This window comes from Rhododendron vialii, chromosome 10a (genome assembly GCF_030253575.1).
Source record: "Rhododendron vialii isolate Sample 1 chromosome 10a, ASM3025357v1".
NCBI classification, from domain to species: domain Eukaryota; kingdom Viridiplantae; phylum Streptophyta; class Magnoliopsida; order Ericales; family Ericaceae; genus Rhododendron; species Rhododendron vialii.
The window spans coordinates 30,230,216-30,288,924 of record NC_080566.1 but is presented as its reverse complement, the minus strand read 5'-3'; the positions used below and the strand labels follow the sequence as shown (position 1 = coordinate 30,288,924).

Here is a 58,709-nt window from a genome sequence, read left to right as displayed (position 1 = left end):
CAATAACAAGATTTATGAAGGGGCTATAGTGCAATTTCTACTCATAAAATGGGAATTGATCAGAGAACTCAATGAGTTCCCTGTTTCTTCTTCTTTTTTCGTTCTTCTCTCTTTCTCTCTCATAAGCTCCACAAACCCTCATGCTTCAACACCAAAATCGAAGGTCAAGGCTCGTGAATCTCGCAAAAAGGCAAGTAGAAAACGTGATCTATGGACAAAGGGCTACGCATCTATCCAAACAAAATCTCAATCGGTCAAATTCGGGATTTTGTGGCAATTTGGGGATTTCTCTCTTTGAGGTAGGGTTTATGCTAAAAGTTTAAATATGAGTGTGTATATGTGTTGATGCACCCTTATTTTGAGATTTTGGTAGAGTAATCAAAGTATAGAACTTGGATCAGTTTATTGTGGTTGATAATATTTGCTATACGATACTTGGGTTAGTGATTTGTGTGGTTATTCGTGATTATGATGGAGGCTATACTCTTTTAGACATTTTTTCTCTTTGTATGTACGGTGTTCACTTTCAATATGAAAATTAGGATTTAAGGGGTACTAGAACACGACCTAACTATTATTGTGCTCACCTTGTGGTTAAGGAAATGCTAGTAACTTAAATGAACACCTTTCTAGTCAAAGTATAATTTTTCCTTGTGTAATTGGTAAGCTAATGTGAAGCATTTCTTAATATATGATTCCGGGTACTCATGAAATTGATGTATGTTGTAACCATTTTTGTAGAGGGTGCACTGTATTTGTTCTATATGGATTCATTTGGTTGATTTGGGCTTAGATCCAAGTATTGAGATATTGAGATTGTTATTTTTGTGATTTTGAGTTGGGTCGCTGGAAGACTTGGGTCAATTGTGATGCCGTTGGTGAAAGTTCGTAAACCTACTTGGGTCAATGTCGGTGAAAGTCCGTAAACCTACTGGGTCAATTGTGACGCCGTCAGTGAAAGTCCGTAAACCTGCGCGGGGTAGGTTGCTTTGTCCTTCGGGTTAGTAGCCCGTAAAGTGCATATGTGCCAAAGACGTCTAGCACGGTTGGTTGGTGATTGTATCGGTGAGCAACTTATATAATTTTATGTCTCGGTGTTGAGTAAAGTTGATGTTCGACTTGGTTAGCTATTCTATTATGAGCTTTGTTATTTTCCGTATCGACTTTTATGGGTAATTTCCTTTATTCGGGACTTAATTTGAGTTTGTGGTTTAATAGCATTCTTTTGAGCATTTGAAGGGAAGGAAAAATTGAAAACACTTAATATAATGCATAGATTATTTTTGGTGTGTTGGCTTGACTTTGAATTGGGATTTTATAACTTCATTGTAAATATTGAAGGAGAAGGAATGAAGAAAACTTTTCAATACGTGTATATAAAAAGAGTATATTTTGTATATCAATCTTTGCATGTTCATATCTATTTGTTTAGCGTATTTCCTGCACAAGCTATGGCTCATGTTGTTGTTAACCTAAATTTTTCAGGTTTAGAGGTGGATTCAAGGCTTAAGAATCATAGGTCTTTTATTTAAGAGCGTAATTGAATACTTGTATATTTTTGGCTTGTAAGACTTGCAAACTTTTATTTTGGGTTGTAAGAACTTGAATTACGAGATATATTAATTTGGTTATGTAAATTTGGATATTGGAAGAATAGGGCCTAGAAGTGTATTAGATATACTGTATTTTGGAGTTTATTTCTAATAAAAGGCGGGTCGTGATAGAAGGACCATCATAAGACTCACACTATTTTAACCACTGTCCACTTAAGTGTAAATCTTATAATGCTAATTATAATTCACTCTTAATCTTGAGAAAGTTAATGAACTCAAGTTTCTAGCCTATGTCAATTTGAGTCACCAATGAGTGAGGTCTAACTCGATCAACACCTCGGTGGGTTGGGTGATTTATATTAGGACTGTGAGAACATTATTTTCAAGATAGAATTCTCTCTCTATTTAATTATAGAGTATAATGTCCCCTTGAGTTAGTTGACTTGATTAGTCTTTGAAACCTAGCACTAGTCATTTTAATGAAGCTTTCATTAAAATGTTTTTCTAGACTAAAAGTGAGTGAACTAGTATTCAACGGAATTAAAATATAAGTATGCTTTGGTGTGACAGTTATTTATTATGACCAATTGCTACTTATGGACATTACATAGTAAAGCGGTTTTTACATTACAATATTAGCATTTATCGAAAAAAATATATTAATATTCTTAAGGCCTAAAGTTCAACCATAATTATACAATGGAATTAATTTTGGTTTAATTAGGCCACCACTCATGGAGATGAGAGAGAGTGAGTCCAATTTTAGCTAAGCCTCAAGAAACCCATAGGTCCCAACCCTAGCCCAACAAGATATTGACTTATTGGCCAGGTAAGTTTATCCATATAAATATATCTCTAAATCTCTCATGTAGGACACAGCAATTTTTCCTCCTACAAGATATAGAGAGAGAATTGAGAGATTAAAGAAGGGAGAAATATTCTAGGGTTCCCACAAACCCTATTGCCTATTGTTCTCTTGGGTCATAGGGTTGAAGATTTGAAGGAATCAACCTTTTCATAACCAGAAGTAGGGTTTTGTTTAAGGAAAATGACGGTCCAGGACGTATTTTGATAATTAATACCCACCAAGGACATGCTGAGAACAATTGTTAATGCTGAAAATGTCCTTGGCGGGTATTAATTATCAAAATACGTCATTGGCCGTCATTTTCCCTTTTGTTTTTGAACTCCGAAAAGGTAAAACCCTAACCCTTCCTCATGAAACTTTACGCACACGTAAGAAGTAGATCCGAAACAATTTTTTTTTTAAAACTATATATCTTCCATAATGGTTTTTTGAGAAAAACCAACAGATACATGCACCCAACTTTAATCAATTCATAGATGGCCTTGAACTAGTTGTGTGCTTTGTTTCCTGATTTCATTTCCTATATTAGCATGTAAAAATGTAAGACATTACATGGGTCATGTCTTCATTAGCAGATGAAGACCTAAACTCTGAATCTTTTCATTAAGCATCAAAGCTGTTGTTGCACAAACTAGCTTATGTAATTTGTTTTCAATGAAGTATGTTTTTAATGTGTTTAACCTGCTATGCCAACCTAATTATCGTCATCTAGATTTAGTTTCAACAACAAACTAACCTTAGTTCTATGGGATGATAGTTTGACGAACTTAAGCATTGGAGGCTTACTGTCTGACACATCCTTGTTGGGTTTCTTTGCTCATTTTCTCATGTGTTACTGTGCTTGCAGCCATTGTGGTTTCGAGTCTTTCTTGATCATACATAGTTCTGAGCCTAACTCCTAATGTATAAATGAGGCCTGGTAACATAATGTTATGAATATTTATGTCACACACAAGTGAGTTTAAATCATATCTATGTATGTATGTGTGTGTTTTTAAAGCCATTTTCTAAATCATCCAAAATGACCCAATAATTAAAACACATCTACGCTAAATACATTTAATTATTGAATCTACGGGTGTGACCGAACGTGCGTAGCTCGTGGGTATACCTCTAGTAGAGATCTGGGGAGTGACATTATAAATTTGGAGAATGGTATTATCGATATCCAAAATTAAAGTTAGTCTTTTTTCATACTCCATGTGCAAATGACAAACATCATTTACTATAGTTTTTGTTACGTTTATTTTAATTTTTTCTAGAGCCGATGACTATTAATATTGTAATGCATCTTTTTATTTTTTTCGTATACATTTCGTCGCTGCTATGGTAAAATTCTAGTTTCGTCCCTACATAAAATTCATATGATTTCTTGACGAAATCTTCATTTTTAAGCCAAGCAAAATTTAATAGGCGCATAAATTTAATAATATTCTATTGCATGAAATTGTGGCGAATAGATTGACATGGATCTTTTACGACATATTCTCTTCTTTTGGAGATGTAAAGTCGAGTATCGTTTGGAAAAAAGTTAAATCATGATACCGAGACGAATAGGTCATTATTTTTCTTTCTATTTTTTTAAAAATATTTTTGTCTTTAAGACTATGTATCTTGTTCAGGCTACTTATATTAGGGGTTCAATTATAATTTTCTTGAATTAAAGGGTGCTTATTTTATAAAACCAAGTGTTCAAATGAAGCCTAATATAAAATTACTACTAATAAAATTCAAATAAATAAAATTTAAAAAATTAGTCTAGGATCACTATAGCATATTTGTAACCCCTCTAGTCTACCTCTTAAGTTTGTAATGCCTCTAGTCCACTAGCCTAATAAAACAATTTCAATGACAAAAGTACTCATCCTATGTAACCAGTCATAAAATCCTAGAAACAACCGCGCCCACCCCCCCCCCACACACACACACGCACACGCACTCTCTCTCTCTCTCTCTCTCTCTCTCTCTCTCTCTCTCCACTGCATCCCTCACTCTTCCTCCTCCATCGCCGCCACCCACATTGTGCTCAAATGGGAGTCTATCACATCTCTTTCGTTGCCGCCGACATCAAGGCTGAGAGGGATGCCTAGGTGCAAGAGGCCCACGAGAGGGTGGAGGCCGAGGTGTGGTAGGTGAAATGATCAACGCACTACAAGAAAATACACATTCGGCGACCAAATTCCCCGACCAAAACAAATTCGTCGCCTTAAGGTCGCAAATTGGCGACCAAACTAGTTTTGTCGCGGGATGGTTAACTTTTGCTGACCAAAATATTTTTTGTCACCATTGGTATATGTTATACCGACTAAAATATCGTTTAGTCGGGGAATGTTTGTGAGAAAACTTCCCCCGGGGGCCAGAAGGCGGGAATACATTTGGCAACCGAAAATTTTGTCGTTGAAGCATATGTTTCACCGACTAATTAATTTTAGTCGGCATTAGATTTGATTATTCCGCCAAAAAATTCCCATGAAATAACTTGGAGGGGGTTTTAAAATAATTCATCCATCAAAAAATTGATTGTAGAGTGAATATTTACACAAAACTACGTAGTTTTGGTAAGTTTTCTAGGTTAGGGCAATACATATCTCGATTGCCCCCTTTTACTGGCTTCACTTTACCGCTCCCGCTCCTGCTTGACATCCCTCTGGCCTCAGCATATACCTCTCTCTCTCTCTCTCTCTCTCTCTCTCTCTCTCTCTCTCTCTCTCTCGGAATTTCTGTGCAGGTGGGCTATTGGTGTGAAATCAGGGCTCAACGTGATGTGCGATTTTGGAGAAGTGACCATGACTGTAGCATAGCGTATCTCTCTCTCTCTCTCCCTCTCTCTCTCTCTCTCTCTCTCTCTCTCTCTCTCTCTCTCTCTCTCTCTCGTTGCAATTCCGTGCATGTGGACAAATTTGTGAAATTTGGGCTGCTCAATGTGTTTGGAAACATTACAAATAGCTATAGGGCTCAATCTGCTAGCATAGAATGTAAAACTTGTTTGGTTCTTAATTTTTGTCAAATTTTTACTAAAAGATGGAAGAGAGGGGTAGGGTTTTGATTTTTCTATATTTTTTCTACTAAAAGGTGGAAGAAAGGGGTAGGGTTTTGGTTTTTTCATATTATTTAACTAAAGGGTGGAAGAAAGGGATAGGATTTTGGTTAATCCCAAAAAGTTAGTATGTTTTAACCTCAAAAGGGGTCGTATCATTTTATGGGTTTTTCTTAATTATAACATTACCTGTTTTTTTAGGTTCTGGGTACCTAATTTTAAACCTAACTTAGAGTTATAATAATGTTATATTTACAATGGGAAACTGTGGCTGCTTTCCAAATTATGATTTCTCTGTAAGAATTTGAGTTGTAAAGGGTATAAATACACTGGGTTTCAGTTTTATGTATCTCAAAGTTATCAGAGGTGGGAGTGTCTAACAAAGTGTATTTCTTGGCAATTGTCCAAGAGGGGACTATGTAGCGCTCATTTGTTACAGTTAATGGTGACCTGCTATTATAAATTGTATGTAGGCAGGGATAGGGTGCGGGGCTTACAAGATTTTTAGTGTAAAAAAATTGATAGAGGGTTGGCTTAGCGTAGTATTTAGACCCAGTCACATGTGGTTTTGTCAAAAATATGTATGATTTTTTTTTGATATTAATATTAGTATTATTATTTCTTTTTGGCCGAAAAGGAGCACAACAAAATAAATTAAGAGTTCAAAGTTCTTGGGTTGAGATTTGCTATCCTTTAAAATCAGTACTCTTCTCTTAATTTCTAATAGTTACTTTTGGGAAGCAATTAATTTGTTTTCATATCAAGTCTCTTTCTTTAAAGACAACAAGAAGACATCTCGCTCTAGTTGTTTGATAATTTCTTGCTTTGTCTTATTCCTTTTATTTTTACACCACCTGTATTCCCATTGACCAAATCTGGCACCTAGATAAACTTTTTGATCAAATTGTTAAAAAAAAATTGGTCCTAACTAAAAAAAGGCGAACGAGTTTACTTATTGGCTTACTCGGATCTTTATAAGTTAGCTTTGTTCAGTTTCAAATAGCATGGCCTCTGTATCTCCCTTATAATAGAAAAATAATGTACAAATAATTTGAAATGAAAAGTTTCTTCTATGTTCATTCAAAAGTTTCCAATGTATACTATTAGTTGATCAACTTTGAAATACTATGTAGAAGTGCTGGAAAGTTGCTGAAAAGTTTCATTAGTTATTTATTGTTTAGTTCTTTATTTGCATCTTGTTTTACTATTGCTTATTTTCTTCACACACATTTTGCATGCATAAACATCTCACCTCTAACAGCTTTTATTGAAAAAAAAGAGAGCCACAATTCAAAGGCATAGTTGTTCAGGTTTTGTAGGAGCTGATATGTTAACAATTCTTTGAATGGCCTTTTGAAAGAAAATTAAAAGTTATGGTAATTGACGTGACTGGAAACATGTATCTTCATGATGTGTGGCCCCAATCCAAAAATATTATAGTTGCACCATTCTTTTTTCTCTAATCTCATTCCATCTATTTTTTCTGCCTTTTTCGGCCCCTTCTTTTTCTCTACCTTTTGTTTTGGTTTGTAGGTGATAAGAAATGAACAAGAATTGGATGACGAGTAGAAATAGAATGAGTAGTCAACATCGAGAAGGGGTAGATTCATTCATTGAATTTGCAACGAAAAATGTTAGACCCGAGCTCGCCATTAGGTGTCTGCGTGTCAATTGCTTTAATGGCAAAAAACATTCAAGTTCGCTTGTTAGGATTCATTTGATCCGATTTGGAATCTCCAAAAATTATGAGACTTGGATTTACCATGGGGAACAATTTCCATTGCATCAACCTAGTGCACCCTACAATGATAACCACAACAATGGTGAAAGTATTGGCAGTGGACTTGCAGGGCTATTCCTGAAGAATGAGGACTAATTGCCCGAAATGTTGGAAGAAATATTAATGGTAGGTGTCTTGGATGATGATATTGACGAACTTCCTTCTACTTTTGAGAGGGAGGATGTACGGAACTTTGATAAGTTGTTTGAGGATGCTCAACGCAAAGTGTTCCCGGGATGCAACGGTACTATATTGTCGTTTATTGTCAAGATGGTTCACACGAAAGTGCATGGCAAGATTAGTAACTCTACGTTTGACATGATGATGCAAGTAATCAAAAGTTTGCTATCAGTTTCTGATGAGTTTGTTCCATGGAACATACGTGAAGCCAAGAAATTGTTACGTGATTTGGGTTTGAGATATGAGTGTATTGATGTGGCAAGTATGATTGCGCACTTTTTTGGAAGGAGAATGCTGATTTGGAGAATTGTCCTAGATGTACAGAGTCTAGATACAAGGTGAATGATGGAAAGGGTAAAAAAATTCCTCACAAAGTATTGAGATACTTCCCACTAATACCGAGGTTGAAGAGATTGTATGGGTCAAAGAAAACATCTACTAATATGAAATGGCATAAGGAGAAACGTGTGGATGGTGGCGTACTAAGGCATCTGGCTAATGGCCAGGAATGGAAGAATTTTGATGTCTGGTATCCTACCTTCGCTGTATATCTGCGAAATGTGAGGCTAGGATTGGCCACCAATGGTTTTAACCCTTTTGGAACTATATATGAGCACTTCATATAGTATGTGGCCCGTTATCGTGATGCCTTACAATCTCCCTCGGAAGTGTATGAAAGAACCCTTTTGCATGATGTCATTGCTTATTCCCGGTCGATCTGCACCTGGAAGAGATATCAATGTGTACTTGCGACCTTTGATTGATGAGTTGAAAGACTTGTGAGAGGATGGCATCCAAACTTATGAAGCCTCCAATGGGCAATATTTTAAGATGCATGCAGCTATCATATGGTCCATTAATGATTTTCTTGCATATGCCAACATGTCTGGATGGACTACGAAAGGTTATTTAGCTTGCCCCATATGCAATGAGGATGCATCATCGCAACGTTTGCGGAGTAAGATAGGCTACATGGGAGAGCTCATCACTTCTTACCTGAGAACCTCTCTTGGAGAAAAAGCAAACTATTCAATGGCCAAGTTGAGAATAGGTCCAGGCCTTTAGAGTTAACCGGGGAAGAAATATTAAGGCAAATAAAATCGAGAGCATACAAGCTGCATGTAAAGCATCCAACCAATAGAAAAAGACAAAGGGATGAAAATCCAATTTTGAATTGGACAAAGAGAAGCATCTTGTTTGAATTGCCTTATTGGAAGACACTCAAACTTCGACATTGTCTTGACGTTATGCATATAGAGAATAATATATTTGACAATTTGATTGGAACGTTACTAGGTGTAGATGGGAAGAGTAAGGACACAGAAAAAGCACGTAGAGATTTAGAGGGTATGAGAATATGGAAGGAGTTACGCCTAAAGAAATGTGTTGCTAAAACCTTTGGGTAACTAAAACTTTCCCAGACCAAGTATCAACTACAAACCAAGCGACCAAAAATTTAGTCGCTGAAACCTTTGGGCGACTAAAATCTGACATTTGGCGACTGAAATTTTAGTCGGAGAATGTGTATTTTCTTGTAATGACGCCGATTTAGGTCAAGTGAGGTCGATGACGACAAGATCTCTACCATGATTCACAAGGTCGAAGGCGAGGGCCACTGTAGAGATTTGTTTCTGTCTATTCTTCGTCCAAAAGCGCAAAAGCTCCGCCGCCGCCCTGAACAGAATTGTCGGATCCATTGCCGTTGTGTTCGTCGTGGCGAGTTTATTACTTTAGATCTAATTTTATTTTGAGTTTTTCCTCCTTTCGATGGAGTTTACGATTTATTACGGTTTATTTGTTACTTGTTCTGCGTATATAACATTTGTAGATGCATTTGAGGCGATGAACAAGTTCGTGCTTTTTCTTTGAGATTTTTCCCAAATTTTGTATTAGCCTGTGTGCAGTGGAGTTGACACATATAATGTTATATGTCCAAATCTTTTCTACATGTTATCAACAACAGAGATAGATATGAGACATATATGGTTATTTATGCAAATCTAGAATCTTTTTTGTGCCAATACAAGCACATATAATGCTATATGTGTACATTTAAACTCTTTATCATGCCACCATAACAAACATATATGATTATATATCCAAATTTGTTCTCTTCATGTTCCTGTCTATGTGTATCGATTGGGCAAGACGCTAGTTTCATATACCTTAATGTATTTGTCAAAGACTCAAAATTAGGACACCTAAACTAATTTCCCAAAAACAAGAAAGAAAGAAAAAAAGAAAGAAAGAAAAGGATCAAGACACCTAAACTAATTTCTAAAAAACAGGAAGAAGAAAAAAAAAAGAGAAAAGATAATTAGAGGAAAATAGTTATATGTTTGACAAAAAATAAGGCAACTGATTTTGCCATTCCCCTATTTGTTAATGTCACTCCCATTTTTGTTTTTAGTAGGGTGAATTTACTAAAACACCATTGCATTTGGAAAGTGAGAAAAAGCTAGCATCATAAAGTGCAAGAGTGTTTTAGTAAATTCACTCTAATAAAAACAAAAAGGGGAGTGCCATTAACAAATAGAAGAGTAGCAAAATCATTAGCCAAAAATAAACATATAACGTTATATGTTAAGATGTGGTGAGTTCAAGAAGGGAAGGGTATTTTTGTCTTGGACGAATTCCTTTTTTAAGTGAAGTGGACCTAAGGCCTTATAAAACAATACTAGTGGACTAGAGATGTTACAAACTTAAGAGGTGGACTGGAGGGATTACAAACATGCTATAGTGGACCTCCCAAAAATCTCTCGAGACAAAAAAGACAAGGATTTTATAGAGGGGAAAGGCTGAGAACACCCAAGGCAACCTAAGAATTTGACAACAATTGTACGTTATCCCGCCCACTCATATCCCTTTTCTGATAAAACTAAACAAACCAAGTAATTTTAAACAACTCCTAAAATAATCCATTGTCAACCATATTCACTTCTTTTTGCCCCTCAATTATATCTTCCTTCTTCCCTCAAAACATATCATGCTAACAAACAAGCCGCTAATTTGTTACTTGTTTGCTTAGTTCCACAGGACTATTAACATGGTAATACAGACTATTTACTTATTTCGTCAAAATATCATAAAATAAGTGAATAAGAAGGGGTAGCCTAATAAATAAGGGAATTGATTTTCACACTCACTTTTTTGATATCCACACTTCTTCTTTTTTGTCTTTTAGCCAAAAAATACATACACTTTCAATACTAAAATAAATAAAAAAGGAGCATGGTTATAAAAAAAAAAAAAAGGGAGTGTATAAATTAATTCCCATAAATAAAGGGTAAATTACATTAAACTCCATGTAGCTATGACTGATTTTCACTTAACCTCATTAATGTTTTAAATTGAACATTTAACTCCTTAAAGTATTTATGTAATAACAATAAATTCCTTCTGTTAGCAAAACATTAGGATTTTGGACACAAACTTGTCGTGTGAGCAAAACATGACATGATAAATAAGATTCTTATGAAATTTCCATTTTTTGTTCATCTAAATGTAGTTTCCCAAAATTAGAAAAGGCTAAGGAGCGAACAAAAGAACCTAACTGTTGGGGTCAATTATAGGCAATCGTGGGATAGTGTGGGCACACGCCCCAAAAATTCTATTTTTGTGCATAAAATCGGGTGCGCCCTTCTTGGGAAGCGCGGCGAAACGCTTACAATTCAAAGTTGCCACTCGGGTTTTGCGGTATGCACCCAAGGAATCGAACTTGAAACGTTTGCTACGTGTTTGATTTGAAAAAGGCTTGTAGACTGGACCGTCATCACCTTCGATATCTGAGGTTCGGGAGCCAGGTTACGAGAGAGGAAGGGTTTTATGGCACCCCTCTCGCCTAATTCGGAGATCGGTCTCTACTCGGGCATTTTGTAAATTATTTGCATTTTTCTCTCATTAATCATTTTTTAGCCAGTTAAAGCGAGGGAACAATTGGAAGGGATTAAAACTGTAACAAGTTTGCATTAATGGCAGAGTATGATGGATGATTGATTAAAGCAATGAATATAGATTGAGAACAAGCACCTGTGAGCGTTTCAGGCAAACTGGGGACACACCAATCCAGAAGGAGGCACGCAAGAGGAAGCTGTATGCACTGGCCAGGCCACTGCATAGAGAGACGACTTGCGTACGTCATAGGCAAACTGGCGTGCGCTGGTAAATCTAAGCTCATAACTCCTATTTCTCAACCCTCTAGGCTTTGGAAGGACCAGTGCACACCCAGGACAAACCACACAGTTAGTATAGCAGCATACATACGGTTACAGACAGCATAAATGAATCTAAGGAAACAAAATAGACAAGACACCCCATAAACAGTGTGGGAAAGTAAACAGAGGCCAGGATTAACTAACATGCAAGGGCCAGCCACTGGACCCATTGTAACTGTCGTACGCTAGTCCAAAGACCCCGTACGCCAGTTATACTATTTGGTCAGTGCTTGGCTTTACATGATCTGGGCTCTGGAACACGACCAGAAAGATCCCAGAGGCCTTCTAAAACAGAAATAACAAATAACACTTACACAGTTCTAAAATACAAAAAACAATAAACTGGTTCTTAACATGCATAAAGGTGATAAAATGGAAAGAAAAGCAGAAAATAGCTGATCAGTGATCCCCACGCCAGTACTGACCGTACAGCCATACTGGCGTACGGCTTGAAATAATTGGCGCGCGCCAGTGATAGCTTCACACGGCCTTTAAAACTTTACCAGCTTTAGGGCCAGGACTGGTATAGATTACCAGCATTGACCCTGCCAGTCCCCCTCAGGGGTTAGAACAGAACGCACGTAAAATGTGGTATACCTTTGCTTTAAAGTTGATGGTGAGTTTGAGCTTGAACTTGAGGTTTGGTGGATGGATGGTGGATAGAATGAGGGTTGTGGTTTGTGACAATGGAACTCTATGCTTGTTCTTTCAATGAATGAAAGGAAGGGGAGTAGAGAACTAGAGAGATGAGAGAATAAGAGAGCAAGAGGCTTTTATGGTGATTTATACTTGTGAACCCCTTGCATATAAGTGCAAGGGGGGGTATTTATAGGCCAGAAGTGGACTGAGGAGAGGGGTGATCAGTTGGGTTAAGGGGTGGTTAGGTTAAGGAGGGAGCCTCCATGCATTAAATGCATGGGACTTGGGTCGAAAGGTGGTATAGGAGATAGAGGGAGCCAGCTGCACGATTGTAATCATCAGGGAACTGTAGATTACGTCAGGGTGACCATGAAAGTCTCGAGCACGTGGTTGAATAGGATCATTTGACTGACTTTGACTGGCGTACGCCTACATTGTACCTACATGCGCTGGTGTTAACTGAGTCAACGGTCGATGACTGACACGTGGCAGTTTACCAGCGCAAGCCAGCACAATACTGGTGTGAGCAAGTATGGTTTCATTGAGGCCATTTAGTTCTGGCTCGAAGGGTTTGGACAAGGCTCGACAAAGGTTTGAATGAGATTCAGGATGCTCAAAGCTCAAACACACCAATAACCTTATAATGTTCTTGACCGTGATCATCATTGGGGAATCAAAGACCGTAAGTAAACTAATCTAGATAGTCCAAAATGGGGTGTCTACAAATAGAAAGTGATTTGGGGTTGAAATAGCTTTCGTTGGAGTGTGGCGACTAAATTTGGTTTTCAATGTGGAGGTTTTAGGGAGATTATATGGGTGAAGGCAAAAGTAAAAAGAGCATGGTGGGCTGATGATTGGCAGGCAAGAGAGTAAAAGTGTGATTTTCCGTGTAGGGGGATGAAAACAATCGATGCCTTCTGATCAACTGGATTGCAACGGCTTTCTCGTGCCTCTTCACCGGAACCCTAATTCGTCGTCGGAACCCTAATCTGCAAAATAGACAGGGGGTGAGCGCACCTCTGCCTCTCGTGGCAAAGGCCCTCCGATGCTTTTGTTAGTATCACGTACTAGCAATCAAACCCTAATTATCAGTAGGAAAGCAAGAACGCAAAGTATTGCGTACCTTTTACCTCTAGGTTTACCTCTTATTTATAGATTTGCGTATGCTTGCTGGCCAAGCATCCGTGTTGCCCTAGGATTCCTAACTCGTATAGGAATCCCAGGATATCAAGGATTCTCGTTTCCTTTATCAGTTCATTTTTTCTTAATCCTTGTAGGACTCTTTTCCATAACAAGCCGAACATCCCATACTCGTTGGGTATCTTTATCAGATCCTATATTCTCGGGATCTTATTCCTTAACGGAATACTATTGTTTTTGGACTCTTCCAGAATTTTCCTTATGCTCCAATACTTGACTGAAGTTCTTTCTTTTGTTCGGCCATCTCGTCGCCGAACAGACGACTTGGACCATTGACTTCTCATGTCACTGGTCCATCTTACCGACCATTTGTTTAACATGATGACTGTCCTCCTTATATTCAAACTATGGTCCCACATACCATTTGCATTGCTTTTTAACCCGTGATCCCTCGTATCACGTGCTTGGTTCTTTGCTTCATCTGTTCGGCTGTTTATAACCGAACAGTCTGTCTTGGACCATCTACTTCACATGTAACTTGGCCCTTAGTTTGCCGAACAAACAGCATGGATCAATGACTTCTCATATCATTGGTCCATATTGCTGTTCACTATATTGCCCGGCGGTAAGTCCTGTCATACTTACTACGTGCTCCCGATTATCACGTGTTCGGCAACTAAAAGTATGTGTTCGGAAATACCTCCCTACAATTGCTCCCCAGCTTCATCTATTTACCACTGTTCGGGGGGCAATATATGATGCTTAGAAACAGAATTTTATTTAGACCAGATTCTTCTGATCCCGTGCAGTCATATTTTCAATATTTCACTAATGCCTTTTGGCACCTCTGTCATTATACCATTTCGGGGTGAATGACTCCACGTGGCACGTTTCGTATGCTTAGCATTAATTTCGAACTGACGTTCTATGTAACGGCGTCAGAACGGTTTCTGCTTTCCGTTACTTTAACTTGCAACGGCGTGAGAGGAGACGTTTCGTCTCCGTCTCTTACCCTTAAACCCCTGAAAGGGCTCTTTTTGGTTTTTTACCCAAAACTCAAACTCGCTCCTTCTCTCTCTAGAAACCAGGCGAAAACATCTCGCTATTCGCCATTGCTGCCATCTGCAAATCCGATTACTTTCCAGGAAATCGTCACAACATCTTTGTAAGATCCTCGTTCTTACTCCATTTCTTTTGTTTAGGTTTCTATCTGAGATTTCCATTCTCAGTTTCGTGGGTCGTTTTCTAGGGTTTCAGTCGCCCCCATTTCCATCTTTAAGTTTTTCTTCGAATATATCCATGGCAGATGACAACGAAAACCCTCCTAGACCCAGTAAGTTTAGGAGACTCTGCGAAACCCCAACTGCCATGACGGCATTTAGGTCTGAGTATAGCATTCCTGATAATGTTGGGCTCGAACTCGCCCCCTTAGGAGCAGATAGGGACGGTGGCTCTTGGGATAGAATGTGTATCCCAATTGTGGCCATTGTCGAAGGTGGAGTCCGATTTTCTCTTCACCCATTACTCCGCCAGATCCTAAACTGGTATCGTCTGACTCCCATGCAAGTATCGACAAACGTCTTTAGGTTGATAATGGGTGTAATAGCTTTAAATAGGATTCTGGGGACCCAGTTAGGAATTTGGGATATTCAGTGGTGGTACAGTATTGTACTAAACCCTGAATACAATACCTACTATTTCAAAGTTAGAAGGGCGGAAAAGCGTCTCGTGCTCAACCTGCCAGACTCCGCTCGGGATCATGAGATTGATTTTCTCTATGTCACTGGAGCCTTTGAGCCACTAGCAGAGGATGGCCAAGTGCTAGGGCTCCATTGCCCCCACATATGGGGTTATCCAAGTATGCTCTTGCTTTTTATCTTTTGCAATTTTTTCATTTACTGCTTTCTCGTAGCTTTCCATGTGCCTAATTTTCGTTTTATAACTCCAATCTTGCAGCTGAGAACGTTAACAAACGTCCTAGACATGAGCCGAGCTACGTCCGAACAGAGGATATAAACAGGATCCTAAAATACACAGGAGAACCAGGTACCCGAACAGCTGGTCGGGGTCGAGACGCTGATATACTGCTGGGATACGATCCTTCGTACAGAGGGGTCATCGACAGAAGACTTGCCCACCCTAGCACTAGTGCTGCGTCTACATCCATGGCTCCCCAACCACACAATTCAAGGCTTCAAGCTGGTGTCACTCTTGCCGGTCAGTCAGGCGAAATTGCTATTCCTGACGGTATACCTCAAACACGGGTGGTCCTAAGAAGATCTGGTCGTAGGTAAGTCATTGCCAAACAACAACCCGTTCCTCTCCAAATTACCAGTCAGTCATCCTCATCCGGATACTCTCGATCACCTCCAACCTTAGGTACGATGACGCATCAACCCATTAACCTCAGTTCTTTACTCACTGTCTCCTCACGGGGACGTGGTGCTACCAATAGGGTAGCATCAACTGGCGCCCCTCCCCCACATTCACGTCGTAATAGGGGGGGATCTGCAAGATCGTCATCTTCTCCTCGGGAAGAAGATAGTCTCGTGGAGGCTACTGATGCTCATCGGGACAAACGTCCCAGAAGCGAAGAAACTGGGGACGCCCTTACCCAAACCACTACTTTAGTCCAACAACCCCCTTCTTCGAGTACTCCAGTGCTTCCCGAAAGCTGGACCCCCAATCTTATTAGGGGCGATCGGCCTGTTCACATTGGGGACAGTGTCAGCTCTTCGGAAACAGCACTCACCCTCGCCCAAGGTCTACTGCTTCCTGTAGACATGCAGAAGGAATCTGAGGCTGCTCCTGATCGGCTTGTCTCCACTGGACTCGTCAGTGGTATCAAGGTAATGTTACTTAATCTTTTCATATAAGTCTTTATGTATATTTCGTATACCACGTATCATATATTGCTAAACCTGTCACTTACCACTCGGTGTTTTTGCCAGTTTATGCAAAAAATGGTCACACTGGGCTAGAAGTTTCAGGATGCAGATAATGAAAGGATCTCGCTACTGAACAACAACACAAGACTGCTCCGTACCATTACCAGATTAGAGAGAGAGAGATAAAGCTAAAGCTGACTTTGAAGGAGCGAAAGGCAAGCTGGAGATTGCTGAGGAGGGCCTCAATCAGGCATTGTTGGAGATCGATAACACCAAAAAAGCCTCCTATGAAGAAGGGTACCAGAAGGGTTTTGACACCACTACAACAAGCTACGTCGAACAGATGCCAACTATACAGGACCAGATCTGGACCGCATGCTGGGAGGCATGTCTGACCAAGGTAGGGGTTGCTAAGGATTCACCCCTCTGGGTTGACAATGATCTGCCGAGCACCCTTTCTCAGAATATTCAGGAACCAGTAGGACATCCGGAGGACGACATCGAACAGCAAATTGAGGAATTTGCTAATGCTGAAGAAGACACACCCACAGGCGTGCACCCTGCTCAATCTCCCGCTCGGGCTTCGACCCTTGAGCCCATAAACTTGGAAGAGAATGTAGTTGAAGATGGTGCTGATGCTGAGATCAATACTAGCACTCCAGAGGTCCAGAATGTGGACTAAGCTGGTAAGTATATAAACTGATGCCTGTCCTGCGTGACCATAAGCATATTTTGGCCCTGTGAGGCATCAGTACAATCAAATACTTTGTTTAACACAGGTATTCGGCCCTTCGTGGCATAACCTTATGTTTTGCTCGGCTTCCCTCGTTTTTTGCATTTTTAGGTGCAAATCAGTTTTATCTAAGTATTTCGTACTTTTGAGTTTTGACCCAGTTTAATCATATATGTTTTGTTTGCATAAGTATTTCGTACTCGAGCAGATCCTACAAACATGATTTCTTTGTACTGAATCTAAGTTTTACGTACTTAAAAACATTTGTTTCCCAGTGTCTCGTACTGTTTTCAATTTTAGTACATACAAGTGTATTCATACTTGTATTCGTTTTCAAATCTTTCAAGTATTTTGGTACAAACACTTGTAAGGTTCATATAATCATATAGGTGTTCTTTTTAAGTTTCACATACTTAAGGACAGATATTTATAAGTTTCACGTACTTAACGTTTTTAAGTTTCTCGTACTTGAATAAATGTGGTTAACATATACTCGTTATGTTTTCAAGCCATGCCAATAAACGTTTACAAGAGTCTCGTACTTGCATTCGTTAAGTTTCACGTACTCACACAAAAACTTCTAAGTATCACGTACTTAGAACTACTCGTGTGTTGGATAACGTTTAAGTTTTCTCGTACTTTAAAAATCCATACAAGTGTTTCATACTTGTTAAGTATCACGTACTCACACAAAAACTTCTAAGTATCACGTACTTAGAACTACTCATGTGTTGGATAACGTTTAAGTTTTCTCGTACTTTAAAAATCCATACAAGTGTTTCATACTTGTTAAGTATCACGTACTCACACAAAAACTTCTAAGTATCACGTACTTAGAACTACTCGTGTTTAAGTTTCACGTACTTAACTGTATACCCTGCTCCCCAATACGAATGAGGGAAACTAATCTCGTAGTTCGTATTTAAAACAAATACCAATATTCTAGATTAGAACATAACAATTATACTAAAAAAGTGATTTTATTCATAATCGGTAAAACTCAAGAGGGCGTTATTCGTACCCCTTGCAACTAAAATATAAAACAAGGGAATTATATTCGTAATTCCCACACAATCACGTAGTGCAAATCTAAAACAGAACTGAATGCTTCTTTTAAACAAAGAATTTTCGTAGATTATGGACATTCAAAGGCCTCGGAATTGGATTACCATCCAAATCTACCAATCTATAGGCCCCTATGCCTACAATCTCAGTCACTCGATACGGACCTTCCCAATTTGCCCCCAACTTGCCTTCATTGGCCACCTTGGTGTTGCCGAGCACTTTTCGTAGTACGAGGTCCCCAACACCAAACTCTCGAGGGTGAATATGCTTGTTGTAGCTTTTCATCAGCTGTTCTTGGTAAGAAGCAAGATGTACCAAGGCTTTTTCTCGCCTCTCTTCGGCAAGGTCAAGCTCGATTTGAAGGGCCCTGTCATTGTCTCCACTTTCAACCAAAACGGTCCTGTTGGTCGGCAGACCCACCTCCAGAGGTATGACAGCCTCTGTTCCATAGGCCAATGAATAGGGGGTCTCTCCCGTAGACCTCCTAGGCATTGTTCGATGAGCCCACAGAACTAATGGTAACTCGTCAGGCCACTTTCCCTTAGCTTTGTCCAATCTTTTCTTGATTCCATCAAGGATAGTTTTATTAGACGCCTCCGCTTGCCCATTACTCTGAGGGTAGGCTGGGGTGGAATAATAATTTCGTATTCCAAATTGAGCACAGAAAGCCTTGAATTTCTTCTGAAATTGGGATCCATTGTCTGTGATCAATGAGTAAGGGACCCCAAAGCGAGTGATGATGCTTTTTCACACGAACCTTTCTATCATAGGTTCAGTGATTTTGGCCAGTGGTTCTGCCTCAATCCACTTTGTAAAATAGTCAGTTGCTACAAGCAGGAATTTTCGATTCCCAGTTGCTTTGTGCAATGGTCCCACAATATCCATCCCCCATTGAGCAAAAGGCCAGGGACTTGTCAAAGGCACGAGATCCTCGGCGGGTGTTCGAATCATTGGTGAGAATTTTTGACACTTCTCACAAATCTTCACATACACCTTTGCATCTTCTTGCATGTGTGGCCACCAGTAGCCTTGAGTAATTGCTCGGTGGGCAATGGATCTGCCTCCAGCATGGCTCCCACATGTTCCCTCGTGGCTTTCATGAAGGAACTTTTGTACCATCTCAGGATGTACACATAGTAAATATGGGCCTGTAAAGGATTTCCTGTACAACTTACCCTCTAGGGACAGCCAAAACCTAGCAGATTTGACCCTTATTTTGTGGGCCTCTTTTTTGTCAGATGGTAGTATCTCATCTCGTAAGAACTCCATGATTGGGTCCATCCAACTTGGTCCTTGGTTCACGTCCAAGACCAAGTCTACATTCCTCCCAATGCTCGGCTCATTCAGATATTCGACTGCTACCTTCCTTTTGAACTCAGTAGGAACAGCCGCAGCCAACCAAGCTAATGAATCTGTATGAGCATTCTGTCCAGAACTTATTTGTTCAATATATACCCTCTCGAAAGTATCAAGCAAGTCCTTGGCTGCCTGCACATAGGCCACCATCTTTTCATTTCGAGTTTCATACTCGCCGGACAGCTGATTCACCACAAGCTGAGAATCACAATATACCCTAACCCGTTCTGCTTTAAGGGTTTTTGCACTCCTCAATCCAGCCAGGAGTGCCTCATATTCAGCTACATTATTCGTTGCACTGAATCCAAGCCGAACAGATAGTTCAATCAGAACTCCTTGAGGAGGAAACAGGACTACCCCAATTCCTGAACCAGTATTACATGCTGATCCGTCAACGAATAGCTTCCACTCCGTGGGATCCTGTTCGATTGAAGGTTGATCCTTCATGGATGATGTCTCAGTCACCTGTTCTTTTCTCGTAGGAGGTAGGGGAGCCACAGTGGGTGAAAATTCTGCCACAAAATCAGCCAACACTTGGCCTTTGATTGCTGTGCGTGGCTGATATTCGAGATCGTACTGGCTTAACTCCACGGACCATGTCGAGATCCTTCCTGAAAAATCTGCCTTTCGTAGCAACGATTTTAATGGAAACTCAGTATAAACCACAACCTTATGGCTTTGAAAGTAGTGTGGCAATTTCCTTGTGGCTGTCCTAAGTGCTAGGACAAGTTTTTCTAAAGGCAGATATCTCGTTTCTGCATCCAACAATGTCTTGCTAACATAATAAATTGGGATTTGTTCGATCCCCAAATCCCTCAACAGGACTGCACTTACTGCATGCTCGGAAACAGCTAAGTACAGAATTAAAGACTCACCTGGCTGTGGAGTTGACAATAGTGGGGGTTCGGCCAGGTACTTCTTCAGGTCCTGGAAAGCTTGCTCACATTCTGCTCCCCATTCAAATCCCTCCCTCTTTTTCAGCTATTGAAAAAAGGGTCTGCACTTATCACTTGACCTGTTGATGAATCTGTTAAGTGCTGCTACCATTCCAGTCAGCCTCTGGACTTCCTTGGTAGTTTTGGGACTCTGTAGTCTCTGCAAGGCATCAATCTGATCGGGATTTGCCTCTATCCCTCTCATGGTTACCAAATGGCCCAGGAACTTTCCTGAACCAACTCCAAACGCACACTTCGAGGCGTTGAGTTTTAGTTTATACTTCCTTAAGATTTCGAATACTTCTTTTAAGTCAGTAATATGCCCTCCTTTTTCTCGACTCTTTACCACCATATCATCTATGTAAACTTCCAAAGTTTTCCCAATGAGATTCTTGAACATAATGGTTGCAAGTCTTTGGTATGTAGCCCCAGCATTCTTCAGCCCAAACGGCATGACACTGTAGCAGTATAACCCTCGTGGTGTGATGAACGAAGTCTTCTCTTGATCAGGTTCAAACATAGCAATTTGATGATATCCTCGATATGCATCGAGAAAACTCATTCGTTCGTAACCAGAGGTTGCATCAACCAATTGGTCAATCCTGGGCAAAGGAAAACTGTCCTTAGGGCACGCTTTGTTTAGGTCTGTGAAGTCCACACAGACACGCCACTTCCCATTCTTCTTCTTTACCACAACAGTGTTGGATAACCACTCTGGGTAATAGACTTCACGTATTGCCTTGGCCTCCAGTAAACGATCGACCTCCTCAATCACTGCATCTACATGCTGCACGGCTGCCCTTCGTTTTTTCTGAATGATCGGCTTGTGCTGAGGGTCAATGTTTAAATGGTGACAAATCACATCTGCATCCACCCCAGGCATTTCCTCTGGCACCCATGCAAAAACATCAATATACTCCTTTAGAAATCTTATCGACTCAGCCTTTTCGTTTGCTGGTAGTGATTCCCCAATTAAAAAATATCTTTTAGGATCAGTCTCGTTGATCTGAATCTTCTCCAATCCTTCAACCACTTTTTCAACCGGGCTTCTTCCAACATCCTCGATGGTTGGTTGATCTGGTACTTCTAATGTATGAACATGGAGGGTCTTTGGGGCTGTTTTGATGATGGAAATTAAACATTGTTGTGCCACCCTCTGGTTGCCTTTAAGGACTTCAATCCCATTTGAACCTGGGAATTTCATCATCTGGTGATAAGTCGAGGAGACTGCTCTCATCTTGTGCAACCACGTCCTCCCTATAATCGCGTTATAGGAAGAAGGGACATCGACCACCAAAAAATCTGTTCTTAACACTACTGTCCCAGCCCGAACAGGTAACGTTACCTTCCCAAGGGGCCAGACTGCTCCTGCACCAAACCCAATGAGAGGCGTTGTAGACTGCTCTAAGTCTGTTTGGGCCAACCCCAGCTTCTTGAACGCATCGTAATACAACACCTCTGTACAACTTCCTGAGTCCACTAGAATTCTCTCGATGTCATACTCTCCAACTCGTAGGGTTACGACCAATGCATCGTTGTGGGGTATTTGGACCTCCCCCAAGTCATCGTCAGTGAATGCTATGCTCTTGTTGCACACATCATTCTCTCGTCCTTTCTTATTTCCCAAATGCATCACATGCTGATCATGTCTGACTTGCCTTTGCAATAGCCTCACCTCATTCCTCATATAAGGTGTAGCCAACCCATGTATCATATGGATCACACCTTTAGGGTTTTGTTCGTAACCCAGCTCCATAGCTTTCCCTTTTTCCTTTGGATCCTCTTGGATAAATTCCTTGAGATAGCCCCGAGAGACTAAATCATCAAGGTGCCTCTTGTACATCTCACAATCCTCGGTCATGTGGCCCCAATCTTTGTGGTAACTGCAGTACTGATTCGTAGCACGTTTTGCATCCTTGTCTCCGCCTAAACTCGGGGGCCACTTGAAATATGGCTGATTCTTTATTCGATAAAGAATCCTGTATATTGGTTCCTTCCAAACCGTAGTGATAGAAAAGAAAGCTTTTGGGTCAGGAGCTTGCTTATCTTTGTACGGCTCTTTCTTAGCCTGCCCATATTCCCTTCTCTCTCTATAAGTCTTGGGCTCTGGCTTATCCACTTTTTTGGCAGGTGCCTTTGGCTGTTCGGCAACCGTCCTGCCATCTTCACGGAGTATGTCATCCTCCATTCTGGCGTGTTGCTCTATCAGTTCCATCAATTTAGCCAGTGTGGCTATCGGATGTTTATTCAATGAACGACGCAACTCTCCCCGAACAGGCAGACCAGTCTTGAAAGTAGCAATTGCATACTCCTCACTGCAACTTTCAATCTCATTGAAAGTCTCCCAGTACTTCTTTGCATAATCCCTGATCTGCTCGTTCTTCTCCTATTTCATGGTGGAAAGACTCTTAAAAGTCTTTGGGGCTTTTCTGCTTGTCAAGAACCAAGCAGTGAACTCCTCGGCCAACTGCCTCCATCCTCGTATGGATCGTGGGGCCAGTTTATGAAACCAGGATAAAGCCACCTTGCCAAGACTGGAGGGAAACATCTTGCACAAGATGGAATCATCCCCTTCATGCATAAACATAGCCTGTTGATAATGCTGAATGTGAGCCACGGGATCCGTATTTGTCTCGTAAAGTACGAACGCACCGTGCTTCACTCTGCTCGGCAACCTAGCCTCTTGTAGCCTCTTTGTAAAGGGGGAGGCTGCAATATTACTCAGGGCCTTGCGTGCTGCTTCTCGTGCGGTCACTGTCCCATCCTCTTGCTCTTTTGACTTGTGGGCCGAAGCCTTGATCCAATCAGCATCAGGTCTCTCGTACCTATCTCGATGATGTTTTCTTGTTTCCTCTTCCTCGGGAGTAGAACTTCGGTCTCTGCTCCTCCTTTTCCGTGAAGAAGCCCTTCTCTCAGGCGTTCGGCTTCTACTTCTTCTTCCCCTTTTTCGTGGAGAAGCCTCGTGACACCCTATAACAGGACTTCTGCTCCTTCCTTTCCGTGAATGAGTCTGCTTATGAACCACCAGAGCCCGTCCGTCTCTCTGGAAATTCCTTCGAGAGAGTCCAGAATCTTCTGGGTGCTCTCGTACCTGCTGCAGCTCTCGTATCTCGTACTCTCGTTTTCTAATTAAACGAGCATACTCCTCGATTTCTCTTCTCTTTTTATCAAGGACATCATCATCATTGTGTATACTCTTCGAACGAGTAATTGACTCTTCTCTTCGATGAGACCTACTCCTTCTCGTGGAGCCAGTAGCTGTTTTGTCTCCTTTTTCTTTGGAGTTATCTTTATCATGTCTTCCAGTGGGCTTTCTCGGAGCGCCTGATGGGGATTTATCCCTTCCCCCACCCAACTGGTCCTTTGGACTAAACGGAGTGACTGAATTTTCTTCCGTCATAATTACTTTTTCAGAAAAGTTTGTTCTTTCCCACAGATGGCGCCAATTGTAGGGGGATGAAAACAATCGATGCCTTCTAATCAACTGGATTGCAACGGCTTTCTCGTGCCTCTTCATCGGAACCCTAATTCGTCGTCGGAACCCTAATCTGCAAAATAGACAGGGGGTGAGCGCACCTCTGCCTCTCGTGGCAAAGGCCCTCCGATGCTTTTGTTAGTATCACGTACTAGCAATCAAACCCTAATTATCAGTAGGAAAGCAAGAATGCAAAGTATTGCGTACCTTTTACCTCTAGGTTTACCTCTTATTTATAGATTTGCGTATGCTTGCTGGCCAAGCATCCGTGTTTCCCTAGGATTCCTAACTCGTATAGGAATCCCAGGATATCAAGGATTCTCGTTTCCTTTATCAGTTCATTACCTTAATCCTTGTAGGACTCTTTTCCATAACAAGCCGAACATCCCATACTTGTTGGGTATCTTTATCAGATCCTATATTCTCGGGATCTTATTCCTTAACGGAATACTATTGTTTTTGGACTCTTCCAGAATGTTCCTTATGCTCCAATACTTGACTGAAGTTCTTTCTTTTGTTCGGCCATCTCGTCGCCGAACAGACGGCTTGGACCATTGACTTCTCATGTCACTGGTCCATCTTGCCGACCATTTGTTTAGCATGATGACTGTCCTCCCTATATTCAAACTATGGTCCCACATACCATTTGCATTGCTTTTTAACCCATGATCCCTCGTATCACGTGCTTGGTTCTTTGCTTCATCTGTTCGGCTGTTTATAACCGAACAGTCTGTCTTGGACCATCTACTTCACATGTAACTTGGCCCTTAGTTTGCCGAACAAACAGCATGGATCAATGACTTCTCATATCATTGGTCCATATTGCTGTTCACTATATTGCCCGGTGGTAAGTCCTGTCATACTTACTACGTGCTCCCGATTATCACGTGTTCGGCAACTAAAAGTATGTGTTCGGGAATACCTCCCTACATTCCGTTGATGTCATCTTTGGCATCTAGAATTCGTATAATTTAAGGGGGTTAAGTTCTAAGTTTTTAAATTTATGATGGTTAAATGAAAATGAGTCATAGTTTGGGGGGTTAATGTAATTTACCATAAATATACTACTCCCGAGTCTCTTTTTAAATGTCTCGCTTCGTAACTTCAACTTATTAAGAAAACATCATCATTATACCTTTCACATCAACTTTTATCTCTACTTTTCCTATTTACCCTCTATGGAGACATCATTATTACATTTCTACTCACTAACTTTTCAAAATGGAATTTACTTTTAGGGGCAAAATGAAGAATGTACCAATTTTTATCCACTAACTTTACAAAATAGACACTTATTAAGGGACAGCTCAAAATCGAATACTGGACTTTAAAAAGGGGACAGATGGAGTATACTCTTTTTTGTTCTTGGAGGAAACAAAATTTAACTTGTATTTAAATTATTTTACTTTTAGATTACTCTTATCGAGATGAATCAAAATTTATCAAATTTTGACCATCAACAAGACCAAAATAAGTCGTTCTATTTTTGTATGTCCAATACAATAAAATAATGTCAAGGGGTATGAGAATTCCGTTCAAAAAATTATAAGAAGAAGATGCTACACTAATTACGTGAGGTTCCTTTTGGGGAAAAAAAATGATGTGAGGTCCAATAAAACTAAATCAAGTTTAATATACAACCACCCAAGATAAGCCTCATATAATTATAAGGTACTCCTTTCATACCAACTTAGCAGTCTTTTTTCGAAGTTCATGCTACTTTTCAATTAATTGTATCTTGTGATTTTGGAAACATGTATTATAAAACTAATTGAGATTTATCAAATAAGATCTATATTGAATATAAAATTTATTACCGATTTAAAGATATAATAATTAGTTTTTTATCCATTAAGAATAAAATGAGGGACTACTAAATTAGGATGGAGGAAGTAACTTTAAAAAATCGTATACCACTTATGTTTACATATATAAAACACATATGGGGATAGGCTAATCGACATATCCACCAAGGAGTACTATTGCCTTCACCACCATGTAACCATCCATGCATAAGGGATTCTACTGCACCCATATGGGGGTCCAAAAATGGTGTTTCGGCAAAAAAAGTCACTTGTTTTTGTTTTCTTATCTATATTCAAAAAAAATTACATTTGTTAGATTTGCATCATACTTTTTGATTCGTTTCAGCAAGAGGAATCAAAAATTTAAAAAAATTATGAGTTTCGGTCATAATTTTTTACTTTTCTTATTCCTCTCATCAAGACAAATCAATAATCTACAAAAAATTGACCCAAAACTAAAAAATGCTAAAAAATTTAAATAGAGAGCAAAAAAACCCAATTGCTTTTTTGGCCAAAACACCCATCTACTATGAGCACTAAAGAGTATGTTTAACCTTACTAAAAAGCTAAAGAGTCTTAAACCCAAGCATTGAACAAGGAATCCCAAGTACCAATTGAACCAACCACTTGGCGGTGTACTACGAAGAAAGAATAAAAAATTGGTCTTAGGTCTATTAATATCATAATCCCACAAGTCTACCTATTAGTTTTATAAGGTGTCAAATCCATTTTAAAAAGTTCATAGTAGGCCCAATCCACTCCCTAGGGTTACTTTATTGCACAAATTAACTGATAAAAATGCATTCAAAACTCGATGGTAGTAATTGTCTATGTGTGATTCACAAATGAAGTATGTAGTAGTAGTAAAAATGCTTTCAAAACTCGATGGTAGTAATTTTCTATGTGTGATTCACAAATGAAGTATGTAGTAGTTGTAGGGGTAGTCGTAGTGGTAATGGTAGTAGTAGTAGTAATGGTGGTGGTGGTAGTGGTGGTAGTAGTAGTGGTGGTAATAGTAATGGTAGTGGTAGTAGTAGTAGTGGTAGTAGTAGTAGTGGTAGTGGTAGTAGTAGTAGTAGTGGTGGTGGTGGTGGTGTGGCAGCGGCAGCAACAGCAACAGCAACAGCAACAGCAGGAGTAATAATAGTAGTAGTAGTGGTAGTAGTGGTGGTAGTGGTAGTGGTAGTGGTAGTAGTGGTGGTAGTATTAGTCGTAGTAGTGGTGGTAGTAGTGGTGGTGGTGGTGGTGGTGGTGGTAATGGTAGTAGTAGTAGTCGTGGTGGTGGTGGTGGTGGTGGTAGTAGTGGTAGTAGTAGTAGTAGTAGTAGTTGTAGTAGTAGTAGTAGTGGTAGTGGTGGTAATAGCAGTGGTGGTAGTGGTAGTGGTAGTGGTAATAGTAGTTGTCGTAGTAGTCGTGGTAGTGGAGTGGTAGTCGTAGTAGTGATGGTAGTCGTAGTCGTAGTAGTGATAGTAGTGGTGGTAGTAGTAGTAGTAGTAGTAGTAGTAATAATCATAGTAGTGGTAGTAGTCGTAATAGTGGTAGTAGTTGTAGTGGTAGTAGTCATAGTAGTGGTAGTGGTGGTAGTGGTAGTAGTAGTAGTAGTGGTAGTCGTAGTAGTAATAGTCGTCGTAGTCGTAGTAATGGTAGTCGTGGTAGTGGTAGTGGTAGTGGTAGTGGTAGTTGTAGTAGTGGTAATAGTAGTAGTAGTGGTAATGGTAGTGGTGGTGGTAGTGATAGTAGTAGTTGTTGTTGTTGTAGTGGTGGTGGTAGTAGTAGTAGTAGTAGTATTGATAGTGGTGGTAGTAGTAGTAGTAATAGTAGTAGTAGTATTGGTGGTGGTGGTGGTGAGGGTGGTAGTGGTGGTCGTAGTAGTAGTAATCGTAGTAGTCGTAGTAGTGGTAGTCGTAGTAGTGATAGTAGTCGTAATAGTGGTAGTAGTGGTAGTAGTCGTAGTACTGGTTGTAGCAGTAATCGTAGTAGTTGTAGTAATAGTAGTAGTAGTAGTCATCGTAGTCGTAGTCGTGGTAGTAGTAGTGGTAGTGATAGTGGTAGCAATTGTGGTGGTAGTAGTGCTAGTGGTAATGCTAGTAGTAATAGTAGTTGTAGTAGTAGTATTGATAGTAGTGGTGGTGGCGGTAATGGTAGTGGTGGTCATAGTAGTAGCGGTGGTCGTAGTAGTAGTAGAGGTGATAGTGGTAGTGGTAGTGATAGTGGTGGTAGTAGTGGTAGTGCTGGTGGTGGTGGTTGTGGTGGTAGTGGTATGTAGTAGTGGTAGTGGTCGTAGTAATGGTAATCGTAGTAGTAGTCGTAGTAATGATAGTGGTAGTAGTCGTAGTAGTGATAGTGGTAGTGGTAGTGGTAGTAATAGTGGTAGTCGTAGTAGTTGTAGTCGTAGTAGTGGTAGTAGTCGTAGTAGTAGTAGTCGTAGTAATGGTAGTGTTGTAGTAGTCGTAGTAGTAATCGTAGTCGTAGTCGTAGTAGTGGTCGTAGTGGTAGTAGTAATCGTAGTAGTGGTAGTGGTAGTGGTAGTAGTAATAGTAGTGGTAGTGGTAGTAGTGGTGGTCATAATAATAGTAGTAGTGGTGATGGTGGTGGTGGTAGTGGAGGTGGTGGTGGTGGTGGTAGTCGTGGTAGTAGTGGTAGTCGTGGTAGTAGTGGTGGTAGTGGTAGTCGTCATACTAGTAGTAGTGGTTGTAGTAATAGTGGTTGTGGTGGTGATGGTAGTAGTAGTGGTAGGTGGTAGTAGTAATAGTGGTAATAGTATTATTATTATTATTATTATTATTATTATTATTAACGTAAAGAAATGGTGGAGCATATACCTATAGAAACTTTATATCTATTTCAAAATTAATTGGCTATGAGTGAAAAGGTCTCAAACATATGTTAAGTGATCACTCATTCCACTCTCAACCAATGTTGGAGTATTATATTTCCTTGTTATGTTACGTGCAGCCTCTTTTGGGGTCTACCATCGTGCAGTTTTTTTACTGGATTGTGAATTTTTTTTAAATGTGGGATGGAATGAGCCCCTCTCTGATACTCGTATGGAAATTTCATATTTATCTCAAAACTAATTTACAATGAGTGAAGAGGTCCCAATATACATATATTAAGTGATCACTCATTCTACTCTCAAACAATATTGTGAGACTATATTCTCTTAACCATATCCTTTGGCCGGATACCCATGTCATTTCTCTTCAAGCCTTCATGCCACTGAAAGTGCTGTGTAGACTTTGTTTCCAATAGTCCAAAACCAAATGTAAAAAACTTAGCTGAATGCCAAAAAATCGAAAGTCTAAGTTTTTTTTTTCCCGGCAAAATCGAAAGTCTAATTAAGTATTAAATCATATTTTCTATCTGATAGTTTAGAGTAATTTATTAATTTCACATAAAAATTTAAACAAAATTATCATATTCATTCCACTTAATTTGTTAAAAATGCATTTTGAAACTGTCTTATATTAAATCATAGTTTCTATCTTACAGTTTAGAGTAATTATTAATTTCACATAATAATTTAAACAAAATTATCATATTCACTCCACTTAATTTGTTCAAAATGCATTTCAAAACTTGTCTGATATTAATTGTCCAAGAGGCCTTTGACCTAACGGCATCAAGGGTGCACTTACGTCATAGCAAAAATGAGGTGATCAGAATTTCAACTCTGGCCTCCTCCAATATGTTAATCTAATATTATTAACTCGCTGATAAAAAAACATATCTTTTATTGGGCACAACAAACTAGTTCGCCACTGCAGGAAGTATTTACATGCGATTGTAGGGGTAGAATGAGGAGTTATAGTCATTGTGGTCTAATTTTAGAAACAAAATTTTTTCAGGGAAAAGATAATAAAAGCATCTCCAATCTTGACTCTTTCAAGATCCAAATTTAAAATTTGGGCAAAACTCTAAAAAATCCATCTCCAATCATAACCCAAACCCTTCCCCATTTTTTAGTTTTACCCATTTCTTTGCCCAAATATGAGACAATCCAAGCTTCTCCCCATTTTTTCAATGGCTACTTTCTCCTTTCCAACGGATATTTCTCAGCTAATAAAACCCAATCCTCTGGTTTTTTGTCCTACAAACTTCATAAAACCCAATCCCTTGGCCCCTCTCTCTCTCTCTCTCTCTCAACCAACAGTTATGGTTTTCATATTTGATAAAATGGATGAGTATGCACCATGAAGGAGGAGAGAGAAGAGGATTGAGGTTTGGGAATTGGGAGTACAAATTTGGTCAAGAGAGAGGGGGGGGTTTGGAGGAGTCAATTACTGTTGGCACTGTAGAGAGAGAGAGATGGCTTGGGGGAACAAGAAGAAGAAGATGTACTGTTGAAACATAAAAAATAGACTTTGGATAAAAGTTTATTTTGCCATTGGAGTGGGCTTACCCCAAAATGAGTATTTACCAAAATTTTGACCCAAATTTGGGTAAAATTTTGGGTCAAGACTGGAGATGCTAAAGAATTTTTTTTGGTTTGGGTAGCTTGGTGGAAAATCGAGAATCTTTCACTTATTTGAATGGCTCAAAAAGATGAGAGATTGTGAAAAGTAATGACACATATATAGAAAATAAATTTTAATTTGTTGATTTATTTTATTTCTCAGCAAATTTTTGAGTTTTAGTGAGTCCAAAATCACAACATTAACAAAAAAAAAAACAGTGCCTAGGGTTTCAATCGGAGGGTGGGAGCTACCCCATCTCCTCCTCCACCTCCCCTGCTCTCTCTGTAACACCCTTAATATATGAGGTGTTTTTATGTTATATTTTTAAATTTAAGGGGCTAAAGTGCATTTTTTTGTTAAGAAGATGTTCATGTGTGCCGTGTGTGTGTGTGTGTGTGTCAAAAAAAAAAAAGAAGAAAGAAAACCCATCTGGAAGATTTGTTTCAGCGTAGAGAGAGAGAGAGAGAAGAAGAAGAAGAGATTGGTAGATTGAGACGCTAATTTTGGTAGGTAACTTCTAATTCCTTTGTACAGTAATTAATTTACAGGTTCTTGTATTTGAATTAAGTTGCAGAATCTGTTTTAGGTTGCTGGAAATTGCTGAAACGTGTAGGAAACACATGCTACATGCTGGAACTGTTTTGGAATCGTTGGAAACCGTCGAGAACTCGACTTGTCACGGAATTTTGAAATCTGTTATGCATAATGATAAACTGTCCTGTTTTGACGAATTTTTCTCATCGACGTTCCGTTCATGTTATTTCCTGATAATTTTACTGTAGATGCCTCTGTGAGTTTAGTTTATGCTGTAAAAATTTCAGAATTTTCTGAATAGTATGGAAAAAGATAAAAATCATAAACCGAACTGGTGTCTGATTCGCGTCTGTGCTGGCAGCACAGACACGTGTTGTAAAAACGGGCATAACTTCTTGCTCGGGTATCGGTTTCGCACACCGTTTCTTCATTCTGAAACTAGACTTACATATCTTCCTGATTTTGTAAGGATTGTGCCTTAGTTCGGTCTGAGAAAAATCATTTTTGGTTCCGAAGTTAATAGTTTGGTGATTCTGAGATTCTGGGTAGCTTTTGGAGCTGTGTTCTTCATCAATTTTGTCATAGTTAAATGTACTTATTGACTATGGGTTCTCATGATTCTTAAACATTGATCAATTGGTGATGTTTTGGTGTTGGAATTATTGGAAAAGATTGAGTATGTGATTTTTAATGAGCATTCGATCGCAGACTGTTCTGCTGGAACTGTGATTTCTGTTTTGGATTTGTAATTTCAATTGAGCATATCTTAGTCATTCGGAGTCCAATTTCGAAAAATTTTATATCTAGATTGATGTACTAGAAGTCTTCTTGCTAGTGGTGGTGGTCTTGCAGTATTCTTTGAAACCTATAGAATTCGATAGTCAGAATTTAGTCGGTGGTTCTGCTATGTAGTGTTTTTGTGAATTCTTGGTTCTGGGTGCTAATTGGTGAATTTACTTTTGTTTGGCATACGTTATGTAGTTGAGTTGATGCAAGACATTATTAATGCATCTGTTAAAGCCTTCCAAGTAGTTCTATACTAAAATGTTTGGCTTGTGGATAGGTGACGAGTCGGTGAATCAAGAAGCACCGAAACCATAGTTGTACTTTCTTTCGGAGTATGAGGTGAGTGTTTGATTCATAGATGTTGTTCTATATTGAATTGAACTTGAATGTTGGCTTAGTACCCGGTGATTGGCTTTTTGCCAAAAGGCTTTTATGCCTTAAGTTATTGGTTGTGTGCCCAATGATTGGCTTTATGCCTTAAACTATTGGCTGTGTGCCCAGTGATTGGCTTAATGCCAAAAGGCTTATGCCTTAAATTATTGGCTGCTTGTCTGGTGTTACTTTTTATTTCTCGATAAACTGTTACAAGTTGAGAATATCTTTTAGCTGTATCTTTGAATATGGAATTGCATCCATGTCTCATAAACACTCTCGGATTCCATTTTGGAATCCAGTTTTGCAGGCGTTGAAGATATCCACTGCTGATCGTTGTGGGGTTGTACCCTCGCTTAGGGTAGCATGTCAGGAAGGCTGGACTAGTTTTAGCGAAATTTTGTAGATAGGGATGTAATTGCAGCCTATGTTTATATTTGGTTCATTGTATAGTTTAACGCTTCTTAAGACTTCCGTTGTGTTTGTAAGAACTATATATTTTGCGTTATCAATGAAATGGCTGTTGGTTAATTTAATTGCTAGAACTTGAGTTATAGAAATGGGTTGGTGGTTGATATTGCACCCTCACGTCGGTTTGGGCTCATTTGAGTGCTGGCCCGGGGTGGGGTGTGACACACACACACTCACTCACACACACACTCTCTCTCTCTCTCTCTCTCTCTCTCTCTCTCTCTCTCTCTCTCTCTCTCTCTCTCTCTCTCTCTCTCTCTCTCTCTCTCTCTCTCTCTCTCTCTCCCCCACCCATCGGATCTACCCTCCGTCATTCATTCCATGTTTTCTCTCCCCCCTTCCGTTTCTTGTGTTTCCATTTTACGGATCCGGTGGTTCGGCCTCTGTGATGATTTTTCGTCCAAGTTGTTCAACAATTTTGGTTCAGATCGTAGCAGGGAAGGCAGTGAGTGGCGGTCGATGGTGTGGCTAATAAAGGTGAGGTTGGGTTAGGGTTTGTTTTTTCCTCTGCCAACTTTTTGGCTCGGTTTTCTACCAGCTGGTTTCTCCAATCTGGTGACTGTATTGGTCTTGTTTCCCCAGATCCGATGGGTGTTGGTGGTGGGCGAATAAGTTCTCTTGAGTTTGGAGGATGAGATTATTAGTCCTTATTTTGATCTTGTGATTGTCTAGGAATCCCTGTGTTATTATAATTATATATTGATTGGAATATGTGATCCCTTAGATGCCTTTTTCTTTGTCGTTGGGGGGTTCAATTGGCTAACACGAAGTGTTAATTTTGCATGTGCAGTGCGTGCTTTGCCTTGATTGAAGTATTAGCAGTGCGTGCTTTGCCTTGATTGAAGTATTAGCGAGGTGGCCCTCCTTGTCTAAAAAACAATCACTACATTAACAACAATAGTAACACATTATAAGCCTCTTCCGAATTACCAACAACACATAACCAATGTTGTACAACCTAAAACAAGGCCAAAAACACCAACAAAGACACAACAACACTCACTCGGGACACAGTCCCGAGTCGTGTCCCCGCACTTTGAATCTGTATCGGGAACACACACGTCCCGTTTGAGGGGTTATTTATGTCCAACGTCGCCAACCCTTGGAACACGCAAGCCTCGGCACTCTGATCGTTCATTTGGTAGTACATGTTGAATGCGTACGAAATATTCCCGTACATGTCCAAGTTGTTGCACGACGACCCGTACCCTAACGGAGTGCAATCCGCCGCGCTACAAGCATAGTTCATATTGGGTGCGACGAGGCTCATGTTCTTCACGTCCTTGTTGAATACACACCACCGCTTAGCTAGGTACTGGACGTCTTTGGCCGCCACCGGCATCTTGTCGTTGCCTTTCCCGGTGAAATCCATCTCAAACTTGGGTTGACCGTCGAACCTGAATATGCCCCAGTGGCGCTCGAAGTTTCCCGGTGCGACGCTCTTCATGTCTTCGTCGAGGAGGCCGAAGAGGTACGCTTCCATGTGGCCTGGCCTCAGAGGAGTTCCTTCGTTGCTAGCGATTTTCTTGAGGAACCCGTCGTAGAACCGCTTGGCATACTTGACGTTGGCATCTTTGTCGCCATCCGTCGGCCACCCAGCCTCTCCCACTATTATGTCTAGCTTTGGAACTCCGGCCTTTCTGAGTGACCAAACAAGGGTGTCGAGATTCGCATCGAACATGTTAGTGTATGTGATACCTGTTGAGGATTTCATTGCAAAATCAGTGATGAACACCCAATTTGAACCGTCCAAAGTCAAAACGGACAGCCAAGACCACGCTCCTTAAAAACTTATTCATGGAGGCTGGTGAATAAAGTTTTTCTGTGTTTCAAAAGTAAAGCTAGCTTTGTAAGTGTTACCTTTGTCTTGGAGTGGCTTGGCGTTACCGTCAAAAAAGGCAAAGTCGACGGGAAAATCAGGATTTTGATAGAGACTGAGATACGGATAGATGTTGACAAGGAAAGGGGCATTGTTGGAGTCCAACCACCGGACCATCTCAACCATAAGGCTTCTGATATCGGAGCGGAAATCGCCCGCCGATGGTACTGTGCTTCCGGCAGATTCGTAGACGTCGGCGTTTAGGGGAGTGGTGACCTTCACAGTGTCGCCATGGCCAGCCTCGTTAATAGCTTTCTGTACGTTTTTCATTGCTGGGAGAGTGATGTGTAGGTATGAGCCATTGTATGACTTCAAAAATGGCTCATTGCCAACCGCTACAAACCTGCAAAGAGCGAAAAACAAACAAACGAACGAACGAACAAAAGGTTATTCGAATAAACCTTATGAAGGCTCATAATAATGAAGGCCGTGGTATAATATCAGGAATCATGCGTCGTGGCATTTCAAAATCATTGGTGGCCAAGCAAAGTGTTTGAGCATCTGAATCGGCCCTTGCATTCCGATATCGGCTACATTTGCATCCATCAAACATTAAAGGAAATTGATTTTCGTGCTCTATTTTGTAAATGAAGTTACTAGATATTTCATGTTAAAAGTGGAGCACCAGAATCAACATCCAACATTTAAATGTGGGATACAAATTTATACGCATTGGAAATCGGGCAAAATATGTATGCTTGTAATTGTCATGCATGTTCCTTCATAAATTATGATGGAACACTATTTGAGCGAGAGCAAAAAATTGGGTACGTATACATGTGTGTGTTATCATGTTGCTTCGCTAATGGTGCGGCCAATGGTGGCGTCGTGGTGGTGGTGGTGGTGGCTGTGATTTGCATGTTCTGGTGGTTGACGGCGATCAGGCTGGGATTGAAGATGCTCAAAAGGCTAGGGTTAGGTTTTGGGTTTTCACTTTGGGCTAAGCTGTAATGTTTGAAATTTGGGCATTTTTGACCTTTGTATTTGTGTTTTATCTATATTATTTGGGTCTCTGGGTCTCTAAGCCGACGGGTGTTTTCGCTTTGTCCCTTTAGGTGTGGTTGGGCTTTGTTTCCTATAGGTTGTATCTGCCAACTTTTAGTTGGAATTCCCTTCCCCTTGCCCTTTCTCCTTTAACAAAATATTTTGGCCGATTAAAATAAATAAATAAATAAACATGCAACAACCAATATGTAAAACCTTATGGGCGTGTTTGATAGCCGGATTGGGGCTTGGGATAGGACTCCAAAAGTGAAGTGCACTTCAAAAAATGTGTTTGGTTGGATTTTTATCCCATGATTACAAATCCCATAGGAATACCAATCCCCCTATCTGATGGGATTAGTCGACCCATGGGGGGGTGTTATTATGAATCTCATCCCCATGGGATTGAGCAAAATCAGTTAAAAATCCACCTCAATCTCAATTTCAATCCTAATCCTAGCCCAAACAAATATGTTATTTACAATCTCATCTCATTCTCAATCCCAATCACAATCCCAATCTTGTGCAAAACAAACATGAATAAATGATTCATCCCCTCATTAATAATTCCACCTCATTCTCAATTCCAATCCTAATCCCACCTCATTACGAATCCCCCCAAAACCAAAACTGCAATCAAACAGGCCCTATGATTCCATGGCCACTCGTACGAATCATGTCATTTTCATGATCAAATAAAGTATTCTTACTTAATATCAACACCTCCTTGGTATAAATGCTTGGTGAGATTGTGTTTAACCCAATCTTGGGCTTGGCCATAGTCGTCGCTCAATCTTTTGAGATCACTGTTGGGAACACCAAGCATGACCTCAATGCTGGCCCCAGCGAAGGCCTTAACGATCCAGGGATCGGAGTCGAATAGCTTGACCTTGTCGATTCCGTTGTCCTTGAGCAATCGAACCACCACGCTCGGGAGGAGGTTGTGGGACGACAGGGTGTTGCCCCAGTTAACGCCTATGGCCTCGGCCACGTTAGCAGAGACCAGGAGGAGAGAGCAGGCCCATAAGAGGACCATGGCTCGAGCCATGATCGATGATGGTTGGGAATGAGTGCTGGCTATGGGGTGATGGCGGTTTTGGGGGAAAGGGATTGTAGGGGTCACTGGCCCCTTGAAGGAGGAATGGAAACTCAAGGAATTGTGGGAGTTTAGAGAGAGAGAGAGAGAATGGTGGACGATCACAGGTTGGTGGTTTTGTAAGAGAAAAATGGGGGGTGGGAGAAGCTCCATATTTAGCCCATGGTTGTGGTTCCTGTACCAAAATTACACGTGGATAGCATTTTACATGCATACAACTGTTCTACAGAGACAATCACATTATGCAGCAATGCTACAGACTCAAATGGATACATTTTTTTTACTGTTAAGTTGTGAGTTTGTGTGCGGAAATATCTAAAAAAGGTAAAAAAAAAGGTATGATTTGGACGCATATTATTGGTCTGGAGGAGTCTCATGCAAGTGAATCTCGCATGATGCACGTGAAACACATACATCGAACGACTATAAATGCATCTGTGTTCGTTCTATAATCTAGACATCTATAATTGAAATCCTTTCTTAGGCAGAAAGAAAACTTTGTTTACAGAACCTTTCCATTCAACTGTATTGAACTTAACTATATCTTCTAGCTGGTTATAAAATTTGGTGTTTAACAAAAAGGTTATAACATTTTATTTTTGGTGGTCAAATCTCGACAAGAGGAATTGAAGTAAAAATGTAAACTACATCCAAGAAAAGAAAATTTTATATAGATTGAGTTTTTTGGTACATTATTTGTTTAAGAATTCAATTAATATATTTCTTTTTTCGGTTCACCCAACGGAAAAAATCAAAAGAGTAAAAATTTTGAGGCAAAATTATTTTGTTCAGAAAAAAGCTTTTTTTGAAGAGTTTAGAAGGGTAATTTCACAGTACTACTCTTTCAAGTAACCAAATAATAAAATACAAGAGTTGAATTCTAATGATCAACATGACGATGTTGATCACGAAAACATCTACACTTCATTAAAGAGAAGACGGTGTTTGCCTACTTTTAATTTTTTCGAAAAAGTCTGTAATTAAGAATTAAATTCATATTTGAGTTGACACTTTTTAAAGTTTACAGATCGGCGCGCGAACCCAACAATGGAAACGAAGATGGGTAACTTTTTTTTTTTCCTTTTTCTAGAGGTCTGTTCCTTCCTCTCCCTCGAAGTTTTATTACCATTGTAGAGACATATACACATATCATATCCTCTTTTACTTCTTCTCTCAATCCATATATCCCGCGCGGTTGGTTCTTTTTGTCTAGAATTCACAACTGACTTCAATGGTTACCTTCGCAGTGATTTTCAAATTCATCAATTGATGTTGCGACTATTGAGTTTTTGAGCCGAGCGTCCAGACGGGCTTGATCACCGTCCGGACAAGATAGGCTGAAAGTCACCCAAGCTTTAATTCGAGTAAACTTCCACAAATTTCCACGTTAACGAGATAAACCAAATCCCCCAAATTCAACAACAAACCAACCAAACAAAATACGATTATGTTTAAGTCGTAATTTGGAACGGAAGAATTTCTCATATTTATATGACTTTGTCCAGTATTTTGATTTTTTAGTTTTATTAAGTTCATTGATGTGAAGGAGTTCGCTTTTCAATTTTGTTGGCATCTGATTTTCCTTGTATTATTTGATGATCAACATCGTTCATTTTGCACAGAATGATTTTTAGCCAATTTCTTAAAGAACCGATTCACTTATACACCGATAGCGATAAGTGTTTGATCCAAAAAAAGATTGTCTTGTTTTCAGAATCATAATTAAATGCTCAGAACAAGTATTTACTGATACTTCATCGAGGTACTAGCGGATGCCCGTGCCTAAAGGCACTTTGAAATGTTACATAATCTCAACTTAAATAAATTATTTATTTTATCTAACTTCCATATGCGATAAACGTAAAGACAACATTTACATATAGATACATTGCCTAAAAAGTAAGAATAGAGAGAGATGGATTTATGACGTGAATATTCTCTGTATGTTTTTGAAAAAAAATGATCTGATGGCTAAAAATTTAATAGAAATTGATCTAACTATTATAGAGGTTACTTTCGCTTATATACCTAGACATCCATAAAACAGGGCAGTTTTGTTGAAAATGTCTAAATTGAACAATCCAGTAATCGAAATGAAATTCGACATCGGTTTGTAGTTCACACAAGATAACTAATAGAGATTAAATTCTTTTCACAGTGGAAAATTCCATTTTTTCACCACCACTTTTTTTCGGTTCTATCATGTGTTTATTGTTGATCTGAACCATTCATCTTGTAGATCCCACATAGTAGTGTATTCATGCAAAAAATAAACTTGATCGGATATCTATAGGAGTATCAAAAATTGAATTTTGCTTTGTAAAATGGATAGTTTATCTCTATTATTATTGACAAAAATCAAATCGTCCATTTTATAAACTAAAATTCAAATTTTGATATATCTATCGACTTCCAATCAAGCTGATTTTTTGCATGGCAATACTATATTCCGGATCTTAAAATATGAACGATTCAGATCACAACAATAGACATTCGATGAGGCCCATAATAAACGATGATAGGAAAATGGGGTTTTACACCAAGAATTTATTCTCTACCTAATAATGTTGACCTTAGTCGGTCTAGAGAATGACAAAACAACTACCCTATAATTAACCCTATTTTTTAATTACCAAAAGCGATCTTTAATCATAGATATGGCTAATCTTTCTTTATAGGAATTTCTTGGTCAGCTTATGCTCGACTCGATTATCTCAGTTTGATGAAAGACAAATGAAAGACAAGCCGTCTACTTTCAAGCTCAAGTTGTGTGAATTTACAGCTCACTCTATCACTTCAGCCACTCCTTAAGGTTAATACGACGAGCAATTATTCAACACTCCTGAAGTATCAAATGCCTACTTGGTACTCTAAGCCATTTACAGTGTGCCAACTTTTGCGGTATGACTATTGTCATTCATTCTTGTTTGATGATTGAGAGATAATGAATAATGAGAACAATTTTGTTCACCTCGCTTTGTTCAACGTCGGCGAAGGTATGCTTATTCCATATCTCACTTTTTTAATCGAAACCGTTGAGTTTTTTCAAATTCTTTTTCTATGATATCTAGACAAAATTCAGGTCAATCGAATATCAAGAAGTGGTTCATCTAGGAGTTTTTTTTTTTTTTTTTTAAATTCTTGACTAAATTATTGAACTTTTAGATCAAACGTTTAACAAATGAATTTAGACAACATGAACAGTTCTGATTATGGATATGAAACATGGAATGAGCATACCCTCACGAAAGTGAACAAAATGAAGGTGAACAAAATTGCTTTCATGATTAACCTACGTAATGTAGGGTGGCGATGTCTTATTGGTGGAGAATACATCTTGATAATGGCGACTGAGATCCCCTATCCAACTTGTCTGTTCCACCCCTCTCGGCAGTTGATCTCGCAAATCAACGGTTGAGATGGACCAAGCATGTTTTGCTTTCCAAAACGACGTCGTTTTGAAAAAAAATGCTCGGTCCATCTCAGTCGTTGATTTGCGAGATCAACGGCCAAAGGGATAAGACAGGCGAATCGGAAAGGGGAGTCGGACAGGGGATCCGAACTCTGATAATGGGCCATGATACTCCGAGTATTCAACAATTGGCCTGATATGGGTAATCGTTCCTAACAAGAACACTCCTCCTCCTCCTCCTCAATTACCCACCACTCCAACCAAACTTCAAACTTGAATTGCAGCACTCCTATACTAGTCTCTCTCTCTCTCTCTCTCTCTCTCTCTCCAAATATATATAGGCATGTAAATATATATCACTCTCTCTCTGTGTACATATCCGCAAATACAATCACAAAATGCATGGGTATTTGCATCTGCTTTTGCGAGTATTTTTCGAATCAATCTTAGATAGTTCGTTGCTTCTGTAGGTTAAATAGAAGTCCTGCTTCGACCTTTAGATGGCCCCTCTTACGCTAGCAGTGGGCTCAAAAAGCTCTTCCATGGCAGGTAACTTACATTAGTTCTTTGACATTTGATGAAAATTGATCCTAAGATAAATACAGATTGGCCCAAAATGCAGGCTTTAAAAACATTCAATTTTGTTTGGAAGTCAATTGTGGATTAAACTTAACCCCAAGGAGTTGGGCTCAAAAGCTGTCACATGCTATCAACTCCTTTGGAGCTAGTACATGTGGAGTTTTGCTCTGGGTTTAATTGGGGCCCCGGCTAGTGGACGGTGGGATTGTTCCCTTGGATTGGTCGATGTGCGCGTATGTTGGTCAGGACACTGAGTTATAAAAAAAATTATGTTATTTTAGTGGTCAAGTATAGGACCATAATGTTATGCAGGTTTGAAATGCCTCCTTTCGTTAATATTTCTTTGGCGGTGAAATATATTTTTTTTGGTGGAGATATGGCATTTCGGTTCAATTCCTGTTAAACGTGAAATATTGGAGAATTTGGATTTGGTACATGGTTGGTAATTGGTATTCTTGCCTATTTTTGGTGGTAATTCTGTTATGTACTGTATCTATCACCTATTTTTGGTGGGTAATACGTCATGGACCTTTTATGTTTTATTCTTACAATACAAAATATTTGACTAGTGTTTTTGTCAGAGTTTGTGAACTTAGGACATCAGTATATAACATCAAATGAAGTTGTTGAACTACTAGTCCTCTAGAACGAACTGAAGTATTTCTTGTTGTTAACAGTTATATATCTTTTATTATCGTGAGATTATGCAGTATATACATGCATACATGTGAAAAACGACTGCTTGTCGGTCATGATCTGAGTAATATACTGGAACTGAAGTATTTCTCATATTTATATGGGTTGTATATCCAGTATTTTGAGTTTCAATGAAAGAGTTGGCTTTTCAGTCATTGCGAGTAATCTTAAAAAAATTGTAATCCAGTGCTTTTATAGTATTGTTCCCAGCCAAGGTGTTTTGGGAGATAACTAAAGGGATAGTGGGACCAGCTCATAAAGGATGGGTGGAATTGTTAAGGCCTAAGGATGTGGGAGGATGGACTCAAGAAGTTAACCTTGTGGATTGCTCGTTGCAAGTTCTTATTTTATCCCTGTTGTGGATTGATCTAATTGCTGTTGGTACATCGGTTTGTCATTTTAGTTATAGAAAGGACCGAAATATAAGAGGAGGAATTCCTTCTTGCTTCATGAGGAGAGGCAATTCTCAGATGGTGTCAGTAGTCCCTGATGTGCACTGGGGTTGTTATCCGCTTTAAAATTCTTGTTTTGTACGCTCATCAGGTTTATGTTATGTGCATTATGGTACCACCACCTCCACTAAGCACTTGACACAGTATGTGGACAACTTTTAGAATAGGGATTGCCGAGTGGTAGGAGTTATAATTTGGAACTGTGAGGCTGATCAGATAATTTAAATTGAACTATGAGTGCACATGCCATATGCTTCTGCCTATTATATCCTCTGGTTGTCATTTGGTGAGCAGGCCATCAAGATTGGTATGGAGCTAACTTTGGTGAAGGGAATTAATGATCGGCTACCTGCTTAAGATTCATTTAGATAGATGAAACTTTTAACAAGAGCTGAAGATGGATAAAACAGACTTTGGTTGGTGGCAGTTCACAGCTGTCTGCACCCCTGCGGCCTTGCATATAGCGAAACAAGTAATGCTGTTTAGCAAGTTGGTATAAAGTAGAGAACTGGATAAAAGTATTCTCATGCAACCAGGGTGTTAAAGGATTGGATAAGAAGGTCCGTTTAGGGAGTAGGGACATGTCTTGGTTCTGATATGACTTTCTTCATCATTCAACTTCCCCCCTTTGCAAGAGGGAAAAAATGGCTGAGTATATTGTGTTTCATCCCCTCTTTAATCTCTTTTGTTGTTTCCACTAACCAAGTACTTAGCTGGGTCTCTGTCTAAGGAAGGGCAAGGAACTTGTTTAAAAAGCACGAGTTCGGGGTCTGGCAGTGGGGTTTGCGATGAATTAGTCGGGGGGTGTGGGGGTGGCTCTATGGTAGTGGCTGTTTAGAGGCTTGGTTTGTTTTCGACGAGAGAGGAGCATTGGTGCAAGAGTGATGCTGTTATGGTGGCGTGATTGCAATGTTAGGTGTTGGTGGTGGCATGTGGTGGAGTTGTTTGGCCATGGAGGTGGAGGATGGGTGGAGCCGTAGGCGGAGCTATGGCAGCCAGGCGGCAGAACATCATATTGAGTTACGGTTGCTGGTGGCGGAACAGCAATTGTGCAATATTGGTATTTACTTGCATGGGGAAGATGGGATATTTGTTGAGAATGTAAAAAGAGGGGAACGGGAGCTTTAGCCGTCTGAGGCTGGTGAAGATAGGCAGCACAGGAAACAGAATATTCAGTTTTGGGGCTCATTGTTTGTGGGGTTTTAAGAATTTGTCTGTTTGGATAAGCTTTTGGGTTCAAGCTTTAGGTATTTAGTTGGTATCTAATCAACTACAATTTTTATTTGGTAATTTTGTCCCCTTATAAAAAATGAGAGGTTTAGGGGTAGGTTGAGTTTTTGCAAGTAGCAGCACTAGAGGAGTCCATATTGGTCTTCCAAGCTCTCTGATGTAGGAGTAGTTCTTTTCCCATTTATTCCGATTTCATGTTTTTATCATTTATGGTAATGAAATTTCCCTTTGCCGATAAAAAAAAAAAAAGGGTTGAAAAAACATTACAGCTAATAGAACGGGGTCTTGAAGCACAAATTAGTCAGTAATACATATCCCATCTAAATTAGTGCAGGTAAATACAAGAGACCACTAAAACTCGTGTAATATTTCAGTGATCCTGTATGACGTCAATGAGCAAATGGTAAAAAAAAAAAACGTCACTGTTTTCTTGGAAAGATGGTGCCATTTTCCTATGTGAAATATTTTGGTGCCTGGTCTATACTACATATCCACGGGGTTTTTGAAGGTGAGGGGTGGCCATGTCCCCTTGCCCCTAGTGTAACCTCGTCTCTGCCACTAACCTGGATTTATTCACGTGTTTCTTCAATACAACCAGAGGGAATGCATATTCTGCTCATGTTAAAGACAGTATCGAATTCATAAATCATTCTAATGTTTCCTTGGTAGGACATCCCATAATTGTGAACTTACAAGGTTATTAGAAAGTTAGACCAGTTATACCACGACAATGTAAGCAAGGTACAACAGAGGCAGGTGCTCTCGAGTCCTAGTTCTTAGAAAGAGTTTATTGTGGATCGAGATAATCCATCAAGCTGGGGCACGTGCTCTGCATGGGGATTACGTGATTCCACCTCCAATTCTTTCTATCATCTAGTGTCAACAAAATCAATGCAGAAATAGTAGTTGGAGCTGCAATTACATTGAGAGGAACTTGTTCTAGGGTTTCTAGTATAAGACGACATGGAGATATACCGTTCTCTAAACTTACGATTCAAGGTTGGGAACATCTTGTAGAGAATTAGCTTAGAGGCCTAGACTCTACTCGATGATTGGAAAATATGCGTCTATTGCAAATCTTATTATACCAGTTTCTACCTGTTGATGCTGCTTGAAGTTTACCCAGTGTTATTATATTGTAATATAATTTAAACAAGTGATCTATTTTCACAGATGCATCTAATGGGAAAGTGCGGAATCTACAGTTTGAAAATAATCGGTTTTTTGCATCGGTCGGCACAGGAGAAGACAAGCCCTTTGATTTTCTACGAATTGTATTGGGTATGCTCAAAGACTACTTCTGAATGTCTTTCAATTGTTACTTTTGAGTTGGGTCTGGGCTGAAACTCGTCATGTATCACGGATTCACGGTATTTAGCTAGACTATAAGTTTAAGCAGGATTTCCAGCTCATACTCCATAAGCTTACATGGATGGTTAAAGACCTGAAAAGTCCTCACTCATATCCTAGTGTTTGATCCACTGATAGGGAACATGTTGTGTTATTAATATAGCAAATATTATCTAGTAGCTTTAATTGCTTTATTAAGGATATATCAATTGATTAGGTTGCTAGGTTATCTTATATTTCTTTGGGGAAATTACAGATACCCCCCTTAAACTACCACCCGGCCATACATTGCCCCCTTAAACTACAAAAACCAACACTTAACCCCCTCCAACTACCATTTGTTGATAACGTGAGGATTCCCGTTAACTGAAGTCATAAATTTACCTTTTTACCCCTTTTCTTTTGCACTAAAATCAACCTCAGCTTTTCGCCTTCTCCCCGCCCAAACCCAATGAAGAGAGAGAGAGAGAGAGAGAGAGAGAGAGAGAGAGAGCGCAACCGACCAACACCAACACCACCACCACCGGCAACCTCCGCCGCCATCAGCTCCTCCCCTGCACCGACATTGACCACAACCAGCTGCAATTTTCACCTCCGCAACCACCGGCGTCTATACACCTGTACTCTCTCTCTCTGCTTATCAGCCATAGCCCTAGAATTTTTTTTAATTTTTTTCGATTTCTCTCTCTTTCAGGTTATGGCTGAACTGAAATCAGGGATTTCACTCTGATTAGGGTTATGTTTCCTTGCTTGCTTGTATTTGAAGTAAGTTGTGGGATTATTGTGGTAATTTAATGCAATTTTGATTTTCAAAGAGACCCACTGAGGATCTTCTTTTAGTACATAGAGATGTACGCAGACATGTAGTAATTGTGAGTGTACCTGGTCGGGAGAGAGGAAAGAGAGATTATTGTGGAGATTTGGAGCGGAGGCGGCCCAATCGCCGTTGATATCAAGCTTCGAGAGGCTATCCGCGAGCGATTCAACTGTGGACGCCATTCGGTTGACACAAATCTAACACCAGACTGGACCATGGTATTTGAGTTGTTTTGAGGAAGTGCCAGCAGAGGCAGAGTTGTACAAAAACAGGGGGGAGAGAGAGAGAGAGAGAGAGAGAGAGAGAGAGAGAGAGATAAAAGGGGAGTTGAGCCATGGAGTTGAGGGCAAATTAGTCTAGCACCTTATTTCCGTACAAATAACAGATCGCAAACGGAGTCAGTCGCATTATCTGCAAACGGTAGTTGGAGGGGGTTAAGTGTTGGTTTTTGTAGTTAAAGAGGGCAATATGTGGCCGGGTGGTAGTTCAAGGGGGGTATCTGTAATTTCCCCTATTTCTTTTGTAGCTATCATTTGGAAGAGCCTATTTAAAGGACTCTTCATGTATTGTTTTGACGTGGGATTGATTTCTTTTGAGTATTGGTGTGGACGCCTTTTCTTCACTCTTATCTGGATTTCTAGGGTTCTTTAGGTGCGGATTCCGTAGGCTTTATATTTCTTTATTTATCGTCCTGTACCATCCTCCCTTCCTGAAGATGATGAGATGATTGTGTTGTGAATGTAACATCCAAGATTTTCCCATTCCTATAAATAGTAACAAAACAAAATAAAGGGAGAATCAGATTATATATGTTGGAAGAGAAATTACTATTTCTATCCTTAGACACGACAGCTCATTAAAGATTGAACTGCATTTGGGTTTCTATTGAAATAACATCACAAACAAGCTTCTTCTTGTTCAGGATGAGCATGTCCTGGATTCCGCTTAATTTGAAGTTTCATGTATTTTTCTCAACAAGGAAAACAGTGCATTAATAACCTTTCGGAGTATTCTACTGCATTGAGAATAAAAGCATGTTCCCAGGAGCGAGCTTTAATGAAGTAAAAGGAAATTTTTTGTTTTACAAACTAGATCTAAGTAGACTTACAACTTAGGGTACATGGAACAGAAACACTACTTAAGTGAAAAATAGTTTCTTTTGGTTGCTTGAAGGACAGATTGAGGATATGCCAAAGCAGCAATACAGGTTTTAATTGCTGGTGATTCTCGTCTTCCATACATAAAGCTTTATTTGAGCAATTAGGACATTGGCCTGGGATGGTTGTGATGTCTTGAAAGACCAAGTTGAAGCATCGTCCCACATAGGAAATGAGAAATCAGTCACCATAGTTACAGGTTTTGGTGCCTTTCAATTAAAAAGAGGTATATATGTTGGACCATAAGTTGATATAAACACAATCTTTGGCTTCTTTTAAATAATGCTAGAAGGTTAAAAGTTTCCCTCCTGGTTTATGCAAAGGCGAAACTAATACTTTTTCGTTAGTACTTTTTAGTTGTTAGATGTGTTGATGCAAGGGTGGACAGAGAAATCACTCTGCACTTTTCTAAGTCTCTAATATCTGGTGAATCTTGCAGAGGGTGTTATAGCAGGAGGGATGGCTGGAGTTGTTGTTGAAACAGCTTTATACCCAATAGACACAATAAAGACGCGAATTCAGGCAGGTGAACTACAGGGTTGAATTTATTGTGATTGAAGTGAAGATAGAGGACTTTGGCATGTAATGTTATCAACCCCTACCAGTCACAGTTGATGTTTAGGTGCAATGTCTTGGCTTGACATATAGATGAACCGAGTGTTGTTAATATCACCAACTTTATCTCTACCGCATTTATTTGAGTGCCTTTGGTTGCGATTCGCTGATTCAAGTAGTGTAATAATAATTATTCTACAAGATCAAGGACGAGACGTACACGTCCAGTAATGAATCTGGTTTGATGCCTTACATAGATGTTTTTCATGGCTTATTTGATGTATATTCTTGTACCCTCATGATAGTACTGGGCAGATTGGGAAATCTTGGTGAGCTTCTTCAACTAATGAATAGAGAATCGGCTTTAAAACTGGACGCTAATCAGGGCAGACGAGGACGTGAAATTCACTGGTCCAGTTTGCTTTTGCTATTTGTAATCTTCCCCAAGGATTGTCCTTTAATTACTCTTTTTAGTTTGACATACCTTCTTATCAATTCCTTGACATTCCTGTTGAGGACTTAAACTAGGCAGAAATTGTTTGTCTTCCCTTTAGCAGAAGTGCACAGAACCATTTACACCTTTTATTATTACATAGTGAGTTTTTATAAAACTTTAGTTGATTAATTTTACCATTTAATTCTTACTCTAGGCTGCTCAAGGTGGTGGGAAAATAATTTGGAAGGGACTTTATTCTGGACTGGCTGGAAATATTGCTGGTGTCCTACCGTAAGTACATGTTGAACTGGATTATATCCACTGTCTTCCAGGCCAAGTTTCTCATGTTAACATGGAGTTAATAAATGTCGTTGTTCTGAAAATCGCGAAGTAGTCGAAGTAAGTAGTATCAAATAACTAGTCGAATACATAGTTTGATGTTCAAAGTTCAAAACCAAATGAAATTAAGTTCTTAACACTTTTATGTAGATATTTAGGACTTTGATATGTATTATGTATATCTCGTTTTCATTTTGTTAAAATATCTCTGAACACCCTATACTCTTTACTATTACGCATTAAACCTCAAAATACTTTTAAAAACCACTAAATACACCTTGCCTCGTAATTGGCAGGCCTAGCCAATTAATCGACGACTAATTGCATTGACCCTAAAATCTAGACATAGGGGGTCCACCTAGCACCTAGGTGGCTAGGCTGATTTTTATAACACTGCTAAAGTTACATAAGCACTACCTTATGTCAGTAATACACAGGTCCCGGTGCAACAATGTTTTTATACTTCATAGTCTGACGCGTTTGCTTTCCAATGAGTTTCATTTGAATCATTGTTCACTCTCTTAAAGTTGTGCTCCATGAATAATATTATCATCCTTCAGTAGAGATTTTGACTTTCAGTATCTGCTACGATAGGATTATGAGGTTGGAATTGGTTCCAAATTTTCATAATACCAAGAATACCTTTTAGCATTTGAATCAGCCAATAAAAAGAAGTGTTCTAAAGATTAAGAGACCTTTAATGATGTTGCACTGCTATTAATGGAGACACTACATGTATTTTGAATGCATGTCAAATCTTTTGACTTATTTCTTGGATTCTCAGGGCTTCTGCATTATTTGTTGGAGTTTATGAACCAGCAAAGCAAAAATTGTTGCAGATTTTTCCTGAAAATCTTAGTGCTGTTGCTCATCTTGTAAGAATATGTTTCTCTTCTCCTTCTTTTCGTGCTCAGACTATTCGCCGTGGATGATATGATACTAATGTCTTGGTTATGGCATGCTGGTGTGGGTGATGTCAAATGTCGTTTTAGCTTCATCATTAGAGTGTGAAGGTTAAGACCACAGGATTTTAGCTGTTGCTACAAGAGTATAATCTCTTGCAGTATATGTATGACAAATTGATTATACCATGTCTGATTTGCTTCCACCTATGGTCCACAACTTCTATGTGTATCTGGCACATAAGAAGATTTGAAACGCCTCTGAACTTGTCCGATGCTGCTTGTCGGTTTATTTAATCTTGCTTTTCCTGCAATGTCGCTTTACAACGGATTTGCCTCCATGTGGCAACTTGAAAAGGATACAGGGATTGAGACGACATCATGCTCACATGATAAAGTCTTAATGTGACTTTCTTTCAAAAGTAGGCTGTGGATTTGGAGGGTATGCAACAGATAAAATAAATGGATGAATAGAGTTATGTGAATGGCCATTTTTATGAGTTACTAATAAATACACTCCTCTTTTAAGTGTTTACTATGAAAAGTTGTGTAATTTTCAGATATAAAAATAAAGTACTTCCGTGCATAATTTTCAAAATATTTTTCCGCCAATTTCAAGAACTAATAAGATCTTTAATTTTGTGCAAAGAAATTGTAAAAATTATGCATGGAAATACTTTATTTTCTATTTGGAAATTGCATGACTTTTCATAGTGAACACTTAAAATGGGACGGAGGTACTATTTTAATAGAAATAGGAAAAGTCGTGAGCAAACTAGAGTTATTATTTTTATATAATGTCTAGAATAGATCCAACACAATTTACCTTCATATTATCGTTCCTAGTTTTTTTCATTTTATTCCAAGAAAGTCCTGTTACGCTGTCTTAAACTTCTCTCTCATAGTGTACAAGAAGGGACACAATTCGTCAACCAAGGGATGTCTACATGTGGGGGGCTGTATTTGGGATATATTTGCTACCTTACTAAATTAAGCAAGAAAATGGTGCGAAAGTCTGGATAGACTTTCCAGTCATAAGTATTGGGCGGGTATCTTGGGAATGGAGTTCTAGTGTTGGTGTGCAATATTGACCCAAAAGTCTGTTGGGAATGATTAGACACTCCTCTGGGCTGCAAGACTTGTTCTTCTGTCTTAAGTTGCTATCCTCATTGACTTTTCTATTGAATCTTTCAGAATTCAGAGTAGTGTTTCTAATTTTGCAACGCAAAATTTTGCTCGATTGTTCTTGGATTCTAACTATTTTGTTTATAACCATCTTGTGTAGCATAGACATTTGAGACCAGGGAGATTACCCTGCGTGTAGTTTAAACTTTTTTTTTTTCTGTAAAATAATAAGAAAGAAACAAAAAGTAAGAAAATTGATGTTTGCACTACTGAAAGGACATTGACGTTCCCAATAAGGGTATTGACAAAGTGACTATGGTGCATGAATTTACCATCAACTATCTTTCTTGCTTTGGAAGTAATATTCCTTGTCCACATGATGGGCTTGCTTTATCTTCATTCTTAGGATGTCAAATTTCATGTAGACTGCAGGTGCTATAGGAGGGGTTGCTGCTTCTCTTATTCGTGTTCCAACGGAGGTACCTAACTTTTTGCATTTCATGTTCTCAATCTGCCTCACCAAGCCTTCTTTGTATAGTTATTTGCCTCTTCTTCCATTGATGTTTTTGTTCTGTTCCGACAATTTGTAGGTTGTTAAGCAACGGATGCAAACCAGGCAATTTGCTTCGGCTCCGGATGCTGTTCGTCTTATTCTTTCCAGGGAGGGCTTTAAAGGTCTCTATGCGGTATGGAAGTTTTTTTCCACTCACCTTCTATGTGATAACATTCAGGCTTCATGGAATTTTAGTTTCCAGTTTCCAATTTTTGCTTCTTCCTCTTGGCACATTTTTTTTGTATCCTGTGTATCATGAAGTAAATAATTTTTGTATATGGTACCTGACCATCTTTGTATTTAATAATGTTTTCTTTATGCTGTAGGGATACGGATCATTTCTACTGCGTGATTTGCCATTTGACGCCATCCAATTCTGTGTTTATGAACAGCTTCGGATAGGTTATAAGCTGGCGGTAGAGTATTAATTCTATCTTGTTTCTTTTTTCCTTGTCATTGGTTGGTGCTTAGCTCAGTGAACTATGGTTTCTTGACTTGTTCTGCGTTTTCCTAGCCGTGCAGGCAATGACCAATATACATGGGGCACGTGGGGTCACGTGCCCCTACTCAAAACTAAAAAAATTCTATTAGTACTCGTGTATTTAGGATAATTGTCTCAGTGTCCGACTACATTTAGCATACACAGTTGTATACATCTCGCTAATAAAAATACATGATTAACTATATTTCCGCTTTCGTTGTATGGTTAATTCATAATCATTGTTTTACAAAGTGTTTGTCTATTTGTAGAATTTATTTTTCCATGTTTTCTTTACGTTTAGCCGTCATGGAGAAATACTTTAAAAGAAAGCCATCAATAAAACCATCTATGTCATTCTAAAGCTTGTCGATGTCAGTGTAAAATGTACTCTAAAAAATTTTGCTCCAAGGTTTTGTGCTCATTTTAAGATCCTTTTATAAAAAGTATCCATTCTAAACTTTTGTAGGTAGTAGTGCATGTCCTAATTTAGTATGATCTTAGTGTGATTGACTAGGAAGATAAATATATACGATTTTGACAAATGAAGTGCCCACACTGGGCTAGATTTCTGGGTCCATCCATGTTTGCAGGAAAGAATGTCATTCAGAACCTCGTTCATGGTTGTGTTGGATTCAACAAAGTTTTTGTTTTGCTGTGTTTTTTAACTCGGGAGCCACACATGTTATCAACACTTGTATGATTCCAAATAATGCTTAGGAAGGTTTACAAAATAGTTAACAAGTATAATGACAAAATCGTAATACAACCTCAAAGGGTTTTCAGGGTGTGGAAGGTCCTTTGGGTAAACCAGGTAGGATCATTTTTCTCTTCTTTACCTGAGGTTAAAAATAAAGAATCGATAAAGGTCGACATGTGTACTCAAAGCTAAGAAAGAAAAGGTTTAAAGGGTTTGTTCGAGATGGGGTTCGCTCCACTTTTGTGAGAGAAAATGCAAGAAATGTCAGATTCTAGTTTTAGCTATGAGGACAAATAAGTTAATGACAAAAGGTACCTAAATTAAGGAAGAGAGAGGATAGATGGTTTAACCATGTCTTCTTTCTCTTCTCTCCAATTTCCTTTCCTCCATTTTTCAAAATTCTTTGAAGGAATTGGGATTTTTTTATTTGTTCTTAAACCATATTTTTAGCCAAAAGAAGCACATAAACTGTTATGTATGTTTTTGTTATTTATTTGTTAGCCAGGGGTATATTTGTACTTGTATCACTCTTGCATGAGAACGAACAGGGGTATATTTGTACAATAACCCTTGGTAGATATTGGTTTTTTGTTTTGATAAGCAAACCCTTAGTAGATATTGTTGATAGGATAAAACAACTCATTATTTCGGAGTGTTTTGTAAGTTCCGATGTGTTAGGGTACGTTTCATTGAGAACACTAAAAATTTTGGTCTCTGCTAGTGTTTCGAGGTTTCTTATGAGATGGAAAAGGTTTGGCTGTTTTCATGAAAAGGGAATGAAACTTCAGTCCCTAGTTTCACAGATACCAGACCAAACCAAACCGAGCCTTACGTCCCAATCACTTGGGGTCGGCTACATGAATCCGTTTCCTCCATTAAGCTCTGTCAAGGGCCACTTGTTCACACAGACCCATTATACTCATATTTTTGCGCACTACAGCATCTAATGTCAATTTAGGTCTACCCCCTCCCCGTAACATTGCTGCCTAGAGCTATCCTATCCGCTCTCTTAACTACTGCATCTTCTGGTCTACAGTAGATATGCCCAAACCGCCTTAGCCTATTTTCCCTCAACTTCTCCTCTATAGGTGCTACACCTACCATCTCACGAACTGTTTCATTTCTAATCTTGTCTCGTCTAGTCTTACCACACATCCACCTCAACATTCTCATTTCCGCTACACTCATCTTGCTCTCATGTTGTTTCTTAATAGGCCAACATTTTGTCCCATAAAAGCATCGCTGGTCTTATGGCAGTTCCATAGAATTTTGCCTTAAATTTTGTGGGTACCCTCTTGTCACATAGTACACTAGTAGCGCTTCTCCACTTGAGCCACCCCACTTGGATCCTATGGGTCACATCATCAACAATCTCTCCATCTCTACTAATAATTGAGCCTAAATACCTAAAATGATCACTCTTTGGTGTCTCCTGGTCTTGGATCATCCCTCTTTCTTCAGGCGCACTACTGGTACCACCAAGCTTGCACACCATATACTCAGTTTTATTCCTACTTATCCGAAAACCCTTTGACTCTTATGCTTCCCTCCAAATTTCTAGTTTCATATTAACACCTCTAGCGGTTTCATCTACGAGGACAATGTCATCTGCAAACATCAGACACCATGGAATATCCTCTTGAAATTGTCTAGTCAATTCATCCATAACTAAGGCAAAGAGGTATGGGCTCAGGGTTGACCCTTGATGCAATCCTATGGTGATTGGAAATTCACTTGTTTCCCCTACTGGTGATCTAATGGTAGTGACGACACCTTCATACATGTCTCTAATCACCTCAATATACCCTTTGGCCAGTCCTTTTCTCTCCAGAACCCACCATATGATGTCCCTAAGCACCCTATCATAAGCCTTTTCTAAGTCTATGAAAACCATATGGAGATCCTTCTTCTTTGCTCTGTATTTTTCTACCAATCTCCTTAATAGGTAGATAGCTTTCATGGTTGATCTTCTTGGCATGAACCCAAACTGTTTCTCTGACACCGTAGTCACCATCCTCAAGCGATACTCAATAACTCTTTCCCACAACTTCATCGTATGACTCATCAATTTAATACCTTTATAGTTGTTGCAGCTTTGAATAACCCATTTATTCTTATAGATAGGTACTAGGGTGCTCCTTCTCCATTCTTTGGGCATATTCCTAGTCATAATAATCTTGTTGAACAACTTCGTCACTAAGTCACCCCCAAGTCACCTAGACTTTTTCACACTTCAATAGGGATACCATCTGGTCCTAGGGCCTTATCCGGTTTCATCATTTTCAAAGCTTTAACCACTTCGAACTTTTGTATTCTTCGATAAAACTCATATTCTATGTTCTCGCCAAGTACATGCATTTCCTCCCCACCAAAGCCTTCTTCATGTTTCTCGTTTAACAACTTATCGAAATATGACTTCCATCTATCCTTGATCGCCTCGTCTTTCACCAACACCAATGAATCAATACCTTTTATACACTTAACTTGAGAAACGTCTCTAGCTTTCCTTTCCTTTCTCGTAGCTTAGCAAGTTTATAAATAATCTTTTCTCCATCTTTACTATCGAGTTTAGCATAAAAGTTCTCATAGGCTTTCAACTTAGCATCCCTAACGGCTTTCGTAGCTTCCTTGCTAACTTGTTTATAACCTTGAAAATTTTCCACATTCCGGTCCTTTTGCCACTTTTTAAAGCACTCCTTCTTTGTTTTTACCATGATTTGAACATCGCTATTCCACCACCATGTCTCCTTAGAAATTAGACATTTTCCCTTCGACTCGCCAAGAACTTCTTTCAATATTCTTTTAATACCGTCAGCTATCGTATTCCACATATTGTCACTATCATCTTCCACTCCCCACCGTACTTCTTGAGACATTCTTTCATTGAATACCTCTAGTTTCTCCCCTCTTAGGCCCCACCATTTAGTCCATGGGCATCTAGTTTCCTTTCTTCTTCTATTATTCCCCTTGAGACAAATATCTAACACCAAAAGTCTATGTTGTGCTATTAGACACTCTCCAGGAATAACCTTACAATCCTTACATGTCAAGCGGTCTGCACCCCTAGCAAGAAAATAGTCGATTTGGCTTCTATTGGCTCCACTCTTAAAGGTAATTAAATGCTCCTCTAGCTTCCTATAGAGAGTATTTCCAACTATAAGGTCAAAAGCTACCGCAAAATCTAAAATCCTCCTACCACCTTCGTTAAGGTCACCAAATCCAAAACCACCATGCACCTTCTCATACTCTTGCTTATGCACTCCCACATGACCATTGAAATCGCCTCCTATAAATAGCTTCTCCCCAAAAGGTATCCCTTGAACCACATCATCCATTTGCTCCCAGAATTGCTCTTTAATAAGATCATCCAAGCCTACTTGGGGTGCGTAAGCACTAATAATATTAACTATACTCTCTCTGATCACAAGCTTAACTGAAATAATCCGATCTTCTTTTCTCGTTATTGTAACTACCGAATCTTTCAGGTGTTTATCTACTACGATACCTACCTCATTTCTATGTCTATCCTTACTCGTATAGTAAAGCTTATAACCTGTGTCCTCTATCTCCCTAGCTTTCTCTCCTACCCACTTAGTCTCCTGAAGGCAAGCTATACTAATCCTCCTCCTAAGCATGGTGTCAACTAGCTCCCTAGTCTTACCCATTAATGTCCCTATATTCCAAGTTGCTAAATGAATCCTATAGTCCTAGGCTAGCTTCTTTACCCGCGCTCGTCCAGGCACGCGCGAGAACCCTTGCTTGCTCATTTTTCGAAGCACCCGAAGGCAGGCACAACGCGTCACTTAAAGGGAACGCCCTAGCATGTCTCGTAATCATATTTGGATTTGTGTCATAAAGATCTGACGGGTTTTTTTTACTTGCTGGCTGTTAGCTACCTAACGCACAACTCTCCTCCTTTATCCGGGTTTGGGACCGGCTGAGAAATAAAGATAAAACTCTAATCACGAACCAGGTGGAGTTCCCTAGTTTCACAGATATTCAAATTTTCTTCCTAAGTTTCATAGGGGCAAGTTCCTAACTGAGCTTAATAAAGCACTGTTCTGTTGCAAACTGGCCACCAGCAAACTTGAATTTTGTCCCATGGGGATTTTGATTTTGACTAGAACAAGAATATGCTAATTACTATGTTGGTAGAAGGAAATACAATTAGTGAAGAAGGTGAAAACTTAAAATAGGAGTCTCGAAACAAGTTGAATTATTGCAGACTTTATCTACTGAGTTGCACCTTTTATTTCTAGATTCTGATTTCTTGTATTCGTGACATTGCTGCATCATGACTTACTAAGATGTAGTCATTTTTAGCATGTCAAATTTCAAATTTTTAGGAACTCAGGCAGTGATGAATACCCACTTGGTTCTCCTTCCCAGTTCTTATGATTGTCGTGTCCACAATTTCTGGTACTTTATTCTAATGCTTTTGAACATCCAAGTGCAAGTGCAAATGACTATCAAATTGTTCACAATATTAGTACTATTGTTATATTGATTATATGTGATGAGTTGCTGAAGTGAAATGCCGATCTCTTATTAGAGTAGAAACCCGCTCTTCTGTGAAGACAGTGTACTCCAACTGATGAAACTATGCACGGTTAGTAATTTTTGTCTTCTTTCACACATCTTCCAGGCAAAGAGAGAACTGAGTGATCCAGAGAATGCTATCATTGGTGCTTTTTCCGGTAAAACTCTACACACCAATTTCTGTTTTGCATTGCATTCATCTTGGCATGTGTGATTCATATTGTACAACAACAGAACCCATGTAGTCCCCAATCAGTGGGGGTATGGGCGGGGGAAGATTGGAGACAGACCTAACCTTTGGCAATATGCACAAAGTGGCTGCTCTCAAAATACCACTGAACTCATATTGTACAACTTCAGGAAATATTTACATGGTTTTACATCGTTTTATCCTACAAAATTATGCCATTCCCCTGTGCCTACCACCCCTCCTCTTTCCAAGACACACCATTTTTTATATTGTAACTACCGATGCATCTCACCTTTTTGGCGCCTTTTGAGATTAAACTTGGTTGCAGGATTAATCGTAAGCTACCATTTTTTATGTGACATTCAACTTGTGAAAGGAAGATGGAAACATAAAGAAACAAAAGAACACAGAAATAAGGATAAAAGGTTAATTTTGCAGGCATATTATTGCAAAATGCATGCGAGACAGGACATTGCCCTGCATGAAACTTTGACAGAGGCTATACTTTAAGGCTGATTGTGATTTTGACGGGGCGTAGTAATACAAGACCTGTCCTTTACCAGTAAAGAATACCCCGTGAGGAATGAGGCAATATATTGCATTACTTCAGGGTTGCTTTTGTTGCTGATGTTGCAAAATAAACACACACAGCATCAGTAAGTGTGATGTCTAATTTCGGGAAATTTCTGGTGGCATAAGGTTTGGACTTGAGTTGATATACTAAAGAATTCAGAAGGTTTCGTTTGTGGATTTTGATAACAAATGATTGCGAACATCATGCCTTTGTTATTCATTTGGTTAGTAAGTTGCTTGCATTTGCAACGAAATAGTCTCGGGGGGTTTACATACTGTGAATATTGCATTAGGCATATCTAGCTGTGTCAGAATCTTGAAGTCACGAACAAGTAATTATTTTATCTGTACCTATAGAATAACAATACGTGATAAAGCCATAAAGGTACAGTAGAAGAGCCTGGTAAACTTCTCACATGCGGCATGCCCCTTTGCCGGGTTGGAGTCAAAGTAAAAACCATGACGAGGTGATATAAACCCTTTAAATTATTTAAAGCTACTAATGTACTTAAAAAGAAGCGAAGCCAATTCTGAAAAAGTGTATCAGGACACAATTGTTTTGAACATATTCCACAGCACTTGTCATTCCCTCGTTACAGTATTCCGACATAAAGGGGTTGTAAACTTATAATTCTCTTTTTATTTATCTGTTTTGATGTGATGTACTGTTATAAGATAGTAGTATTTATTTCTCTAATTACTCCTGTGCAGTGATGCACGAAATTTGAAATCTTCATGTACTTGACTAGGAATAATTTTGTTAGCTTGTTTGGGGGTCCTTTGTAGGTGCACTAACAGGGGCTATAACTACACCCCTCGATGTTATTAAGACTAGGTTGATGATTCAGGTATGTCCAAACAGACTCACTCGCCTCCTACTGTTCTGTGTCATCTTCATGTGTGTTTGTGAAAAGAGAATGTTCAGAGCATGTATGCCTCAATGTGTCTGGGTCTGTCACCAAATAGAATATAAAATGTTTTATATGGTCATCATTTTCATATGCAGGGATCAGCAAACCAGTACAAAGGGATCTTTGATTGTGTTCAAACTATTGTCAAAGAAGAAGGACCTCCTGCTCTGTTGAAGGTATGAGTTCCTTACAAGTCCTTTTATACATTGCAAACAAAATATCGAGTTGGTTTTCTCTCCCCTTTATCATCCTTGTCTTCCTATATTTTATTGAACTCTCTTCTCCTTGGATGAGAGGAGAGAGGGAGATTATCTACTGCAATAAGAAGAAAAACTAAAAGTAGCAAATCATTGAACGGGTGGAAAGACTAGATATTATTAAAAACGCAAGGTCAGTAACATGGCCTTCACCTAAACTGGTGGTCGTGAAGTGTAAAATTGGAGGGGCACGAACTTCCTATCCATAGATGTCTGGAAATTTTTCATCACCTCATTGAAGCATGCACTTGTACATGCTTAGTGTATTGTAGTATTGCCTCGAGTAGTTGTATTTACCGTCATTTGCAGAGGACTACTACATCGAATTCATAAGTATCAAATAAAGCTTCATACTATTGTGACTATGTCTCTTGTCATCATCATTTTGGAACTGCATTTCGCAAATTCATTTTTTTTGTTTCGGTTTCACACCTCCCCTCTCCCCCCAACCCCCCCCCCCCCCCCCCCCCCCCCCCCCCCCCCCCCCCAACATTGTCGTGTTGAAGCAAGTTAATGGAATTTCAAAATTTTCGTTAGGGCATTGGACCAAGAGTGCTGTGGATAGGCATCGGCGGGTCAATATTCTTCGGTGTCCTTGAGAGCACAAAGCGATATCTTTCCAAGAGGCGACCCGAGCAGCATCAGCAAGGAGACTCCCCAAAGCAGGATTAAAAATTAGCTGAATTACAGGGGCTTATGCGCTTAGATTATACATGTTTCATTAACATTGTTTTCTCTTAGTTATTTTAATTTATCCAGGGCCAGCTTTATATGATAAGTTTTCCATTGATGCTACCTCAAATGTCCATGAAAATCAATGCCGGGGAATTGTAGGAAATTGTCAGTACCCTTGGAATGGTTCAACTTTCTGCTTTCGTTTTCTATTTGAGAATAGTTCAATTTTCTTGCTTTGAATCATCAAAATGTCCCAGCTTCTTTTCCTGTTATGTCTGGAGACTACTATTGTTCTTCTGCTTTGTACCTCCTGGCCTATTTTCTAAGTTAAACAAATGAAGTTGTCAAATATTGAATTCATCAAGGAGAGTCGAAAATCGCACTTTATTTGCATTTGCACTATAGAAAAAAGAGACCGACGGTCCATTTGTTTCGGACAGAAGACATTTTGCCATTTTGTCCATTGAAAACATTTCCTGGATAATATGTGTTTTCCGGTGTTTGGTTGTCACTTGAAAATGTTTTCTATTATTAGA

At 39.3% G+C, this 58,709-nt stretch overlaps 2 protein-coding genes and 1 long non-coding RNA gene across 7 annotated transcripts; 2 read left to right on the top strand and 1 right to left on the bottom strand.

Moving 5' to 3' along the window:
* Positions 1-21,432: 21,432 nt before the first annotated feature.
* On the bottom strand, positions 21,433-36,326 carry LOC131303264 (glucan endo-1,3-beta-glucosidase 8-like). Of its 2 annotated transcripts, XM_058330054.1 has the most exons (4): positions 35,862-36,326; positions 34,149-34,510; positions 33,219-33,986; positions 21,433-21,448 (listed from the first exon to the last, which is right to left on the bottom strand). In XM_058330054.1, the coding sequence occupies exons 1-3, from the start codon at positions 36,197-36,199 to the stop codon at positions 33,247-33,249; spliced, it is 1,440 nt and encodes a 479-aa protein (XP_058186037.1). In that variant the 5' UTR covers positions 36,200-36,326; the 3' UTR covers positions 21,433-21,448; positions 33,219-33,246. The 2 variants fall into 2 exon arrangements, with proteins under 2 accessions (XP_058186037.1, XP_058186036.1); XM_058330053.1 differs by lacking the exon at positions 21,433-21,448 and having other exon boundaries at positions 33,185-33,986.
* LOC131303265 (uncharacterized) lies at positions 31,710-32,351 on the top strand. Its single transcript, XR_009191931.1, has 2 exons — positions 31,710-31,784; positions 32,120-32,351. It is a non-coding gene; the product is annotated as an uncharacterized LOC131303265 (long non-coding RNA).
* Positions 36,327-39,812: 3,486 nt separating the features above from the next.
* Positions 39,813-58,416, top strand: LOC131303263 (S-adenosylmethionine carrier 1, chloroplastic/mitochondrial). 4 transcript variants are annotated; one of them, XM_058330049.1, is made up of 13 exons: positions 39,813-39,956; positions 40,130-40,208; positions 43,790-43,897; positions 46,380-46,462; positions 47,146-47,222; positions 48,055-48,145; positions 49,723-49,776; positions 49,888-49,983; positions 50,177-50,266; positions 55,674-55,725; positions 57,117-57,178; positions 57,337-57,417; positions 58,036-58,416. In XM_058330049.1, the coding sequence occupies exons 2-13, from the start codon at positions 40,160-40,162 to the stop codon at positions 58,168-58,170; spliced, it is 978 nt and encodes a 325-aa protein (XP_058186032.1). In that variant the 5' UTR covers positions 39,813-39,956; positions 40,130-40,159; the 3' UTR covers positions 58,171-58,416. The 4 variants fall into 4 exon arrangements, with proteins under 4 accessions (XP_058186032.1, XP_058186033.1, XP_058186035.1 ...); XM_058330050.1 differs by having other exon boundaries at positions 39,847-40,000; XM_058330052.1 differs by having other exon boundaries at positions 39,881-39,950.
* The last annotated feature ends 293 nt before the right edge of the window (positions 58,417-58,709 follow it).

Coding starts and splice junctions, on each gene's coding strand:
- LOC131303264 (XM_058330054.1), bottom strand. CDS start 36,199: ATGGCTCGAGCCATGGTCCTCTTATGGGCCTGCTCTCTCCTCCTGGTC. Junction 34,511..35,861: donor CAAGGAGGTGTTGATATTAA/GTAAGAATACTT, acceptor CGCTCTTTGCAG/GTTTGTAGCGGTTGGCAATG. Junction 33,987..34,148: donor CAAGCCACTCCAAGACAAAG/GTAACACTTACA, acceptor AATCCTCAACAG/GTATCACATACACTAACATG.
- LOC131303263 (XM_058330049.1), top strand. CDS start 40,160: ATGGCCCCTCTTACGCTAGCAGTGGGCTCAAAAAGCTCTTCCATGGCA. Junction 48,146..49,722: donor TTAGTGCTGTTGCTCATCTT/GTAAGAATATGT, acceptor AATTTCATGTAG/ACTGCAGGTGCTATAGGAGG. Junction 55,726..57,116: donor TATCATTGGTGCTTTTTCCG/GTAAAACTCTAC, acceptor GGTCCTTTGTAG/GTGCACTAACAGGGGCTATA.